This window comes from Lathyrus oleraceus, chromosome 2, assembly GCF_024323335.1.
Source record: "Lathyrus oleraceus cultivar Zhongwan6 chromosome 2, CAAS_Psat_ZW6_1.0, whole genome shotgun sequence".
Classification (NCBI taxonomy): Eukaryota; Viridiplantae; Streptophyta; class Magnoliopsida; order Fabales; family Fabaceae; genus Lathyrus; species Lathyrus oleraceus.
Window position 1 is genome coordinate 246741347 of NC_066580.1, and position 72089 is coordinate 246813435.

A 72089-nucleotide genomic window follows, 5' to 3' on the forward strand; every position below is an offset into this window, starting at 1 on the left:
GCTAATTGACATTTATTTTGTCTAATTGGTCACCTTTGGTCAATTTTGACTAAAAAGGGGGAGAAGCAGTGTTGATGTGGAGGCAGTTAAAGTTGTGGAGCTGTGAGATATATGTAGCTGAACAGAAGGACAACTATTATTGAAGGAGATATGCTTGTTATTAAAATAGAATGTTGTTCTGTTTACCGATGTCAAAGGGGATGTCTGATGTGGTGGTGCACAGGTGTTGATGTTGATGTTGAAACAGATGTCAGAATGTTGTTCTGACTGTTACAGGTGTTGTTTTTACAGGTGCTATTATTTTCATGGAAGATGTTTGGTGTATGCACAGGTTTAGGGAGAGAAGGAGTATCCTTGTGCATTTGTGTGTCTTACTAGTTGCATCCATAACTAGTAATTCTGTTTTTGTTGCACAAATTTAGGGGGAGGAGAAGTACCCTTGTGCATGTGTGTATTACTAGTAGCTATAGCTAGTAATTGTGTTGCTTCTGCTGCTGTTTAAACTCTTGTTTAATTGTTGATAGTTTTCTTGTGAACAAAAAGGACAGACATATGTTTTAGGCAAAATTTGCCAAAGGGGGAGTTTGTTGGTTCTAAGTGTTGGCAGCAATTTTGGTAAAACAAAGAGAGTTCACAAGATGTTATGTGTGATGTCTTAACATAAGATATCCTATGTACCTGCTGGAGTTCAAGAACCTGATCATGCGGGATTGTTTCAGAATGTCATACACAATATCATGGCTTCTGATAATGTGTTCCTGTTGGAGTTGAAATAGAAAAACATAATTATGCAGGATTGTATTAGGATGTCATACACGATGTCATGACATCTGATGTTTGTGTACGTGCTGGAAGTTATAAAAGGAATTATGGAATTATGCAGGATTTTTCCAGGATGTCAGACCCGATGTCATGACATCCTGTACATAGAACATTCAGTGTGAATGTCTAGTGTTTTGTGATTGCAGAATTAATGGCAATCTATGTATGATTGAAGATCTGATTTGCAGGCGCATTCAATCATGGATTACAACCTGATTTACTTATTTTCCAAGGAGATATAACCTGCTGTTATGAAAAGATTTAATTGGAAAATAGATTTAGGGTTTTCAAGATGTCCAAGCCCAGCTGAAAGCTTCTATAAAAAGGGACTTGGAAAACCTATTTAATAACACAACCAATACTGAGTGAAATATAGAGAGAGAGCCAGGGTTTGTGTCTTGTTTAGTCGTAAGACTTGTAAGCCATTCAAGTTATCTTTTGATGATTGAATTGGACTGGTTTGTGGTTGTAATTTGTCACTCTAAATCTGTTAAGCAAGAGTGTGTGTCTACTTGATCAAAACTGTGAAGCAAGATCAAGTGTGTGTCTACTTGATCGAAGCTGTGAAGCAAGATCAAGTGTGTGTCTTCTTGATTGAAACTGTGAAGTAAAATCAAAAGTGTGTTATTAAAAAGTGTTTTCTTTTCTCAAGGGATTGTTGTTTAAGATCACAGGTGTGATTGTAGGGAAGTGAGTGGGTTCTCATATCTAAGAGTGCTTAGGTAGAAATTGCACGGGTAGAGATTAGGTGAGAAAGACTATAACTTGTTGAAGTGTACGGAGTGTCTTTGAACTGATTCTATTTTAGTTAATTTCCTTCCTGGCTTGGTAGCCCCCAGACATAGGTGAGTTGCACCGAACTGGGTTAACAATTGCTTGTGTCATTTGCTTTACCATTCTGTATCTTTATCCTGTTTGTGTTCTCAGATATTAGTGTCGTGACATTACCTTCGACATCTTATATCTGATACCATAATTTCAATAAAAATTGAAGTAGACATCTTAAACTTTCCTATTCACTTTGTCTCAACTCAAAATAATAAAAAATGAAGGAGTTAGGTCCTTGGGAAGTTGACCCAAAATTAGGGTTTCAGTCAAAATGATCTATAATGTTTTGAAATGAATGATGACCTTCCAAGTTTCAAATGGATTTTTTATGAACATGAAAGTTGTTCATATGGTTCTTAAGAACAATTTTGATCTGTGGATCATCTTCATCTGACAAACACATCAAATGTTAGGTCTCAGTGGATTTCAAAATAGCCAGATGAATTGACTGATCAACTTCTCAAGTCCAAACTTCAAATCTTGATGAATTGATGAATGAGGACACTAAAATAAGCTCAAATATGCATGAAATGATAAATGAAAGAACTTCCCTGGATTTTATTTGATCATGGGTTGAGGTTGCTTCATGAGCAAGGCACAGTCAATGCATAGATGAATTAGGGTTTCCTTGGGAAGCAATCCTCAAGCCCTTTTGTTTATCTTGATCAAATTGACAAATTGAGATACTTTGGAGGCATATATGATGATTGAGAGCTTTGTGAACCATTGTCATGCTTGCTTTCATCTTCATCTGGCCATATCAATGAGCATAGGGGCCTCCTAGGAGCCTTGGATCACATGACTGCTTAAGCTTCAAAACAGAAGATGTTAGTGACATATTTTTGTGCTTTTGGTTAGTAAATAAAACAAGAAAAGCAATAATATACAATTAAAGCATGCTTGGTGGTCTCAAACCAACTCACACAAGTCCCACCCAAGGGTAAAGAAGCCATGATGCTATGATCCTTGAGGCAAATGAAAATGAGCAATGTTATGATGCCATGAGGGATCTTAGGGTCAAAATTAGGGTCTTACAACCTGCTCACACATTTTTTCCCTATTTTCCCCAGAGTTTATGTCTCCCTAGTGAGTGTGCTACTCCTATGGACTTTCGATCTTTCTCTGATTTCTTTTTTCTTTGTGGCCATATTTCCCCACAAAGTATTAACTTTTGCATGCATACATTCGCATCATGAGGTCTCTTAGGGACCAAAATTTGTCTCTTTGTTATTATTGATTATTTAAGCCCATTCTACCTCGTCAAGACGAAGATTTTAACCTTCATATCTCTGGCTAGAATGACCTTAAATAGGGGCATCTGTAAGACCCTAATTTTGACCCTAATATCCCTCATGGCATCATATGATTGCTCATTGCATTGCCTCAAGGATCATAGCATGTGTGGCTCCTTTACCCTAGGGTGGGACTTATGTGAGTTGGTTTGAGACCACCAAGCATGCTTGTATTGTATATTATTTCTTTTCTTATTTTTTAATAACCAAAAGCACAAAAATATGTCACTAACTCTTTTGTTTTGAAGCTCAAGTAATCATGAGATCCCCTGCTCCTAGGAGGCTCCTAAGCTCAATGAAGTGGCTAGATGAAGATGAAAACAAGCATGACAATGGTCCACAAAGCTCCCAATCATCATATATGTCTCCCAAGTATCTCAATTTTCCAATTTTAATCAAGATAACCCAAGGGGCTTGAGGATTGTTTCCCAAGGAAACCCTAATTCAAATGTGCATTGATTGTGCCTTGCTCATGAAGCAACCTCAACCTATGATCAAATTCAATTAAGGGAAGCTCTTTAATTCATTATTTTATGCATATATGAGCTTGTGTGAGTATCCTCAATCATTCATTCATCAATATTTGAAGTTTGGCCTTGAGAAGTTGACGAGTCAAGTCATCTGACTAAACTGAGGATCACTAAGACACAACTTCTGATGTGTTTGTCAAATGAAGATGACCCCAAGAGAAAACATGTTCTTAACAACCATATGAACAAATTTCATGTTCATCAAAAAATTCATTTGATACTTGGAAGGTCATCATTCATTTCAAAACATTATGGGTCATTTGGACTAAAACCCTAATTTTGGGTCAACTTCCGAAGGACCTAACTTCCTTATTTTTTATGATTTTGATGTGAGACCAATTGCATTGGAAATCTTACGATGTATACTTCAAACTTTATGTTGGACGAAATTTCATAATCCTAAAATAAACACATGTGGCAATACAAAAGATTATAGGTCACTTTGGACCAAAACCGTTGAATTTGAAAAATGTCCAACTGCAAGTGCCCATAAATTTCTCATTAAAAATCCAAATGATGCCACATTTAAGTCCAAATTGATCATCTTGAAAAGATATAAAACTTTGATGTTGGAGGTGTTTCCATTTGAGGCTTGCATCATTGAAACATAAGGGCTTGAAGTTGGTCACTTTTGGAAAACAAATTCAAAGGAAACCTAGACATGTTTTGTACCTCAAACTTCAAATCAAGTTTTCATAATTTTCCAAACTCCAAATGGAGTTTTTCCCAACATAGCTTTTGCTCCTTAGGTCAAGAGCTTTCCAACCATTATTCACACCACCATGTTTGGATTTTCCATGTGGGACTTTCGAAGAGCTCAATGTTTAGGTTCAATTATGCAATTCACATTGAAACTTGAAATGCACAAGCCAATGCAGTTCCAATTGCACATCCAACTCAACTCCAAATGATTTCAGCTTACAATTCCATCCACTTTTGGGCCTCACATACGCCTGTACAGGCCCATGCATGGAGGACTTAAAGTTCATGCACACGAGCATTTCACCTCATTGCCTTCAGCTCAGCTATAAATAGAGGGCCTTGCTCATTCAAATTTCAACCTCAAGGTGATCTGAAACCCTGCAGAATTCAAAACCTAACCTCATTCAAAGGAATTTCTGTTTTTCATTTCTCAATTTCAAGCTTGAATTTCAACATCTCTAGTTGATCTTCAAGTCTTAATTCCTTAGCCTTGTATCCTCATTACCTCAAGATCAAATTGGAATTAAGAACTTGAGCAGATTGGGCTGTTTAAGGCTGCACTTCAAAGGTAGATCACTCAACTGTTTTGATCTGAATCTTGCTATACAATGTGAATTGCTTTGATTTGAACTGTTTTCTAAAGTCCTCGAGCAAGAGGCAGGCCAGTGGTGGTCTTAATTTCATGAATTGAGACATTTTAGTTTGTGCACCTTTATCTTCAACCTCAGATTTCTCACTAAATAGAAATATTGAGGAAGATCCAAGGTTACAGGGGTGATGTACATCACCCCAACTTCATTTTGGTACCTTGTTTGTTCATTTTAATTAAGGTTCAAAAACCTGCGCGTGGTGGCCGAAGTTTGTTCTCTAGCCGGAGAAGATGGTGGTTTCCACCACCATCCCCACGTGGATGCTTCCAGGCCTTCAGATCTCTCTCAAACGTTTTAATCATGGCCGTGTGTTTGGATGACTTGTTTTAAATCCTCATGTGACGCGCTTGACCAAGGCCTATGGTATGACAGCGCTTCTGCACCGTTTGATAACGCCATGTCATTTAATGAAACTGATCCAAGCGCTCCTGATTTTTGCTATTTTCTATTTTTCTGTTTTAATTTCTTTAATTCCTTTTATTTTCAAAAATTCATAACTATTTTATTTGAAGTCACAAAAATATGAGACCAATGGCAAAAAAATTCTTGAAAAATCTAGTTTCATCATCTGATTTTTAATTATTTTTGTGACTTAATTTAATATTTTTGTGAATTATTTTGTTTGTAATAGTTTTTAATTCATTTTAAATACTTTTTGACATCTAAAAAATCCAAAAATATTTTCTTAACACATATGGATCATGATAAGTCTATGAAAAATAGTCTCATCAATTTCTTAATTGATTTGAGATTTATTTGAGATTTTAATTCATTTGTGTTATTTTTCATTGTTTTTAACTGATTTTAAATAGTTTCTGATTTCAAAAATTGTTGAAAAAATTTGTCAAGCTTTGTTTGACCATGTTAGACCTATGAGAATTTAATTGGACTTGTTTGAGTTGATTTGAATTTAATTTGAGGTTTGACCATATTTTGTCCATTTTGATTTTGCATTTAATTTAATTCCAAAAATACCGAAAAAATATGTTTGACTTGTTGACTTTTAATCTTCATTTCTCTTCTGTTTTACATTGGTTGATGATGATTTGATTCACATTTGATCATTGTGCTTTGATTATTTCATTTGAATTCTCCTTTTATTCATTTCATCTTCATCTCATTTCTTCTTTTTATTTTGGCCAATGATTTAATTATTTGTGGTTGGTCTTGACATATGAGAGGCTTAACCTTCTTTGATCCAAGTCAAACTCAACTTGATCAAAGATCAAGTGAGTTTCTTTGTGTCCAAGATAGGTTGCTTCTTTGTCAAGCAAAAAACCTAAAGTCCATACAAGGCTTTCTTCTTTTCTTTTGGCATGGCAAGTTGTAGGATCATGGCTTACTAGTCATGATCTCTAACTTGTGTTTATTTGCCTATAGTTTTATTGATCGGCCTCAGATAGGTGTGACTACAACATTAGTCCACTTACGATTGCTTAACATAACGCTAAATTGTCTTATGACACACTAACATAACCATTAACTACTAACTTTAAATTCAAGCATTTAAATTCTTGCACTTTACTTTAATGCACTTTATTTCTTGCTCATTTATTCATATTGCTTTTTAATTTGCTCACTTGAGCTCATATTTTTTGTTTATGTCATTTTCCTTTTGCTCATTTGAGCTCATTATTGTATATAAATATATTGTTGCTTTATGTTTGTTTTGTCTTTGTTTGTGTGAACCCAATGCAAAAAGGAGAAAGGACTTAGAATTAGGACCTTACCCATGCTTAAATGAGTTCAAGAGCAACTAGGCCTCATGCCTTTAGAATGCTAAACTTGTTGAAGAGAAACTAGGCCTCATGCCTTTAGAATGCTAAATCTAAAAGTTGACTTCAAAGGACCCCTAATCTAAACTCATTCTTTGTTCATTCCTCTTATCGTGTTGTGAACTTTTTGATGTTTGCTCTTGTGTGATAGGGATTCCCTCTTGAGATAGTAAGAAGGACCATTGTCATGAGTAGCCAAGTTATAAGAGACAAGCCAAATGGAGATCCTAGGAGCTTGAATGTATATTTGTTTTGATTGCTTACAATGAGACTAGGCTCTATACACTCTTGCACGCATGTGGCTTTCTCTTAAGGTACCTAGCAATGAGACCGTAGGGTTGTCTCTGTCTAAACATGCATTGTGTTTTCCTATCCATCTCATTCCCTCTGATTTAGCTTGATCAAATTCCATTTGGTCAACTATATCCTATTAACTTTGATTTAGTTCCATCAAAGTACGCTTTTATACATGTTAATCAAAGACCTAAGGGTCATGCACAAGCTAGCATGCAAGGTTACAAGTGTAGAGTGCTTAGCTTAGCATGGTATAAGAAAGTGAATTTTAAGTGAAGGAGATGATAAGACATACAAGTCAGCAACTAAGGCACAATAAACTCATTATAATCAATTAATCATGCTTTGGAAAAGAAGTGTCATAAACATGCACAAAGGTAAGGTCACAAACAATCCTAATTGGGAACTAGTCCTCTAATCTAGGTGCTAACAAGCAAAGACAGAAGAGAATGGACATGATGAATAAAAAAAGGGAAAAACATGAATAAGACATCAATTCAAACATGTATCTATGGCATAAAAAGACTCAAACAAGAAATGAGTTCAAAAGCGTAAGCATTCAAGTAAGGAAACATTCAATCAAATCAACAATTCTTAACAAAGAAGGATGGACACAAGGAAATTTAGACAAGAGAAGTCAATAGCTTAATCATAGAATAATAATACATGAGAGACCTATAATCATCACCAAAGTAACATATCAAACCAAATTGAAGGAGGGAAGCAAAAGGTGAACATGATGAAACCTAAGCATGCCTCTAAATGGAAGCAAACGACATGTTAGGCAAAAGTCAGGATGTAACATGGAAATTATATATCAAAACCCACAATCAGAAGAAACTGACATGCTATATTAATCGTGTAAGCCAACCAAATATTGAGAAGTTATGGTTCAAGGTATACTTAAGGAAATATCACAAAGTGGGCAAATAAACGTCATGAGCAAAACTCAGTTGTAATTAAAAAAAAAAGGCATGGAATGGCCTATAAAAATGAATAAAGGGGCTATACCTCATTGTATCTCAATCAAGAACAAAATAGGACAACAAACCCTAAATGGTTCCACAAATGCATTCCCTAAACAAACAAGCAAAAGCCAAACAAATAGACATGCATTGCATCACTTAAAAAAAATTAGGAGACTCTAAAAATAAGTGAAAAATTAACAAAGCACCAAGAAGTTATCAACTCATAAGTCTCCTAACATGTGCCTAAGAGTGTGGTCAAGAAGCCACTCAAGCAATCAACAATTATCCACAAGTATCTCAATAAATAAGCATGCAATCAAGGCTCATAAAAACATAATAGAAATGCATCAATTTGACATCAAAAGTCCTAAAATACACACTCAAACCCTAAGCATATAGGTGTCTAAAAATTCCCAAAAGATTGGCTCAAGAACAAGTTCAACATGGAATCAATCATCAAGCATTACAATCCATCATTGATCATACAAGTTAAACATCAAGAACAAACTAAAAAATGACCCAAAATTAAATATTAAATAATCAAAATAATACCCAAATGTCCTACATACATGTGCTTAAGTGTGTACGAAAATTGGGGTTAAAAGTCAAAGGGAAGCATCAAGAATCAAACCCTAAATCAAACACTACGTCAAGCTAAACACATTTTATGATATAATTAAAATAAAATATTAAAACAATTAAAAAATAAAATAAAAAATATATAAAATTAGATAACATGCTAAAACATAATCATGTATTTTTGGAGAATTTTAGCAGCGTTGGAAATATTAAAATAAAATTAGAATAGAAAAATAGAATAAAAGAAAAAAAATGAAGCTACATGGCAAATGGGGGTGCAGGAGCAAAATGAGAAATAACTGGACAATGGTTTAAACATACGCATGGGCCAAAATACTTGGGTGGGAAAAGAGAAATTTAAAAAGCCCATGGTCCAAACCAATTAATCAGAGTTAAAAGGGCGTGACATTTAAATAAAACACAAAAACATGTGACTCGGTAGCAATCGGTCACACCCACTTAAGTCAGAAACGACAAAAATAAACGCCAGCTAATCAAAACACACCATGCATCATCTTCAACCTCGGTCCAAAATTCAAACACGAATTAAACCCTAATCCCATGCAATCCCATACAACAACTTCACACATGCCTAACTTGATTCACAATCCATGAGATTAAATGAAATCAAAAGCAAAAATGAAGATCTCATAGAGTAGAACACAACCATGTCAAGCAAAACTCAAAATGATGGATTAATCATGGAGAAAGTTAGCCCAAAAGTCAAGAAAAACAAATTGTTTTCAAAAAGTTTGAGCAACTCAAACATCCAACATTCAAACATTCAAGCAGAACCATCATGTTAAACCATCTATATATAGTGTAAGAAAGTCATTTATGGCATGTCTAGACCGAAAATGGTGAAGATGAAGAGAGGAGAAGCTTACCTAGTGGAGAAGGTCCACTGCCTCTTGAGCTTGTTTGAGCTTCATAAACCCCACCAAGAATGCTTTGTGGCCTTCAAATGAGAGTAAGGGAGCAAGAGAAATGAAGAGGGAAGAGCTTCAAATGGAGAAAAATGCTTGCAAGCTCCAATAAAGAAGATACAAATATTATCTCTTCTATGGCGTACCTCTGTGAAATAAGGTAATGAAGGTCTTATATAAGGTGTATGTAATGAGGTGCAGTGTTGGCCAAGGTGAAAAAAAACCCGTTGAGGGGCATGATTGGAAGTTGAGTGCAAAATGAGAGTGAGGTCGTAAGATACATTTTGTGTTGTTTTGATGACATGCTTGGTGTGTTTTGGCCATGAGAGATGAGGTGCAAAACATCAGGGTTGGATGGCACATGAAGGAGAGCAAGATCAATAAGTTTGCACACTTAAACATTTCTTCTTTTTGCCAAATGCATGGGAACCAAGCTATGCATGAAAATTGCTTGTTTGGACCATTTGAGTCAAGATCATAATGGTATATGTGGTGGAAATGCAGCATGATTGGTCATTTGGAGAAAAAGATGTGCACAATTTGGCTAATGCATGCTTTCACCTCAAGCTTAAACATGAAACCAACTTGGCATGAATACAACATGATGTGTGCTCAACCAAAACTCACAAACTTGATACCAATATAAAGAGGGAGGATAAAGGAAAAATTTTCATGTTGAAAGAAAATTGAAATGAAACCTCTAACACTCCTTAAAATTTCCATGAACTTGCTTGAAAATCCTGACTTGAAACACTTAGAAAATTTTCGAAGTGTTGAGCTTTTAATGACTTTGAAACACCAGTCTTTCAATGATCATAACTTGAACCATGATGCTCCAAATGCTACAAACTTGGTATATCCTTAAAGCTAGTAGAAAGGAGACTAACTTTCATGTTGATACCAACTTGAATTGAAACCTTAGTCAGAGGGATAATTGGTCATGAAGGCAGCTGATTATTAATACTAAACTTGCAAAAAATAGTAAGTTTCCATAAAGCCCTAATTCTCAAATTAGGCAATTTTGGTAAATATCTTGATTTTCTTGATTATTGTGATTCCACATGGAAAAATCTCAACCATTATCCATATTTGACTCATGAGATACAAGTTTGACCTTAAAAAGTCAAGATTTGACTTTTTCGTTGCATAATTGACTTTTGTTCTACACAGTCAGTTCCTCTTCCCTCTTGATCAATTGAACTTCTTATGATTAAATCCAATGACTAATACTTCACTCATGAATGCTTTGATACATATATAAGATCATGGAAGCATTTTTTTCTCAAAATGTCTATCACAAACTGACTTTGACCAAAACCCTAGTTGATAACCAAATGATAGGAGAATGATGATCATCTTCAAATCCCTTGCCAATCTCAATCATCTTAGGATATATTCAACTTGTTGAAACTTTTTTAGGCATATGGAAACCTTGTGGCTTGAGTGAACCAAAAGATTGAGGACATTCCGTCACCATTGACTTGAATACCTGTCTTTCTTCTTTCTTACTCTAGATGAGCCAATAGAATAAGATACCTTGATCCCATAAACATAGAACCAATGATATACATGAATATGTATGATAAAGAAACATAAGCCAATTAGGGTTGAAAAGAAGTGGGTAAATTTTGGGGTACAACACTCATCAAACCTTATATTTCACCTTAGAGCATCACCCCGAGAACCCTTTTTCAAGGTAAAACCAACCAACACACAATCATTTTCTACTCCGAACTACGGCGCTCTGATTCTTCATCTAAAGATGTATGATATGTAGGCACAAGGGCCCCAATACTTGGCGAGGACAATATTAAAAAACTCAAACTCATTCTTTCCTTCCTTTTTATAATAAATAAGAAACATTATGATTAATACCAACGCAAGTAGACATCATAGATGGTTCCCATGGAGTACCATGGACGCGAGGGGTGCTAATACTTTCCCTTTGCATAACCGACTTCCGAACCCATAATTTGGTTACGAGACCAATCCCTTTCCATTTTATTTTATTTTCTTTATAGGGTTTTATCGACTATTTTCCCTTTCCTCTTATGAGGAATAAATAAAATCTGGTGGACATGCCAGTAAACACTAGGCTTTAAGAAACGACAATTCTTATTGGACTTAACCAAGAAGGGCTAAACAAGCTTGACCAAGGAATTCCAGTAAACACCGAACTCTAGGGGATGCCAATTATAACTGGACTTAACCGAGGAGGGATAAACGGACCTGACCAAGGAACGCCAGTAAACACTGGACTTTAAGAAATGCCATTAATAATTGGACTTAACCGAGGAGGGCTAAACAGACCTGACCAAGGAACGCCAGTAAACACTGGACTTTAATAAATGCCAATAATAATTGGACTTAACCGAGGAAGGATAAACATACCTGACCAAGGAACTCCAGTAAACACTGGACATTGAAAAAGAGACCCAAGCTGGTAATGAACCACGTATCATGGTATTTTGTGAGACTTACTCTTCTAGGGATACATCAAAATACCTTAATTGGCTCATGTTCGGTGCATGTTTTAGTTTTTCTATGGCGTAATGCTCCATGTAAAATGGAAATGTTATGCAGTTTTATAGATGCAATGTAATGATGCATGGTGTTTCGGGGAGATAAGAGAGATGTAAGGAAATGCAGAAGAGAATCCTGAAAATCTAGAACTCTGTAGGGAATTGCAAAAATAAATTACAAGCTCTGATGGAGAGATTCAAATCTTTATTACAAACTCTGAATGGGAAGATTCAATGAAGATTTGATATTGTTGGGGATGATGTAAGACCCCAATTTTGACCCTAAGATCCCTCATGTTATCTCATCATTTGCATTGGATTTGGGATCACACCTTGGTATCCTTATCAGCCCTCATTCATTGGGTTTGCATTGGGAGAGATCACAAGCACATTTTATTTTATCATACTTTATTTTCCTTTGTTTACTAACCAAAATACCAAAAATATGTCTAGTTTAGTTTCATTTCTTTTGTAGGTACTGTATTGTGTGTAATGATTGAATTGCTTGAATATTAATTCTTTGTATGCTTGGTGATCTTTGTGAGATGAGTTCTATACCCGAACTCGAGTGCACTTAGGATAGGAGAATGGCGTAGTCTTGTTGACTTGTGTGGAGTTATTCCTTAGCAAGTTGACTTGCAAGTCCATTCACTTGGTGGAGGTCATGTTGGGATCAATAATGTCACACAAGTCGTTGTGGTTAGACATTACTCTTTCCAATATAGACCTTAGAAGCCAAGGACCTTAGTTTACCAAGCCCATCTTGGCCTATTTTTAGGATGTAGTGGGAAAGTTGTTCAAGTGTAAGATTTGATACGATTGTTACGCGATACTACACTCATAAGAGTCTCTCTTGAGAATATTTTTGGAATACGAGTAGTCGTTTATCCGATAATATCCGAAAGATGGGATGATGACTATAGGAACCTCTTGTAGAACATGTTGGCGGGTTAAACCCTAGTACACTCCCTTTGGGTGGTTCTTAACCGAGACTCGATGCTCGTGACTTGCAACAAACCCTTGATTCGTGGTTGATCCGTTCATGTATCCTTAATACCAATGGAACTTGGGTGTCGATAAGGTGTAAATCATAATCCACCAAAATGGATGATTGATATTAAGGATAATACGATCCATCCCATGACCTTTGTTTGGTGTGTTTTGCTTGATCCTTGAGTGTGATTGTTGAATTCATGCATTCATGCACCCAATTGCATCCATATCATCAAAATAATAAGAAAATTTTCAAGGAACTTAAGAGGTCTATTTGCTAAATTTTCAGACATGGAAAGACAAAGAAGGAATACAAAGAAGTACAGCTTCAGACAACCAGATTTGAGAGAACTATGGAATTTGACATCCTATGTATTAGATCCCTTGGGTTTCAAGGCTCGTTTTGGGAAGCTTCTTCCTCTTCTGACTACTCAGGTGGATGAAGGGTTGATGAGTGTATTGGTGCAGTTTTATGATCCTTTGTACCGTTGCTTCACTTTTCCGGATTTCCAGCTTTTGCCTACGCTTGAGGAGTATGCCTATCTTGTGGGTATACCTATTCTAGACCAGTTTCTGTTCTGTGGCTTAGAGAGTATTCCTACTTCTCAAGAGATTGCTGACATGTTGCATATAGATGAATCTCTGGTTGGTGCTCATATGACCACCAAAGGTGGAATTCAAGGTCTCCCTTCTGAGTTCCTCATTGCTCAAGCTACTGTATATGGGAAGGCCATGAGTGAGGATGCCTTTGAGGCCATATTTGTACTTCTCATCTATGGGTTAGTGTTGTTCCCTAACATCGACAAGTTTGTGGATGTTAACACCATTAAGATTTTCTCTACTCTTAATCCCGTTCCGACTCTGTTGGGTGACGCTTATTTTTCTTTGTATATGAGGAATGCAAAGGGTGGTGGTGCCATTGTGTGCTGTTTTCCTCTGTTGTATAAGTGGTTTAATACTCACTTACCACAGACGGTCGCCTTCAAAGAGAACAAGGGATGTCTACGGTGGTCCACGAGACTTATGTCTCTCACTAATGATGATATCTCTTGGTACAACCGTGCGTACGATGGTGTGCAGATTATCGACTCTTGTGGTGAATTCTCAAATGTGCCTCTTCTTGGTACATGTGGTGGGATTAACTACAACCCTGTTTTGACACGTCGTCAACTTGGGTTCCCCCTAAAAGATAAACCCAATAACATTCTGTTAGAGGGTGTGTTCTTTCAGGAGGGTAAAGATCCCCAAGGCTTGAAAGCTAGGATGGTCCGCGCTTGGCGCAAGGTTCATAGGAAAGGAAGGAAGGAGTTGGGTCCTAAGAATTGTGTCGCTTTCGAGCCTTACACTACTTGGGTTAGGAAGAGAGCTTTTGAGTACCTCATGCCTTACGAGTATCTGAGACCTACACCTTTGTTTATGGCTGGGCCTTCAACCCTCCCTGACCAAGGAGTAGAGGAGTTGAGAGATGAAGATCGTTCACGTGCTTGGATTCGTGAACGAGAAGAGTTGCTTCAGCAGATTAAGGAGAAGGATTCTTTGATTGAGTTTCTCGAGCATCAGGTTATTGATGACCTATATGATGCATGGACTTCTCTACCTCCTCAGTCTTCTAGGTTCTGGAAGAGGAAGTACGATCCACTCGCCAAGGAGAAGGCAGATATGGAGGCAGCCTATGAGGAGGAGGTGAAGAGGCTTCGTGCATCTTACCTTCCTGTGTCCCGAGCTTTAGATGATTGTTTCTAGGGATCCATAGGATGGTTATTTTCCTTTTCTCTTGTATTTGGTAACCAATGATGTACTTCTTTGGTGTAGAAACTATTTTCCAAATATTATTGATGAAATAGTTCCATATGTGATAAAAATGTAATATTTCCCAAAATTTGCAAATAGAACTCTAAAGTTCCTCTAAAATAAAAAACAAATCATATGCACAAGCATTGCATGCATCATGTGCATAAGCAAGTTTTGCTCCAGGCTCCTTGTCCTATGGTCTAACTCTGTGTTCTTCATTTATTTCAAAGACAAGCTGACTCACCGGTACTACCAGAGCCAATTCTTCGAGACTGATGGATCATTTGGAACTAGAGAACCGCGAGCTGAAGGAGGAAGTAGCCAGATTGACTGCCCTTATGGAGTCATTCTTGGCCGCTCAGAGCCAGTCTTCTCCAACACCCTTAACTCCTCCCTAGAGGACGGTCATTTCTGAGGTCGTAACTTCTACTGTGCCAACTGCAACTGCTCACTTTGCACCATCCATACCAGCCGGGTTCCCTTGGGGAATGCCTGCCAAATTTATGCTAAAGGGTTTTGCTCCAACTCTTGCTTCTTTGCCGGCATCTAGCCTGGTCATCTCCGTGCCACCTCCTGTCGTGCACACTTTACCAAGGGTTGAAGATACCATTTTTATCATTCTGAGCCATCTGAGGGCCCAGACGTTTATGAGAAGATGGATGACATGAAAGACCAATTCCTTGAGCTTCGCAAGGAACTGAATACTTTTAGAGGGAAGGACCTCTTTGGTAAGAGTGTTGCTGAGTTGTGCCTTGTACCCAATGTGAAGATCCCTATTAAATTCAAAGTGCCTGACTTTGAGAAGTATAAGGGAAACACCTGCCCTCTCAGTCATCTTGGGATGTATGCTCTCAAGATGTCGACACAAACTAATAATGATCAACTACTCATCCACTATTTCCAGGACAGTTTGTCCGGTGCCGCTCTCCGGCGGTACATGGGTTTCGAGAGTTTGAACATCCGCTCTTTCAATGATCTTGGCGAGCGCTTCATCAAGCAATATAAATATAATATGGATATGGCTCCTGATAGGGACCAGCTGAGGGCAATGTCCCAAAAAGAGAAAGAGACCTTCAAAGAATACACCCAGAGATGGCGCGAATTGGCAGCTCAGATAGTGCCACCCCTTGAGGAGAAAGAGATGACCAAGATCGTCTTAAAGACCTTGAGCTTGTTCTATTACGAGAGGATGATAGCCAGTGCTCCCTCAGACTTCACCGAGATGGTGAATATGGGGATGAGATTGGAAGAAGGGGTCCGTGAAGGACGCTTGACTCGAGAGGAAGGCTCTTCAGCAAAGAGATATGGAAGTTTTGAAAGAAAAAGGAGGGAGAGGCACATGATGTGTCTTCCCATGTCAAGAGAAGACCCTCTGTGAAGAGGAAGATTGCTCACCCAGTCAACAATCAGCATCAGGTGGCTCATATAGCACCTGTTTTCAAGGAAGCTCAACATTATCAACAACCGCAATCTCAGCAATATCAGAAACAACAACAGCGTCCACAACAGCAGGCCTACCAGCCTCGAAACAACAACAACAATGTCAGCACCAACTATGAGAGGAAGAGGGTCACCTTCGATTCAATTCCGATGACTTATGCTGAACTCTATCCGTCTCTGATTGATAGAAAGTTGATTACTCCACGAGACCCTCCCGCTGTACCTTATAACCCCCAGTGGTGGTACAAGCCTGAGTTTCATTGTGTGTATCATTCCGGTGCTCCCGGGCACAATGTGGAGAATTATTATCCCTTGAAGACCAAGGTGCAAGACCTTGTGAGAAGTGGGATTTTGTTTTTCGAGGACGTAGGTCCGAATGTGAAGAAGAACCCCTTTCCTGAGCATGGGAAGTTTGTTAATATGGTCCAGGGTTGTCCTGGCAAGTACAAAGTTAAATATGTCAGCCATATCCGACAATCACTGGTTGAGTTGCATCGCTTGCTGTGTGACTATAGTCACTATGAACATGACCATGATAGATGTCGAGTCTGTTCTGTCAATCAGAGAGGGTGTCGCCAGGTGCGCAGAGATGTTCAAGAAATGTTGGATGAGGGAGTCATTGAGATCCTTCAGAATAGAAATGTTGACGAGGACGAGCTCGAAGTCAATGTAATTTCTCCGGTATTCCGGATACCGGAGCCTGTTGTTATCAAGCATGATGGTAGCAAGCAGAAGGTTTCTCCAGCTCTGACTATCAAGCCAGCCGGACCTGTACCGTACTCCTCCGAGAAGGTGGTTCCTTATCGCTACAATGCTGTAGTAGTAGAAAATGGAGAAAAAGTGCCCTTTCCCTCTTCGTCTGTTGTAAACATTGTTGACGTCAGTGGTTTGACCCGCAGTGGTCGTGTGTTTTCAGCCCCGTTGAAGCCCCAGGCTGGTGCTCGAGGAAGTGTTGATACTGATTTTATTGAACGCCCGATTGGGAATGCTGTGAGCACTCTGAATCCGGCACTTGTTGCTAAGCCCGCCTCCATGTTGAAAACTCCTGCTTCTGTTGGCCCGAGTGGCAATACGAAAGAAGATTGTGATGAAATGCTGAGGCTCATCAAGAGAAGCGAGTACAACGTTGTAGACCAGCTTCTACAAACGCCATCAAAAATATCTCCCCGGGGAGGGATGAGACCACAACTTGGCATTACATATATCTATGATCTGCAAGGATGACACCATGTCCAATGTATTGGTGGACACTGGGTCATCGTTGAATGTATTACCGAAGACCACTCTTACGAAGTTGTCATATCAAGGGCCTCCCATGAGGCAGAGTGGGGTAGTTGTGAAGGCTTTTGATGGGTCTCGCAAAACTGTGATTGGTGAGGTTGATCTCCTAGTCAAAATCGGACCAAGTAATTTCCAAATTACCTTCCAAGTTATGGACATTCACCCATCATATAGCTCTCTCTTAGGCAGACCATGGATTCACGAGGCTGGTGCCGTGACATCCACCCTACATCAGAAATTGAAATTTGTGAAGAATAAGAAGCTGGTGGTGGTAGGGGGAGAAAAGGCTCTCTTGGTTAGCCATTTAACTTCCTTCTCATATATAGATGATGAGGATGAGGTTGGAACTCCCTTCCAAGCTTTATCTATTGCTGAGACCGTTGAGAAGAGAACTCCCTCATTTGCTTCCTACAAAGATGCAAAGTTGGCCATTGAACATGGCGCAACTGTTGGATTGGGGCAAATGATCAAGTTTGAAGACAACAAGTCCCGGGCTGGTATAGGCTATTCTTCTGGGGTCTTCAACAAGCAAGGTTTGTTCAAGAGTGGAGGATTCATCCACACTGGTCAGGATGAGGAAGCTGATGCCATTTTGGAAGAGGACAAAGAGGATTCTAGCAATTTCATTATCCCTGGAGAGATCTGCAATAATTGGGTCGCTGTGGATATTCCAACAGTTATCCATAAGTCAAAGTAATGTTCATTGTGTTTAAAAAAACCCTTCTCCCATGCCAAAAGGAGGAGTGATGACATTGTTGGCGCATAAATTCAATGATATTTTCATTCAATAAATTCATGTTAAATGTTTGTTTCTCCAATTATTTTCCCTTTTTGCTTTTTGCATAAAATTGATGATCACAAAAAACCCTAAAAATAAGAATAAAATCAATCTTTTCATCTGCATAATGACTTGCTTTGTTTGAATTCTAAAATCTCTTTTATATCCAAAATCATTATGCAGGTTAATGAAACCCATTGAACATAATGATCCAACACCATCTCCCAACATTGAATTCCCTGTATTTGACGCAGAAGAAGATGATGTTGAAGAGATTCTTGACGAGATTACCCGTCTACTTGAGCATGAAGAGAAGATCATTCAGCCATATCTTGAGAATCTGGATATAATCAATTTGGGGTCTGAAGGTTGTGTGCGAGAAGTAAAGACTGGGGCACTCCTGGAAGAATTTGTTAAGAAAGGGTTGATTGAGTTGCTACGAGAATATGTTGACGTCTTCGCTTGGTCATATGAAGACATGCCTGGTCTAGATACTGATATCGTGCAACATTTCCTGCCGTTGAAGCCTGAGTGTGTGCCTGTGAAGCAAAAGCTCAGAAGAACTCATCCCGATATGGCAGTGAAGATCAAAGAGGAAGTTCAGAAGCAAATTGATGCGGGGTTTCTGGCGACTTCTACATATCCTCAATGGGTGGCCAATATTGTGCTCGTGCCTAAGAAAGATGGAAAAGTCCGAATGTGTGTGGACTCTAGAGACTTGAATAAAGCTAGTCCGAAAGATGATTTTCCCCTACCACACATTGATATGTTGGTAGATAATACATTTAAATTCAAGGTCTTCTCATTTACGGATGGATTTTCCGGATATAATCAGATTAAAATGGCACCCGAGGATATGGAGAAGACAACATTCATCACACCTTGGGGAAAATTCTGTTATCGAGTGATGCCCTTCGGTTTGAAGAACGCAGGAGCCACGTATCAACGAGCTATGACTACTTTATTTCAAGATATGATGCATAAGGAGATCGAGGTATATGTTGATGATATGATTGCTAAGTCGAGAACGGAAGCTGAACATGTAGAGCACCTGTTAAAGCTTTTTCAGCGTTTGAGGAAGTATAAGCTTCGTCTGAATCCCAAAAAGTGTACATTTGGAGTCCGTTCCGGCAAGCTATTGGGCTTTACTGTTAGCGAAAGAGGTATTGAGGTTGATCCTGCAAAGGTCAAAGCAATACAAGAGATGTCTGCGCCCAAAACTGAGAAGCAAGTCCGAGGTTTTCTTGGCCGCTTGAATTACATTTCCAGATTTATATCCCACATGACTGCCACATGTGAACCGATATTCAAGCTCCTCCAGAAAGATCAGTCCCATGATTGGACCGAGGATTACCAGAAAGCTTTTGACAGTATTAAAGAGTATTTGTCTGAGCCTCCGATTCTGTCTCCGACTGTGGAAGGGAGACCATTGATCATGTATCTAACTGTTCTTGAAGACTCAATGGGTTGTGTCCTTGGTCAGCAGGACAAATCAGGAAAGAAAGAGTATGTCATCTACTACTTGAGTAAGAAGTTTACTGATTGTGAGTCCCGATACTCAATGCTTGAGAAAACATATTGTGCTTTAGCTTGGGCTGCTAAACGCTTACGTCAGTATATGTTAAATCATATGACTTGGTTGATATCCAAAATGGATCCGATCAAGTATATCTTCGAGAAGCCTGCTTTAACTGGGAGGATTGCCTGTTGGCAGATGTTGTTATCTGAGTATGATATTGAGTATCGAGCTCGAAAGGCTATTAAAGGTAATATCTAGGCTGACCATTTGACACATCAGCCGATTGAGGGTTATCAGTCAGTTCAGTATGACTTCCCAGATGAGGAGATTCGGTATTTGAAAATGAAAGATTGTGATGAGCCTACACTCAATGAAGGGCCAGAGCCTGGTTCCAGATGGAGTATGGTATTTGATGGCGCTGTAAATCAATATGGAAATGGTATCGGGGAAGTGATTATTACTCCTCAAGGCACACATTTTCCTTTTATAGCAAGGCTAACTTTCAAATGCACGAATAATATGGATGAGTATGAGGCCTGTATTATGGGATTGGAAGAATGTATTGATCTTAGGATCAAGCATCTTGACGTTTATGGTTATTCAGCCCTCGTTGTTAATCAGATTAAGGGTGAATGGGACATGAACCAACCTGGTCTCATCCCATATAGGGATTATGGGAGGAGGATTTCAACTTTCTTTACTGAGGTTGATTTCCATCATATTCCTCGAGATAAGAATCGGATGGCAGATGCTCTTGCTACACTTGCTTCATTGATTGTGGTAAGACTATGGAATGAAGTTCCCAACATCACAATGATGCGCTTGGACAGACCAGCTCATGTATTTGCAATTGAGGAAGTGAAAGATGATAAGCCTATGTATTATGATATAAAGTGTTTCCTTCAGAGCCAGATTAACCTGCCTGGGGCATCTGTGAAAGATAAGAAGACTTTGAGGAGATTATCAGGAAGTTTCTACGTCAATGGTGATGTGCTTTATAAGAGAAATTTTGACATGGTGCTGCTTAGATGCGTGGATAGACACGAAGCAGACCTGTTAATGACTGAGGTCCATGAGGGTTCATTTGGTACTCATTCCAATAGACATGCCATGGCTAGAAAGATGTTGAGAGCAGGCTACTATTGGCTGACAATGGAGTCCGACTGCTGCAGATATATGAAGAAATGCCATAACTGTCAGATTTATGCGGATAAGATTCATATTCCTCCGACACTTCTGAATGTGATTTCGTCACCATGGCCCTTCTCCATGTGGGGAATCGACATGATTGGCATGATAGGGCCGAAAGCGTCCAATGGACACAGATTTATTCTCGTAGAAATTGATTACTTCACTAAGTGGGTTGAAGCGGCATCATATGCAAATGTGACCAGGCAGGTGGTTGTGAAGTTTATCAAGAATCAGCTCATATGCCGATATGGTGTGCCAGATAAGATCATTACTGATAATGGATCTAACTTAAACAACAAAATGATGAAAGAGCTGTGTAACGAGTTCAAGATAGCACATCATAATTCTTCTCCTTACAGACCCAAGATGAATGGGGTTGTTGAAGCTGCTAATAAGAATATCAAGAGAATTATACAAAAGATGGTTGTCACGTATAAAGATTGGCATGAGATGCTGCCATTTGCTTTACATGGATATCGTACATCTGTCCGCACTTCAACAGGGGCAACCCCTTTCTCTCCCGTTTATGGCATGGAGGTTGTGCTCCCAGTAGAGGTGGAGATCCCATCAATGAGAGTCTTGATGGAAGCCAAGTTACCTGATGCTTAATGGGTGCAGAGACGTTATGACCAGTTGAATTTGATAGAAGAAAAGAGATTGACTACCATGTGCCACGGACAGTTATATCAGCAAAGGATGAAGAAAGCCTTTGATAAGAAGGTCAAGCCTCGTAGTTCCGAGAAGGAAACCTCGTGCTCAAGAAAGTTTTGTCTTTTGCACCCGATTCCAGGGGCAAGTGGACTCCAAACTCTGAAGGTCCATATGTTGTTAAGAGAGCCTTTTCAGGCGGTGCTTTGATACTTACAACTATGGATGGGGAGGATTTCACTCGTCCTGTGAATTCAGATGCAGTCAAGAAATACTTCGCCTAATATATATATATATATATATATATATATATATATATATATATATATATATATATATATATATATATATTATATATATATATATATATATATATATATATATATATATATATATATATATATATATATATATATATATATATATATATAAAACCAGAATAGCTCGCTAAGTTGAAAACCCGAAAGGGCGACTTAGGCAAAAATGAGCGTCTCGGTAGATTGAAAACCCGAAAGGGCGATCCAGGAAAAAGTTAGAGACATGAGAAAAGGAATATATGTATCCCACTAGATTGAGTACCTCACCTTGGGGCAATCTAGGCAAAAAAAAATTAAAAAGTAAAAAGGGATTTTGGCAAGTAATTGCATCCTGACAAGACTTTATCCTCCAACTGGCATCCGTTAGAGTTTCTCGCTCATTCATCATCAACCAAAGCTCCAAATACATCGGACTCTGAAATGGTGGAGAAACGGTCATTATGTTCAATGTAGCCCTTTTCCAATATATATCACAAAATTCAAATTTGAAAAGATCTATGGAGTCTTGCCATTTGCAGACTACCATTCCATCAAATAAATTTGAGCCTTTATCCAATTGTTGGCATTCTTATTGGTTTCTATTTCAACAAATGTTTTGCATGTTTTAATTGGAAAATATCATTGTTTTATTCAAATCTTTTATAAATTGTTTTTAAACAATGTGAACATTCATAATGATGAAGGGATATTGGGGATGTCTTCAGTGCTCTCCCAAAAATGGTAAGATTCTTGACAAGGTAAGACATGTGTTCATATTCCTGGCTTGCTTATGTCCTCTTCCTCTGGAGCCTTTTGTGGGTTTCTTCCCCAAGAGGAGTGTTGGGAAGATTCATTCATCCCTCTTTCCCTTTAGCAGAATAGTGATTCTTCCTCCTCAGCAGATGTGATCTCATTATTTGGGACAATATTTGATGACCCTTGGAAACTTCTGATTTGGTGGTTGTTCCCCACGGAGTTCCCTGATCCCCTTTGATAAATTCCCCAGTAGAGATTTTCCATGGCGGATTTCATTTGTATGATGATCCTTGCCCCGGTTGGAGTGGCTGAGGCTAATTCCCCTGCGGAGACCTTTGTGGTCCTGGTTTGCTCTCTTGAGATGTAGTACCGGATGTTTGTGTACTTGTTCGTTGGACTTGTTTGTGTTAGATATGTCTGTTTGTCAGCATTCATCATACATAAACCACACATATGCGCATATTGATAACATTCATGTCGCATTTGTTTAACATATATCTTTGTTTGTTATCTCTTGTTTGAGGTTGCTATGTTCCGCCAAGCAGATGTTGGTGGTTGATCTCTCCATATAGAGTCAGCCCCATAAGTAGAAAGTGTTCATCTTTCCTTCCATATTCCCCCACTGAGTTATACCCCCGTGGATGATGGTTGCTTCTGTTTCCTCCCAACACATATATTGGGATGGAGTTCCTCATTGAGTTATATCCTCATAGGGACAAGTTTGTTTCAGCATTAGCTTCTTTTGGTTGCTTCTTGCACTCCCCTGTGGTGTAAATGAATGATTGCTCAATAACCAGTAATTATTCATCTTATCCCCGGCGGAGTCTGTGGGCTTCTACCCTAATACCGGCGGTTATAAGTCCTATTTTTGTGGTTTTCTACCCTCATACTGGCAGTCGTAAACCCTATTTTTATCCCCTTGCAGAGTTAACCTTTTGCTCATCCTAACCGATGACGGTTACTTCTTCGTGGTTTTCTACCCAGTATCCGGTAGATGTAATCCTCTCCTTGACGGTTATCATTATCCAATATTCGGTGCTGATATTCCCTCATCTTTTGGATAATTGCCCTGATCAAGCAATTTATCCCCAGTATGTTGTCTCTCGTCTACCCTTTGTTGTTGGTGATGATTGTTTCTCCCCTGGATTGATCATCATTATATACCTAGTTTCGGTATCCCGATGCCTTTCTTTGTCGGTCGATTTATCCTTTATTAACCCAGTAACCGATTGTGGATAATCTTCCATGCGAGTATACTATCTACGTTCTGACAGTAATAGATAATATATCTCATGCACTCTTTGGTCGAAGCCTTTTTTTCTTCCCCAGTCGAGTAAGATTCGTATCCTTTTTTGAATCGAATATCCATCCTATAATCGAGTTTCTCTTTTAGCCCTCTTTTTGATGATGAGTGTCTTGGGAATATTCCCCAATTTACGCTTTGGTTGGTCACCTATTATATGCCCAGTAACCGGTATCCCTGGTGTTCCTTCCTCCCTGCTCCCTATTACGACTTTTTGTCCCTTGGTGGAGTCAGATATTTCCTGAGCTGAAGTATACCTTTTTATGTCTTCCTTAGATGATTTCGGATGTTTGATATCTCTCACCTTTATACCGGTCTTAGATATTCATTCTTCCCGAGCATGTTGTCCTCTCACCCTTATACCGGTGTTCAGATCACATGTCTCGTTGAGCTTATTACCCAGTAACCGGTAATACCTCATCCTGTTGCTTCCCTAGAGGAGTTTTGTTTGGGTTTTCCCCAGCAAAGTCCCTTAGTAGATTCTCCCAGCCAAAGCTCGGATTTTTATCCAGAGTATCCGTTGTGATTAACTTCTGCTGTATTGGCATATTCCCCAATACACGCACCTTTGAGTCAACTCGGGTCTTTCCATTGATTTCGGCTCCCCAAGTTTCAAGTCGTGACCTGCTCACGCATCTTATTCCTTTTCTTATCCCCATAAGAGTCCTCAGAGTCTCTGTCCCGTTGAGCATACTACTCAGATGGGTTGTCAATTCCTCCTGATCTTTTCCTTTGTGGACACATATCTCCACAGAGTATTACCTTTTGCATACATACATTTGAATCATGAGGTCTCTTAGGGACCAAAGTTCGTCTCTCTGTTATTATTTAAGCCCATTCTACCTCGTCGAGACGAAGATTTTAACCTTCACTTCTCCGGCTAGAATGACCTTAAATAGGGGCATCTGTAAGACCCCAATTTTGACCCTAAGATCCCTCATGGCATCATAACATTGCATTTGCAAAGCCTCAAGGATCATGAACATCTTGGTTCCCTTTGCCTTTGGATGGGACCTCTTGTGAGTGGTTTGAGATCACCAACTATGCTTAAATTGTATATTATTGCTTTTCTCATTTTTATTCACTAACCAAAAGCATAAAAATATGTCACTAACATCTTTTGTTTATAGCTTGAGCAATCACAAGGTCAAGAGCTTCAAGGAGATCCTTTGTGCAAAGATATGGCCAAGAGAAGATGAAGGCAAGCATGGCAATGGTTCTCAAAGCTTTCATTCATAATATGCCTCCCTAGTATCTCAATTCATCATTTTGATCAAAGCAAGTCAAAGGGTTTGGAGTTTGTTTCTCAAGAAAACCCTAATTCATCTTTGTACCAAGTATGCCTTGCTAGTGAAGCAACCTCAGCCCATGGTGAAATACAATCAAGGGAAGTTCTTTAATTCATCATTCATGCATATTTTAACTTATTTTAGTGTCCTCAATCATCAATTCATCAAGATATGAGTTGTGGACTTGGAAAGTTGATCAGTCAATTCATCTAACTATTTTGAAGTGCACTGAGACCTAACGTTTTATGTGTTGGTCAAATGGAGATGATCCCAAAAGAAAAAATGTTCTTAAGGACAATATGAACAACTTTCATGTTCATTAAAAATTTATTTGAAGCTTTGAAGATCATCTCCCATTCCAAGACATTATAAGTCATTTTGACTGAAACCCTAATTTTGGGTCAACTTCCCAAGAACATAACTCATTCATTTCGTATGATTTTGAGGTGGGATAAAATGAATTGGAAAGTTTAAGATGTCTACTTCAAATGTTATGTTGAACAAAATTTCAAAATCTCAAAGGAAATACATGTGATAATGCAAAACATTATAGGTTACTTTGGATCAAATGCATTGAAAGGCAAAAAAGTCTGACTTCAAGTGCTCATAACTCCTTCATCAAAAATCCAAATGATTCAAAATTTAAGTCCATTTTGATTCTCTTGAAAAGAAGGGCTTGAAGTTGGTTCATTTTGACAAAATTCCCAAACGCATGTTTTGCACTATGAACTTCATGGCCCGTTTTCATAAATTTCCACACTTCAAATGAGTTTTGGTCCAACATAACATTTGTTCCGTATGTCAAGACCTTTCCAACCATTACCCACATGCCTATGTTTCAATTTTCCAAGTGGCATTTTTGAAGAGATGAAGTTTTATGACCAATTATGCATTTCATGGTGAAACTTCATATGCAAGCAATTGGAGTGCAAACCACACGTCCAAACCTTCTCCAAATCATTTCAGCATCCATTTGCATTGGCTTTTGGGCCCTCCATGCGCCTGTACAAGCCCATGCATTGAGGCCTTCAATTTTCATGCACATGAAATTCACCCTTGCCTTGCCTCTCCATCTATAAATAGAAGCACCATTTCATTCAAGTTGGATCCCTGAATCAATCTGAAATGTTGTAGAAACCAAAACCTAGCCATCACTAAAGGAATTTCTACTATCTTCTAAAAAATTCAGATCTGAATTTCAACTACCTTGGTTGATTTCCAGACCTACAATTCCTTAGCCTTGCTTCATCTTCATCACTAGATCCTACTGCAAGCTTTAGTTGAGAAGAATCGTGCTCTCCAGACCTGCATTTCAAAGGTGGATATCAGAACTTTTTCTCTTCGAAACTCATTGTTTCTTGCTTATTTTTTGAGTTCCTTGGTTTGGCTAAAGTCCTCTCATTAGAGGAATTTGATTTGTGCTTTCAATTTTGTAAAAACTTGAAGTTCAGCATGAACACCATATTTTTCTTCTTCTGATTTCTCTTTCTATGGAGATCTAGAAGAGAAACTATTGGTACAGGGGTGATGTACATCACCCCAGCTTTCCAATGATATGAGGATCGCTCGTTTTCATTAAGATTTGATGATCTGCAACTTTGGCCGGAATCCCTGGACTCGCCGGAGAAGACGGTGGTGTACACCACCGTCCGTTTGCCAGGTTGAATATAGGCCCTTGGATCTGATTTCCAGATTTAATCTCCACCTTCCATCTTTATGACTTTTTTTAATTCAGTGTGTGGTTGCATTGAGTTGGACTCATGGTGAGCGTGCGCCTCTAGACCATTAGATGTGCCAGGTCAATTAATGAAATCTCATCCAACGCCTCCTGATTTTTGCTATTTTTCATTTTCTGATTTTATTTTCTTTAATTCCCTTTTATTTCAAAAATTCATAACTTCTTCATTTTTAATCCAAAAAATATGGGACCAATTGCATTATTTCCCTTTTAAATTCTAGTTTCTGAAAATGATTTTTAATATTTTTTATTTTGTCATTTGATATTTTTTGTGAATTTTCTCTTTCCTGGTTATTTTTAATTCATTTTAAATAGTTTTTGATATTCAAAAAATACAAAAATATTTTCTTAACCTATTTGAATGATGATGGATCTATGAAAAATATTCTCATCAATTTTTTATTTGATTTGAGATTTATTTGAGATTTTAGTTCAATTAGGTTATTTTTATTCATTTTTAATTGATTAAAAATAGTTTCTGACTTTTAAAAATGCTGAAATTTTTTGTCAAACTTTGTTTGACCTTGTTGAACTTAGGATAAATCACTTGGTCCTTTCAAGGTTGATTTGAGGTGATTTTGAAGTTTGACCCTCCTTTAATATTTTAATTCAAGTTTATTTTGAATATTAAAAATGCCAAAAAATATCTTGTTTATTTCTTGATTTCCAATCTTCACCTCATTTCTGTTTTTGATTGTTTGACCATGATCCTCAATGTTATTGGTCAACACTTGTTGATTGGTACATGCTATTTCATTTAATGCACTTATTTCTTTTCATTATCCATTTTCTTCTTTTTATTCTTCTTCTTTTCTTTTTGATCAATGAGTTGAAGGTTGATAAGTTAGCATTGATTGGGGAGACTTAATCTTCCTTGATTCAAATCTAATTCATCTTGATCAATTGATCATGCGAATGGCTTTGCATTAAGGATAGGTTGCTTCCTAAATCATGTAAAAGACTTAAACCAATACAAGATCAATTCTCTGTTTCTTTTGGCATGGCAAGTTGTTGGAACTTGGTTTACTAATCAAGACTTCTAACATGTGTTGTTGCCTACATTTTTATTGACCGGCCTCAGATAGTTGTGACTTCTACATAAGTCCAATTACGATTGCTTAACATAGCGCTAAATTTGCCTTATGACACACTAACTACTAACATTAACCATTAACTATTAACCTTTACTTTTTGCACTTTACATCTATGCAATTTATCATTCTTGTACATATTATTCATTTGCTTTTTCCTTTGTTTATTGGAGCACATGTTTATGTTAATGCCATTTGCTCTTTGATCACTTGAGCACATGATTGTGTATATATCTTTTGTGCTTGTGTTTTGTTTTGATTGTTGTGGACGAAATGCAAAGAAATGAACAAATGGACTTAGATATTAGGACCTTACCCAAGCTAATGGAGTTTGAAGAGCAACTAGGCCTCATGCCTTTAGAATGCTTAAAAGCTTGAAGATGAACATTGAAAGGACTATATTCTAAACTCCCTCTTGTCCATTCTTTGGTTGTTAATAGAACCTTTTGGTGTGTGTGTTTTTGTGCTAAGGATTCCAACATTGAGCCAAATTGAGGAACCATTGCCATGAGCACCCAAGAGAGAGGGATCTTCCAAGAGTTCATTTTATTGTTGATTGCTTGAGTTTATCCTTATGTGATTGCTTATTCCAAAGGATGGGAGCTACTTGGATCATCAATATGATCTCAAGAGAGGAACTCCATTTGTGGTTTTGCTTCTTGTCCCTTACCTCTTGTATGCTTATGACTTTAGCCTTTATTCTTCTTCTCTCCACTCTAACCCAAGCCAAAACTTTTGTGCAAACATTTAACACTTGTTTTTAACATTAGAAACCTAAGCCTTATGCTTTTAATTTTCAAACTTACTTTTCATAATACATATTTTGAATTAAACTCCTAAGTCAACTTTGAGTATTTTGTACATACTTATCATTGGTAAATACAACTCATCCAAATGTCTTTTTGTGGTTTCAATAGCCACCTTCTTAATCAAACTTTTCATAACCTTTATCTATTAGGTTTGAGTTATACTTGTGGTATATGTAATACTCATCTATATCCTTAGTGATGGACAATGAGTCTTCCATGCTTATTATAGGGTTAACCCCTCACTAGCATGTGGGAGCTATCCTCACATGATGGATAAACCCATTGCCTACGTACCGTCTTTAAAAAGATTAGGATCAAAACCTCATAGTTTGGGGTAAAAATCTCAAAATGAGTTGGTGAATTGATTGGTCCAAAAGCCTTAAGGTCTTTTGTTATCCAAGGGAGGATAACTTCAACATGCTAGTGAGGGGTTAACCCTATAATAAGCATGGAAGACTCATTGTCCATCACTAAGGATATATGTGAGTATTATATCAACCTCAAGGATAAGTCAAACCTAATAGCTAATGTTTATGTAGGTGTTTAATTGGCTGCATTGTATGGTAAAACACAAATGTCTTGACTGATGTCATGACATGTATATGTAACTACATTGTAGTTATTGCAGGACTAGCTAACACAGGATTATTGAATGCTGTGACATTCATACCTGTCAACAGATACTAAGGAACAGAAGCTCTGTTAGAACTTAGTATTCACTTGCAGTCTGGTTATCAAGGAAGAACCAGACCTGGCATAAGGCCTACTGATTGAATGTCAAACTGGATGTTGTGACATTCATCATTGACAGCAGCTACTGAAGATTGGGCAGAGTGGTGGTCTGCTATACTTCAGCACTTTACTTAGTTTGTTATTCAAGAGAATAGCAGAACTAACTTAAGGCCAATTGTGTAAATGTTAAGTTGGACACTTTGACATTTACTAATGTAAGCTGGTACTGTAGTATGGTCATATTGATCATGTACAGGTCAGCAGATTTGTACAGTCTGTTTTCTGGGAAAACAGACTCAGCATATGGACCTTGATGTCAAGCTGAATGTCGTGACATTCATGCCTGACAGCATATGCTAAATTGTAGGTTGTTCAGTTTTCTGTTACAGCTTTCTCAGGCTATTCTTTAGGAAGTCAACAGCTCAGAGAAAATCCAGGAAATCAACAACCAAGCTACATTCAATGAACCTAACAAATAGCCTATTTGTTAGCAACCTAAATATTGAATTTGAGGGAACGTATGTGACCTAAAATTCAGGAAAATACAGGTGCAAAAGCCCAGGTGCTGCAATATAAAAAGGAAGGCATTCCTCCATTCAGTTTCAGGGATTTTGAGGCGTGAAGATTTAGTGTGTCCATCTTACTTCACTGCTGTATTTTTGTGAGTCTAGGATTAGACGTATCTTGTAAGCCAAGTCATTATCAAATAGATGATTGCTTTGGCATAGGGTGTTCATTGAGTTGTAAGTGTTGTGTCACTCAAAGCTTTTAAGCGTGAGTGCTGTGTATCTTGGTTTAAGCTGTGAAGCATAACCAAGAGTTGTTTTTGAAGTGTGACTTCAAAGTGTTTTTAATATCACTGAGGTGATTGAGGGGGAGTGAGTAGGAACTCTGATCTTAGATTAAGATTGAAATTGCATTGGGTAGGGATTAAGTGATAAGTTGTAAACGGGTGAGTTTAGCTTTGAATTGATACTACTAATAGTGGATTTCCTCCCTGGCTTGGTAGCCCCCAGATGTAGGTCATGTTGGACTGAACTGGGTGAACAATTACTTGTGTTATTTACTGCACTTATAATTAAGTTCTGCATAATCCCTGTCTGTGCAGAATTGGATGTCATAACAACCTGTGTGACATCCAAAGTCTGATAACTAGAATTTCAATTGGTATCAGAGCAGGCACCCTGCCTGTGAAGTTCTGGGTGAGATCTAGGGAAGTTACTTTCTAGTACCATGGACAAGGATTTAGGACACTCAAATAGACCACCCATGTTGGATGGCTCTAATTATGATGACTGGAAGCCTCGTATGATAGCCTTCTTAAGGTCTCTAGACAGCAAAGTCTGGAGAGCTGTCAACAAAGGATGGGAACATCCAATGAGGACAGGTGAAGATGGAGCCAGTGTGCAGATTCCTGAAGAAGATTGGGACAAGGAACAAGAGGCATTAGCTCTTGGAAATTCCAAAGCCTTGAATGCACTGTTCAATGGAATCACTAAGAACATCTTCAGGCTGGTGCACCATTGTGAACTAGCTAAGGAAGTTTGGGATACCCTCAAGGTAACTCATGAAGGTACTTCCAAGGTGAAGATGTCAAAACTTCAGATGTTGACAACCAAGTTTGAAAATCTGAGGATGAAAGAGGATGAGACTATTCATGACTTTCACATGAATATTCTTGAAATTGCAAACACCTCTGGTGGACTAGGTGAGAAAATGACTGAAGAGAAACTCGTAAGAAAGATTCTCAGGTCCTTTGCCTAAGAGGTTTGCTATGAAGGTCACTGCCATAGAGGAGGCTCAGGACATCAGCAATATGAAGGTAGATGAGCTCATTGGTTCTCTCCAAACCTTTGAAATGGGCTTAGGTGAGTATGCTGAGAAGAAGAAAAGCATAGTCCTTATAGGAGAAGGATATACTGGAGGTGATGAAAGTATATCAGAAGCCTTAGCCATGCTTGGGAGACAGTTCAACAAGCTCATAAAGAAAGTTGATCAACAGGGTAAATCTAATGTTACGAACATCCCATCTGACATAAAGAAACGATCAACTCATAAAGAAAAGGCCAACCAAGGCAAGGGAATCCAGTGCCATGGATGTGAAGGATGTGGTCATAGTAAGGCTGACTGCCCTACCCTTCTCATGAGGCAAAGGAGAGGGTTATCTGTCACCTGGTCAGAAGAAGGCTCTGAGAGTGAATCTGAAGGAGAATCGGCCAAACAAGTCAATGCTCTGACTAGTGTTTGTGCCTCAGAGGATAACTCAAGTGGAGATGAACTCACATTGGATGAGCTTGCTGTTTCATATAAAGAATTATGTGTTAAAAGTGCAGAAGTTTGCATCCAAGGAGAAAAGCATAAGAAACTCATCAAAGAACTAGAAGCTGAGAAACTAGAGCAGCTGAAAGTCATAGAGGGTCTGAAGAGTGAGATTTCGTTGTTAATCTCTAAGCTAGACCAAATGACCAAATCCATCAAAATGTTGAATAAGGGATCTGACATCTTGGAAGAAATCCTGAAGACAGGACAGAAGTCTGGAAACACATCTGGTCTAGGCTTTGGGAAAAGATCCTCAACTGAACGCAAACGCCCAAAGGCTAAAGTTCAGAAGTCCAAAGGGATGTCTCATTCAAAGTCACAACATCGAGGAACCAGAATGAACAACCATCAGAAGAAGAAATTCAAGAGATGGAAATGTCATTACTGTGGTAGATTCGGTCACATAAAACCATTCTGCTACAGGCTGCATGGTTACCCAAACCAGACCCCTTAAGGTAGGCCCAAGAAAAAGGTGTCTACTCATAATGCTCCCATTAAGAAACCAACATGGGCGGCTAAGCAGACACCTCAGGTCAATCCTAAGCAGCTGGCATCTAAGATGCACTTCTCTCCTGAGAATCAACAGTGTGTTGCTAACTTTGCTCACACTTCTTCAAGAGGACATACCAAACAAGATTGGTACCTTGATAGTGGCTGCTCAAGGCATATGACTGGGATGAACTACCTAGTGGTGAATCTACATCCCTCTCACACCAAGTCTGTGACATTAGGTGATGGAACTAAAAGAGAAGTCATGGGTGTTGGGAAGCTGGACTGTCCAGAAGCTCCAAAATTGAGTGAGGTATTGTTAGTAAAAGGACTAACTGTGAACCTCATAAGCATAAGCCAGCTGTGTGACCAAGGATATAAGGTGGAATTTACCAAGGGAGGATGTGTGGTGTTGAATGGGGTCAATCAAGAAGTGATGAGAGGAGATAGATCCAAAGATAATTGCTATCTATGGAAATCTAAAGACTCTATCAACCCCCCCAAGTGTCCTTTGACCAAGGGAGATCAGGAAGGGAAGGTGGGACATGGAAAACTTGATGCACCTCAGGTAAAAGGAGTGAAGAAGAGCATTTCCAAGGGAACTATGAGAAGAGCCTCATATCTGTCCTTAAATAAAAGGACATACTATGGAAAGTGTCTGCTCAAAAGTAATGAGCCCTTGGATACCTTTGGCCATCATATAACTGATATGACAGCGAGGGATAGACAGAGGTGCATGTTATTGACGTCTAACCTGATGCAGACAGAGTACAATGTCACACAGAATGTCATGACATTGTACAGTGAGGACAAAAAGGGAAGGTGTGCATCTGAAAAGTTATAGCAACTAATGAAGTTAGTTAGCTACTGTTTAATAAGTCAAATTATTAGACATCTGGTGAGCGCTGAGTGGTCAAAATCTAATAGACCTTTCTCCTGCACAAAGCGTTTCACATTCAGTCGTTTCATTCTCCACTCGTGCAAACCCTCGTCCAAAGAAACGATTCATCTTCCCTCTCCTATTTTCAGCATGGCTCGTCAATCCGACACCTCCTCGTACACCACCATGTCTGATTCTCACAGCACCGAGTCTCACCACCCTACCCGGGAGGAACCAGTTGTGGACGCAGCAACTTCGTCCCATGCAAGAAGACCTAAGGAAACGGTCACTGGGTTTTCATCAGAAATCGCTCTTGATGAACACACAAGGGAAGGGTCAAGGTATGTACATAACTCCATTGCAACTATCGTCACTCAGATACTATCTGGCAATCGAGATGTTCCTGGGGTTTCTGTTCCCTTGAACACAATCGTTCCTGACATTGCTGCATGTCAAGAGAAAGCTGTTGTGTTGAGCAAAAATGTCACTGACAATGTTGAGCAACCAAATGCTCATGAGGGATCAAAGGTTGAAAAACCCTCAGGCAAGGTGAGAAGTGAGAAGGCCAAGGTTACTCAAAATGTTGAGGACAAGTCTAGGGCTGAGACGATTAACGTGGAAGAACTCTCAGACAATGATCTTCTGGCTACAGTTGTTCCTAGGATAGCCAAGAGAGTCAGGACCAGAAGGGAGAAAAAGGCCGTGGAGTTGAAGTCCCCCTCTAAGGAAGTTGGTGCACCAAACCCTCACAAGCAACCAGAGTCAGAAAGCACACACAAGAGGAAAAGCTATGGACCTACAAAAGCTTGGAGCAAAGAGGTGCCTAAGAAGGTGAAAACCAAAGCTGTGGTGGCGGAATCTGAATCTGATGCCCCATGTGATGTCACAACATCCATGTCCAGGAAGAAGCCCACTTCCAGTAGGTTGGCAACCAGTGTCCCAGAAGTTCCCATTGACAATGTGTCCTTCCACTTTGCCTCCAGTGTTAACAGGTGGAAGTATGTGTACCACAAGAGGCTGGCATTGGAAAGAGAACTGGCACAGAATGCCATGGACTGTAAAGAGATTGTGGATCTCATCAAGGAGGCAGGGCTGATGAGAACAGTGTCACAACTTCCTAAGTGCTATGAGACCTCGGTGAAGGAGTTTATTGTAAATCTGTCAGAGGAGTGTGCCGATGGGACATCCAAGGAATTTCGAAAGGTCTATGTGCGCGGCAAATGTGTGACTTTTTCCCCCTCTGTAATAAATCAGTATCTGGGAAGAGCGGATGAAGAGCAACCTGAGCTTGAAGTGACTGACAATACAATCTGTCAAGTCATTACAGCAAAGCAAGTCCGAAAATGGCCTCTCAAAGGGAAGCTAGTAGCCAGTCAACTAAGTGTCAAGTATGCAATGCTGCACAAAGTTGGATCAGCCAACTGGGTACCCACTAACCACAAGTCAACTGTGTCTATGGCATTAGGGAAGTTCATCTATGCAGTGGGAACCAAAGCTAAGATGGACTATGGTGCCTACATATTTGATCAGACAATGAAGCATGCTGGGAGCTTCAGTGTAAAGGGTCCCATTGCCTTCCCCTCTCTAATATGTGGAGTTGTGCTGAATCAATTTCCACACATCCTGACAGAGAATGACTTTGTGAGGAGAAGGGAAAGTCCATTGGCTTTCAGCTACAAGCTGTTCCTGGGCAAGCATGTCCCGGACATAGTCGTGACATCGGGAGAGACTTCCAAAACTAGCCACCAACCAGACAAAGCTGATGTCATTGCAGTTCTCAAGGAGACCTGCAAAGAGCTGGGAGCTAGAAAGAATGCACTGGAACAGCTCATCTTGCAGCTGGAGTCTACTGCTGAGGACACGGATGCAGCTGAAGGGCAAATGGCTGAGGGGGAGGAAGAGGCCAGCTCTGAAAAGGAGGCTGATGAGGAGGCTGATGATGAGGCAGAGGATTAATTCCTTTGTTGCTGTTTTTTTTCTGTTATGTGTGTAATTCATATTTCTTTTGTGGGTCTGTATATTAAAGTGTTGCTTTGGCAACATTTTTGACAAAAAGGAGGAGTGACAAGTGATACCCCAGGACAACAGAAGTTTACATTGTTAAACTTTAGTATTAAAACAGGTACCCTTTCATAACAGATTGAAGTTTTCCCTACTACAGCTGCTGTGTGTTGAAGTGTGTAGTTAACTTCTGTGTGCACACTGTTGTATGCCTCTGTGTGTTTGCTGATATGTGTGTGAAGTTTTTATTTAACTTCCATTCCCCCCTTGCAGCTGATATTGAAGTTTAGGTGCAACTTCGAATATATGTGTGCTGCTATGTGAAGTTTTATTTAACTTCCATGTGTGTGAGTGTGCTGCCACTCTGAGTGTATTAGCTAGTTTTATTCCGCTGCCATGAACTCTATTATGGGGATCAAAGTGTTTTAGCCAAAAATTTGCCAAAGGGGGAGTTTGTAGGTGTTTAATTGGCTGCATTGTATGGTAAAACACAAATGTCTTGACTGATGTCATGACATGTATATGTAACTACATTGTAGTTATTGCAGGACTAGCTAACACAGGATTATTGAATGCTGTGACATTCATACCTGTCAACAGATACTAAGGAACAGAAGCTCTGTTAGAACTTAGTATTCACTTGCAGTCTGGTTATCAAGGAAGAACCAGACCTGGCATAAGGCCTACTGATTGAATGTCAAACTGGATGTTCTGACATTCATCATTGACAGCAGCTACTGAAGATTGGGCAGAGTGGTGGTCTGCTATACTTCAGCACTTTACTTAGTTTGTTATTCAAGAGAATAGCAGAACTAACTTAAGGCCAATTGTGTAAATGTTAAGTTGGACACTTTGACATTTACTAATGTAAGCTGGTACTGTAGTATGGTCATATTGATCATGTACAGGTCAGCAGATTTGTACAGTCTGTTTTCTGGGAAAACACTCAGCATATGGACCTTGATGTCAAGCTGAATGTCGTGACATTCATGCCTGACAGCATATGCTAAATTGTAGGTTGTTCAGTTTTCTGTTACAGCTTTCTCAGGCTATTCTTTAGGAAGTCAACAGCTCAGAGAAAATCCAGGAAATCAACAACCAAGCTACATTCAATGAACCTAACAAATAGCCTATTTGTTAGCAACCTAAATATTGAATTTGAGGGAACGTATGTGACCTAAAATTCAGGAAAATACAGGTGCTGCAATATAAAAAGGAAGGCATTCCTCCATTCAGTTTCAGGGATTTTGAGGCGTGAAGATTTAGTGTGTCCATCTTACTTCACTGCTGTATTTTTGTGAGTCTAAGATTAGACGTATCTTGTAAGCCAAGTCATTATCAAATAGATGATTGCTTTGGCATAGGGTGTTCATTGAGTTGTAAGTGTTGTGTCACTCAAAGCTTTTAAGCGTGAGTGCTGTGTATCTTGGTTTAAGCTGTGAAGCATAACCAAGAGTTGTTTTTGAAGTGTGACTTCAAAGTGTTTTTAATATCACTGAGGTGATTGAGGGGGAGTGAGTAGGAACTCTGATCTTAGATTAAGATTGAAATTGCATTGGGTAGGGATTAAGTGATAAGTTGTAAACGGGTGAGTTTAGCTTTGAATTGATACTACTAATAGTGGATTTCCTCCCTGGCTTGGTAGCCCCCAGATGTAGGTCATGTTGGACTGAACTGGGTGAACAATTACTTGTGTTATTTACTGCACTTATAATTAAGTTCTGCATAATCCCTGTCTGTGCAGAATTGGATGTCATAACAACCTGTGTGACATCCAAAGTCTGATAACTAGAATTTCAGTTTATAAAAAGCTTTGGCAAGAAGTGGCCATTGAAACCACAAAAACAATTGAGTGAGTTGTATTTACCAATGAAAAGTATTTACAAAATATGGTCAAAGTTGACTTAGGATTCAATTCAAAATTAGTGTTATGAAAAGAAAGTTTGAAAATCAAAAGCATAGTTCTTAGGTTTCTAATTTTGAAAACAAATGTTAATGTTTGCACAAAAGTTTTGGCTTGGGTTAGAGTGGAGGGAAGAAGAAGAATGGCTAAATCCTAAATAAACAAAGATGAAGGAAGAGAAATAAAACCACAAATGGAGTTCCCTTCTTGAGATCATAGTGATGATCCAAGTTGTCCCCTTTTCCTTTGGAATAAGCAAGCAAATAAGCAAATACTCAAGCAATCAATCAAGCAAGCTCTTAGGAATCTTCCAATGGCTTTTGTATCTCTCACTTTAGATGCATATGACAATGGTTCTTCAATTTGGCTCAAGTTGGAATCCCCAGCACAAGAACACACACATCAAAAAGTTCCACAATGCAAACAAAGAATGGACAAGAGTGAGTTTAGAGATTAGGTCCTTTCAATTCATCTTCAACATTAAGCATTCTAAAGGCATGAGGCCTAGTTGCTCTTTGACATTTATAGCACTCTAGAGGCATGAGGCCTAGTTGATCTTTGACTCCATTTTGCATAGGGAATGTCCTAAAGTCTAAGTCCTTTTTGTCAATTTGCATTTGGTTCACAAAAATCAAAATAAAACACAAGCACAATAGTATATACACAATAATGTGCTCAAGTGAGCAAAAGGCAAATTGCATTAACATAAACATGAGCTCAAGTGAGCAAAGGGCAAAAGCAAAAGAATTAATGAACAAGATACTAAATTGCATAAAGTAAATTGCAAGAATTAAATGACTTGAATTAAAAGTTAATGGTCAATAGTTAGTGTTAGTGTGCCATAAGGCAATTTAGCGCCATGTTAAGCAATCATAAGTGGACTAATGTAGTAGTCACGCATATCTGAGGCCGGTCAATAAAAATATAGGCAACAAACACAAGTTAGAGACCTTGACTAGTAAGACAAGCTCCTACAACTTGCCATGCCAAAAGAAAAGAAGAATGATCTTGTATTGATTTAGGTTTTTTGCTTGGTCAAGAAGCAACCTATCCTTAATGCAAAGCCATTCACTTGAACTTTGATCAAGATGAATTAGATTTGAATCAAGGAAGGTTAAACCTCCCATATATCAAGCCTAACCACCAATCTTTAACTCATTGATCAAAAAGAAAAAGATGAAGAAGAAGATGAATAAGAATGTACATGAATTGAAATTCAAATGAAATAAGTAAAGTACATTGACCAAAGATAAACGGAATCAAGGTCAACACTGGTAAACAGAAGCAAAATGAAACTTAGAAGTCAAGAAACAAGTAAAATATTTTTGGCATTTTTTAAAATTAAAATAATACTTGAATTAAAATAAACAATTAAAGGTCAAACTTCAAATCCATTTCAAATCAACTTTGAAAAGTCCAAATGGATCATCCTAAGTTTAATAAGGTCAAACAAAGTTTGACAAAAAATTTCAGCATTTTTAGAAACCAGAAACTATTTTTAATCAATTAAAAATGAATAAAAAATAACCTAATTGAACTAAAATCTCAAATGAATCACAAATCAATTAATAAATTGATGAGAATATTTTTCATAGATTCATCATCAATCAAAGAGGTTAAGAAAACATTTTTGTATTTTTTTAATATTGGAAACTAATTAAAATGAATTAAAAATAACTAGAAAAGAGAAAATTCACAAAAAATATCAAATAACAAAATAAAAAATATTAAAAATCATTTTCAGAAACTAGAATTCAAAAGGGAAATAATGCAATTGGTCCCGTATGTTTTGGATAAAAAATGAAAGAGTTATGATTTTTTTGAAATAAAATGGATTAAATCAGAAAAATTGAAAAAATCAGGTGCGTTAGATCCAATCTCAGTAATTGACCTGGCACATCAAATGATCCACATGCGCACGCTCACCATAAGCCTTAGTCAATGAGAAACACCTTGAATTAAAAATAGTCATAACAAGGAAAGGTGAAGATTAGATCTGGAGATTGAGATGAATGGCCTGGATTTAATCTGGAAAGGGGACGGTGGTGTACATAAGTCCCCACCCAATAAACACAAGAAATAAGCAAGAATCAATGAGTTTCGATTGAAAAAAGTTTGAACATCCACCTCTGAAATGTAGATCTATGGAGCATGATCCTTCACAATTCTTGATTGCAGTTTGCTCTTGATATGAAGATGAAGCAAGGCCAAGGAATTTTAAGTCCAATAATCAACCAATGAAGTTGAAAATTGGATCTGAAAAATGAAAGTGAAATTGCACAATTCCTTTAGAGTGAGGTTTGGATTGATTTCTACAGCATATGAGGCGCCTTAAGGTTTGTTTTTGATGAAGGTGTGCAGCTCTACTTATAGCAAAAGGAAAGGAAAGTCATGAGAATTTCATGTGCATGTGTGATGAAGGCCTCCATGCATTGGCCTGTACAGGCGCATGGAGGGCCCAAATCCAATTGGAAATGCAAGCTTAAGTCATATTAATCTGAAATGGACGTGCAGATATTATTGCAAATGAGTGTGCATGAAGTTTTTAAATGGTTTCTAAAAGTGCACATGAATCTTCTCCTCTTTGAAACTACCTCTTACCAAAATGAAACATGGTCTTATGGGTAATGGTTGGAAAGGTCTTGACATGAGGATCAATTGTTATGTTGAACAAAACTCGATTTGGAATTGGAAAATTAGTGAAAATTGGTCATAAAGTTCAAGGTGCAAAATATGTGCATGTGAAATTTTCCAAAATGGACCAACTTCAAGCCCTTCGGTTTAAATGATGCAAGCCTCAACTGACAAAATGTTAACATCAAAGTTGTAGATATTTTCAAGACAATCAATTTGGACTTAAATGTTGCATCATTTGGATTTTTGATGAGAAAGTTATGGGCACTTGAAGTTGGACTTTTTCACATTTCAATGCCTTTGGTCGAAAGTAACATATAATGTTTTGTATTATAACATGTGTTTCCTTTAGGATTATGAAATTTTGTTCAACATAACAAATTAATTAGATATCTTAAAATTTCCAATGCATTTGATCCCACCTCAAAATCATGAAAAATGAGTGAGTTAGGTCCTTGGGAAGTTGACCTAAAATTAGGGTTTCAGTCAAAATGACCTATAATGTTTTAAAATGGATGATGACCTTCCAAGATTCAAATCAATTTTTGATGAACATGAAAGTTGTTCATATGGGTCTTCATTTGACAAACACATCAAAAGTTAGGTCTTAGTGGATTTCAAAATAGTCAAATGAATTGACTGATCATCTTCTCAAGTCCAAACTTCAAATCTTGAAGAATTGATGATTTAAGACACTCAAATGAGCTCAAATATGCATGAAATGATGAATTAAAGAACTTCCCTTGATTATTATTGATCATGGGTTGAGGTTGCTTCAAGAGTAAGGCACAGTCAATGCACATATGAATTAGGGTTTCCTTGGGAAACAATCCTCAAGCCCTTTGATTTGATTTGATCAAATTGACAAATTGAGAACTTTGGGAGGCATATATGATGAATGAGAGCTTTGGGAACCATTGTCATGCTTGCTTTCACCTTCACCTGGCCATTCTTTGAGCATAGGGTCTCCTAGGAGCCTTGGATCACATGATTGCTCAAGCTACAAAACAAAAGATGTTAGTGACATATTTTTGTGCTTTTGGTTAGTAAATAAAATAAGAAAAGCAATAATATACAATTCAAGCATGCTTGGTGGTCTCAAACAAACTCACAAGTCCCCACCCAAAGATTAAGAGCCAAGATGCTATGATCCTTGAGGCAAATGCAAATGCAATGATATGATGCCATGAGGGATCTTAGGGTCAAAATTAGGGTCTTACAGATGCCCCTATTTAAGATCATTCTAGCCGGAGATATGAAGGTTAAAATCTTCGTCTCGACGAGGTAAAATGGGCTTAAATAATAACAAAGAGACGAGTTTTGGTCCCTACGAGACCTCATGATGCAAATGTATGTATCCAAAAGGTAATACTCTGTGGAGATATATGTCCATAAAGGAATCATGAGAAACTGAAAATTCATAGGAGTAATATACTCATAAATGGGACAAAGATTCTGGAATTTTACTGGGGAGTGTCGCATACGCGAAAAACAACCGGCGGGAAAAGACACAGAGCCGCCACCGTGCGTTATTTATCCCAAAGGAGGGAAAGGAAACACTCGAAGTAAACCTGGAAAGGAAATGGTCTTACGACCAGAGATTACAAGGATCGAGAGTCGGTTACGCAAGGGGAAGGCATTAGCACCCCCTCACGTCCGTCGTACTCGACGGGATCCACGCTCAAAAGAATAGAATAAGGTTGCTGGATAACTGCTCAAAGACTGCACAAACTGGAATAGAACACAGAAGAACGAAGACGGAGAAAGAGGACTCGGCAGGATGTCGCATCCTTGGCCTACATAGTTTGTCAGACACAAACATCAGAGTCGACGTAGTTCGGGGGAACGGGAAACATGCTCGCTAGGATATCGCATCCTATGCATACGTATCTTCTCTGAAGAACCAGAGCACTCGTAGCTCGGCTAACGCACGCCGAAACAAAACGCTGAAGATAGACGCTGAGACGTCAAAAGAAAACACACAACCGGAAACAGACTGCCAATGGTTGGGCTTACGTCCGACTCCGAACAAAGAAACGCAAACAGGAAACCGAATGCCAATCGCTGGACTTACATCAGACTCCGAATAAAGAAACGCAAACAGGAAACCGAATGCCAATCGATGGACTTACATCAGACTCCGAACAAAGAAACGCAAACAGGAAACCGAATGCCAATCGCTGGACTTACATCAGACTCCGAACAAACAAACACAAACAGGAAACAGAATGCCAATGGCTGTTCTTACATCCTACTCCTAACACACACAACGGGGGAGAAAGGGTCTCGATTGCAACTAGGGCAAGAGAAAGGGAAGGTCTCAATCGCAAAGAGGGCGAGAGAAAAGGATCAAAGTTAGTTGTCAGTCAAACTCGACAAGACATCGCATCTCTTGCCTACGTATCTCATATGGACACGAGAATCAGAGATGTCGTAGTTCGGCTAAACTATTTCTATTTGTTTTGTGTTTTTTATGTGAACAACGTCACTACGCAATCTACCGGATGCTCGACCTTTGGAGACTTACTCACCTGTAGTAGAAGGAGTCAACGTGTCCTTAAGAGGGGATAAAGTTTGTTTGTGTTTTAGGAGAGCTCACGCAAGAAAGGAAGTCCTAGACGAAGGAACCGTGCTACCTTAATTGACATGCAAACGAGACTATGCAAAGTCTAGCAATCCTATGGGGATACAATCACACCACACAAACACATACAGCATGAAGTAAACACACCAACAAGGGGCTCAAACATCAAGGGTAAGGCTTTAGTCAAGGGGTCATATCAACCTCGACAAACAAGCCGGGTGGAAGGGTATCTGATGGCTCTTAACCACTGACATTGACCGTCAGGGTGAGCAGATGAAAGGTAATGAGGGTAAGACCTCATAGCTCTTAACCCGGGCCAGGGTGAGCTTGAATCAAAGAAGGTGTGGGAGTCCAGAATGAGGAACTCTATTCCATATGACTGACTCTATATACAAGGATCTTGGATGTTTATTCAAATCAGCACGTTGTGCGAGCAAGATGAAAAACTCAATTGAATAGCAAGGGATTGATTGCAAATCCCTTCTATCTGCCAATTGCCTCTTCACTTAGGAGGACTTGAAGTACATGGCACAAAAGTAAACAAACACAGTCATTGCCTCTTAAGGAGGACTTCAGCCAAATGCCTGCCAAACATAAACGACAGGGCTTCCAGACTACATGGAGAATAGAATGGTTACCTAGGTGGTATGCCAACCACAATCAAAGCAAAGCAACTCAAGCAATGAGTTAAAGCTACTAAAGTACCTGTAAGAAAATCAAACAAGTCAATATTCACATTCAGACAAATAACCAACAGTCAACAGCGTTACAACCAATATGCATACAAATCAAGCTCTATGACTCAAGAATTCAAGGGATTCCACCACACTCCATGAACCTACAACACAAAGGATTAGTGCACAAAGTAATTTGCATCTCATGAAGTGAGATCAACATCAATCATTAGGACTATAAGCTTGAACCTGAAATGCAAAAGTCAAAAGATGAGTACAATCCACTAGCACCAAGGCTAGGGTCAAAGGCAAAGCAAAAAGTCAAAACAGCAACCAATATTCAACATAAAGCATATTTATTAACATGTCCTAAAAAGAACCAAACCTAAATCACAAGGCAAATCCATCAACCAATCATGATAAGGCAAAGGCAATCACAATGCACATACTTGGACTTCAAGAATCAAAATTCCATATTAAAACAGAAATGAATCAAACAATCATGAAATTTTTTATGTGCATACAACATGTCAAACACAATCATCATGCCAAAAATTAGAATCAACAGAGCTCAGTTGGCCTAGAAATAAAAATGCACAAGTATGACATCAAATTGTGTGACACACATTGTCACACCCCATATTCATGTGCCTAAAACAGAGATGAAAAATGCTAAAAATGCACAACCAAGCCTAAAAAATCATGCAACATGTTGGGAACCAGCATACCAAATTTCAAATCAATTGGCCAATGTATGAGCATTTCACAATAGAATGAATGAAGCATGTCACATTTGCATACATGTCCAAAGAAGCCAACACAATTAAAAATCCAGACATGATAAAATCATGAAATCACACCACAAAAATACTAGACATCCATATGATCATGTAGAAAACAAATTAGGGATTAATTGGATGCATATTCTATTTTTAATGATTTTTTGAATGTGATGAAAATATTTAAAATAAAATGAACAAAGCACATGTTGAATTGGAGGGAAATGATAAAATGTGAACTAAGTTTGAAAAAATGCCCTCAGCTGGAATCGAACCAGGTGCATAAAAAAATAGGAGCACATGAGCAAAATAAATTCCCAATGCATCCGCTAGGAATCGAAGGGATGGAAAGGCGTTTTGTACAAAACGCAGCGCTCCATTTATTGAGTTGGCATGCCAACTCAACAGTCAGCGCGTACGTGGAACAGGTCAAGCAAGCAGTATCCAATGGTTTGGCCAACAGGCAAGGCGTGGCAGCTGACTGGGATAATAAACCCTAGTATTTATGCACGGCGGTGACAGCGGTGGTTTCCACCGTCTCCTACCTTGAGACGGTGGTTGCTACAGTACATGCTATAATTTTTTTTCCAGAAATTGCTAAAAATTATACCAATCGACTCATCTCCTCACATAGAGCACGGATCCATCATCAACTAAGCCTAAAACATCATGTATAATGCAAATTGAGCAAGAACATGTTCATGCTTAAAACTTTAAATCAACATAACTCCTTCAATTTCCATCCATTTTTAATGAAATTTAGATCAGAATCATCAGCATGGAAAGGCCTATCTAAACATGTGCATAAAGTGGAGAATCATGAGGTTCGAATTCTAACCTCTTGAAGATCAATCAATGGCAGTAGTGGATTCAAAGGCCTAGCAATGTCCAAATCAGCTCTATCAACCATGTTATGAAGTCTGATGTAGAAATTGAAGCTTGAAACGAACTAGATCTTGATTAATTTGCCACTTTCATCTTCATATTCTTGAGCTCGCACAGCTTGTTTCTTCACCAAATTCTTCAAATCAAAGCTTGATCTATACTCAATGATGATCAGAGAACAACAATATGCAATAAAATCAATGGCTTATGTGAAGAAAATTTGAATTATGATTGAGAGAAATTTTGGAGGGAAAAGTTGAATCTAGATCTAGAATGTGAAAACTGAAAAATTCTGTTATGATTAGCCTTTTATATGCTTCCCTAATCACTTTGCTAATTACACTTAGGCATGGCTAATGAAAGTTTAATGAGATATGAGGTGTAATGCCAAATTGGAATTTTCACCCTATGCATGGCCATCATGAACGTGAACAGTAGCATGCATGGTGTATTTCCACTTAAGATGATCCCATGCACATGATAGAATGGTTAAAAAACTCATATGATGTACCAATTTTAAATTCATGATTTTCCCTCCAAAAATCACATGCATGGCCAAATGATCATGTGAACAAATTTCATGCAATACAATGTTGGATTTGGAAAATATGAGTCATAAGGAGCATAATGCAAAAAGAGGCACTCAAATTGGAGTTTTAGATCAAAAGTTATGGCTCTTGGAAATTCCATGCACACTTGGTGATCATTTGCTCATATCTCCTCAACCATTCATCAGATGCTCATGATCTTGGACTTTTTGGAAATGGAAGAGAAATATCTTCAACTTTCATGTTGGACAAAATTTCATTTGAAGCTTTTTTGATGTTGGAAAATCAAGTTGAAAGTGGTCCAAAAACTTGCCATTTTTGGAAACTTGAAATTACAGGCCACTTTCCATTTTTGGAAACTTTTGATTTGGCTTCAAAATCTTCAAATTAGATGATTACAATGATGAATGAACCTCTTTTGGACATGAATGAAGTGTCTCAAACCCTTTCTCCACCTCCTAGCCCTCAGTTGACTTGCAGTTGACTTTCATGGGCCCCAGATGATCTGAAACTGAATTGTGGACCTTGAGCCTCTAGCACTTGGTCAAGTTGCTTAAAAATGAACCTTGATTCATATAAGCTCTTCAAAACAATCATGTGGCCTCTATCTCAAGGAAAGACTTGCTCTTCTGCACTGATGAATTTCTTGATGCCAATGCTTATGGATCTAATGCAATGCATTATGTAATGTTAATGTAATGTTGATGTAATGTTAAGGACCTAAAAATGAAATGAATGCATGAATGGGGGTGCAAATTTGAGGTGCTACAGGGAGTAAAAGGGATAAAATGCGTGAGCAGGTCACGACTTAAAACTTATTGAGAGACACAAAGGAATTCCATGAAAATAAATCAATGGAAAGACTGGAGCTGACGCAAAGATGCATGTATTAGGGAATATGCCAATACACCAAAACTATCCACAAGGGATACTTCGGATAAAAATCCGGACTCAGGTGGGGAAAATCCACTGAGGGACTTCGCTGGGGAAAATCCATGAAGGACCCAGCTGAGGAAACAACAAATGAGGTATTACCGATTACTGGGTAATAAGCTCAAAGAGACATGTGATCCAAACACCGGTATAAGGGTGAGAGAACAACACGCTCGGGGAGAATGAATATCTAAGACCGGTATAAGGGTGAGATATATCAATCATCCAAAACGTCTGAGAAAGACCTAAAAAGGTATATTTCAACTTAAGAAAATCTAACTCCACAGGGGACAACAAGTCATAGTAGGGAGCAGAAAGGAAGGAACACCAGGGATACCGGTTACTGGGCATATAATAGGTGACCAACCAGGCGTGAATTGGGGAATATCTCCAAAACACTCATCATCCGAAAGGAGGGCTGAAAAAGCAAACTCAATTACAGGATGGACATTCGATTCCATAAGGAAGTACGAATATTACTCGACTGGGGAAGAAAAAAGACTTCGACTGAAGAGCGCATGAGATATATCATCTATTACCATCAGAACGTAGATAACATACTCGCATGGAAGATTATCCACAACCGCTTACTGGGTTAATAAAGGATAAATCGACCGAAAAGAAAGGACATTGGGATATCGAATACTGGGTATAAAATGATGACCAATCAAAGGGGAGAAACAATCATTACCGAACAAGGGTAAATGAAAGATGACTCGCTGGGGATACATTGGCAAAAGCAATGATCTGAGAGATATATCACTAGTTACTAGGAGATATACTCAAAACTAAGGGATATCAATACCGAATATTGGATAAAGATAACCAACAAAGAGGGGATTACATCTACCTGATACTAGGTAGAAAACCGCAGAAGAGAGTAGCCGTCATTGGTTAGGATGAACAAAATCAAGGTTAACTCTGCAAGGGATAAGATGGGGTTTAGAACTACCGGTATGAGGGTAGAAAACCACAAAGATAGGACTTACAACTACCGGTTACTGGGTAGAAGGCCACAGGAATACTCCGTTGGGGAAAAGATGGATAATTACTGGTTACTAAGCAATCATTCATCTAAACTACGGGGAAGTGCAGGGGAAGTAACAATAGGAGTCAATCTAGGAACAAACTAGAGAGACACAACGAAACAAGACTCAACCCAATGAGGATATAACTCAGGGGAGTAATTCCATCCCAATATAAGTTTTAGGAGGAAACTGAAATAACAATCATCCACGAGGATATAACTCACTGGGGAATATGGAAGAAAGGATAGACACTTTCTGCTTATGGGGTTGACTCTATATGGAGAGATTAAACACCAACATCTTCTTGGGGAAACATATATCACCAAATAGCAGGAGACAACAAACAAAGATATACGACAAGGAATGCAACATGAATATCTGAATGTTATAACTATGCATGTATATGCATGGTTAATGTATGATTAATACTGAAAAACAGACATATTTAACACAACCAGGTCCAGGAATCAATGGACAAACATCCGGTACTACATCTCAGAAGAAAAAGCCATACCCACTGGGGAAATTCCCAATCTGATGGGGGCAGCCAAATACCAGGCAACACTGATCTCTGCAGGGGAACAAAAACCAATGCTGGGAATCAAATAGAATCGCTGCCGGGAACAAAGACTACGGCCAGGGAAACAAGCAGGATCACCGGGAATCAGAGACTATTGTCGGAAATAAGCAAGGGAGCACAATCACCAAAGCTGGGGATCTTCCAACAGTACGCAGAGAACAGGGATAAGATCAGTCAGAGAAGCAACTGCTGGGGATCTGATCGGGAAGAGAAATGAAACTCTATGGGGAATAACCACCAAACAGAAGCACAATCAACATTATTCACTTCTAATCACGGAAGGAAATATCTCTGCTAAGGAGAAGGAGAACCAGTCACTCCGCTGGGGAAGGAATCAACACATCTTCCTTAGAAGTTCCAACGCCAAACTGAAATCAGGCAAGGTCTTGGTTGGGGTAGCTAAGCACGGATAAAATCCGTCGTAGAAACAACTCTACCGGGGAAATTATCAAGGAGAGAAATGAAACTCTGTGGGGAATAACCACCAATCAAAAGTTCCAAAACCAACACAATTCCTCGTACTGCTGGACAGATCAACTCTGTCGAGGAGAAGACAAACACCGCTCCGTTGGGGATAGAAAATAAACATTTTCATCACCCACTCTGCTCAGGAGGAATCAACAAACAAGCTCTGATCAGAAAAACCCATTGCGGAAACAATGCTGATGACTGAACCGGGAACAACCTGTAGGCAAACAACTGGAGATAAACCGCTGGTGACCGAACTGGGGAGTTAAATGGGACCGAACCTGTTGAGGATGAACAAAGCCAAACCTACTGGAGATTAATGTAGACGAGTCCACAGGGGACAAGCTACAAGCCAAATTGCTGAGAAATCCACTCATGCTGGGGATTTCCTGCTCTTTCTGCGGAAGAATTCCAATCTGAATGAGGGAAGACCAACTTCCTCGAAAAGATAGCATGTCAATTTATCAATCTATAAGGGATTTTAGGTCAATCTACACAAGGGATGACAGCCATATAATTGATAACACAAATGTTAGATCCAGCCTCAACTGGGGAGCTAGAAAACTGAGACCAAACTCCAGACTCTCTGGGGATTTGGTGGGATTTTAGAGACAAACTCCTCTAAACAAAATCAGGACCAAAGCTCCAGAATCTTTGGTGATGCACAATCTTCTTGTGCGCTTGCGGAGGAGACACCCTGAAAGATGATGAAGAGGATACAAGTATGCCAGGAATACGGACAAATGTCTTACCCTTATGGAGATCATACTATCCTTGGGAGAGCACTAAAGACGTCCCAAATATCCTTTTTGTCATTGTGAATGTTCACTTTTGTTTAGAATAATTAATGAAAAAAATTTATTTTAAACAATGATATTTATCAATTAAAACATGCAAACATTTTTTGAATATAAACAAATAAGAGTGCAAAGAATTGGATAAAGGCTCAAATTTATTTGAGGGAATGGTAGTCTGCAAATGGCAAGACTCCATGGATCTTTACAAATTTGAAATTGGTGATATATATTGGAAAAGGGATACATTGAACATAATGACCATTTCTCCACCAACTCTGAACCCGATGTATTTGAAGCTTCAGTTGACGATGACTGGGCGAAATTCTTTGACAGAAGACAACAGACAACTGTAGAACAAAGTCTTGTCGGGATGCAGTTACTTGCCAAATCCCTAATTTTTGCCTAGATTGCCGCAGGGTGAGGTACTCAATCTAGCGGGATATATATATATATATATATATATTCATTTTTTATGTCTCTAACTTTTGCCTGGATCGCCCTTTCAGGTTTTCAATCCACCGAGACACTCATCTTTGCCTAAGCCGCCCTTTCGGGTTTTCAACTTAGTGAGGTATTCTGTTTATATTTTAGGCGAAGTATTTCTTGACTGCATTTGAATTCACAGGACGAGTGAAATCCTCCCCATCCATAGTTGTAAGTATCAAAGCACCGCCTGAAAAGGCTCTTTTAACAACATATGGACCTTCATAGTTTTGGAGTCCACTTGCCCCTGGAATCGGGCGTGAAATACAAAACTTTCTTGAGCACAAGGTCACCTTCTCAGAACACACGAGGCTTGACCTTCTTATCAAAGGCTTTATTCATCCTTTGCTGATATAACTGACCATGGCACATGGCAGTTAATCTCTTCTCTTCTATCAAGTTCAACTGGTCATAACGACTGTGAACCCATTCAACATCAGTCAACTTGGCTTCCATCAAGACTCTCATTGATGGGATCTCAACATCTTTTTAGCCATGGCATGTCCATTGGAATGAGTACCGAATGAACCCTCATGGACTTCAGTAATCAACAGGTCTGCTTCGTGTCTATCCACGCATCTGAGCAGAACCATTTCAAAATTCCTCTTATAAAGCACATCGCCATTGAGGTAGAAACTTCCTGAAAATCTCCTCAAAGTCTTCCAATCTTTAACAGATGCCCCAGGCTGGTAAGTCTGACTCTGAAGAAAACATTTGATGTCATAATACCATGGCTTATCATCTTTCACCTCCTCGACTGCAAACACATGAGCTGGTCTATCCAAGCCCATCACAGTGATATTGGGGACTTCATTCCAGAACTTCACCACAATCATCGAAGCAAGTGTAGCAAGTGCATCTGCCATCCGATTCTCATCTCGAGGAATATGATGGAAGTCAACCTCAGTAAATAACATTGAAATCCTCCTCGCATAATCTCTATATGGGATGAGGCCAGGCTGATTCGTTTCCCATTCACCCTTAATCGGATTAACAACAAGGGCTGAATCACCATAAACATCAAGATGCTTGATCCTAAGATCAATACACTCTTCCAATCCCATAATATAGGCCTCATACTCTGCCATATTATTCGTGCATTTGAAAGTGAGCCTTGCTGTAAAAGGAAAATGTGTGCCCTGAGGAGTAATAATCACTGCCCCAATACCATTTCCATATTGATTTACAGCGCCATCGAATACCATGCTCCATCGGGAACCAGGCTCTGGCCCTTCATCGAGCGTAGGCTCATCGCAATCTTTCATTTTCAAATACAGAATCTCCTCATCAGGGAAGTCATACTAAACTGACTGATAATCCTCGATTGGTTGATGTGCCAAGTGGTCAGTCAAGATACTCCCTTTAATAGCCTTCTTAGCTCGATACTCAATATCATACTCAAACAACAACATTTGCTAAGGGGAAATCCTCCCAGTTAAAGCAGGCTTCTCAAAGATATACTTAATTGGATCCATTTTGGATATCACCAAGTTTTATGATTCAACATATACTGGCGTAAGCGCTTAGCAGCCCAAGCCAAAGCACAACATGTTTTCTCAAGCATTGAGTATCGAGACTCACAATCAGTGAACTTCTAACTCAGGTAGTAGATAACATATTCTTTTTTCCATGATTCGTCTTGCTGACCAAGGACACAACCCATAGAGTCTTCAAGAACAGTTAAATACATAATCAAGGGTCTCCCTTCCACAGGCGGAGACAGAATCGGAGGCTCGGACATATACTCTTTAATACTGTCATTGGATTTTTAGCAATCCTCGGTCCAATCATGACGCTGATCTTTCCGGAGGAGCTTGAATATTGACACACATGTGGCAGTCATGTGAGATATAAATCTGGAAATATAATTCAAGCGGCCAAGAAAACCTCGGACTTGCTTCTCAGTTTTGGGCGTAGGCATCTCTTGTATTGCTTTGACCTTGGCAGGATCAACTTCAATACCTCTCTCGCCAACAATAAAGACCAATATCTTGCCGGAACGAACTCCAAATGTACACTTGTTAGGATTCAGATGAAGCTTATTCCTCAAACATTGAAAAAGCTTCAACAAGTGCTCAATATGTTGAACTTCCATTCTCGACTTTGCAATCATATCATCAACATACACCTCGATCTCCTTGTGCATAATATCATGAAACAAGGTAGTCATAGCTCGTTGATACGTGGCTCCGACGTTCTTCAAACCGAAGGGCATCACTCGATAACAAAATGTTCCCCAAGGTGTGATGAATGTTGTCTTCTCCATATCCTTGGGTTCCATTTTAATCTGATTATATCCGGAAAATCCGTCCATGAATGAGAAGACATTGAATTTAGCTGTATTATCTACCAACATATCAATATGTGGTAGAGGAAAATCATCTTTCAGACTAGCTTTATTCAAATCTCTATAGTCCACACACATTCAGACTTTTCCATCTTTCTTAGGTACGGGCATAATATTGGCCACCCATTGAGGATATGTAGAAGTCACCAGAAACCCTGCATCAATTTGCTTCTAACTTCTTCTTTGATCTTCACTGCCATATCAGGATGAGTTCTTTTGAGCTTCTGCTTCACAGGCACCCACTCAGGCTTCAAAGGCAGGAAATGTTGCACGATATCAGTATCCAAACCAGGCATGTATTCATATTACCAGGCAAAGATGTCTACGTATTCTCGTAGCAACTCAATCAACCCCTTCTTCAAAGACTCTTCCAGGAGTGCCCTAATCTTCACTTCTCGCACACAATCCTCAGACCCCAAGGTGACTGTTTCCAGATTCTCGAGATGTGGCTGAATGATCTTGTCTTCGTGCTCAAGTAGACGGGTGATCTCATCAGGAATCTCTTCAGGAATCTCTTCAACATCATCTTCTTCGGCCTCAAATACAGGGAACTCAAAGTTGGGAGATGGTGTTGGATCATTATGTTCAATGGGTTTGATCAACCTGCATAATGATTTTCGATATAAAAGAGATTTTAGAATTCAAGCAAAACAAATCATTATGCAGATGAAAAGATTGATTTTATTCTATTTTTAGGGTTTTATGTGATCACCAATTTCATGCAAAAAACAAAAAGTGAAAATAATTTGGAAAAACAAACATTTAACATAAATTTATTGAATGAATATCACTGTATTTATGGGCCAACAATGTCATCACTTCTCCTTTTGGCATGGGAGAAGGGCTTTAAACAAAAAGTGAACATTACGTTGTCTTATGGACAACTGTTGGAACATCAACAGCGACCCAACTATTGCAGACCCCTCTAGGGATGACAAAGTTGCCAGGATCTTCCTCTACACCATCTTCCGCAACAGCAGCAGCTTCCTCGTCTTCGATGGTGTGGATGAAACCACCACTCTGAAACAACCCATGCTTGTTGAAAGTGCCTGAATAATACCCTATGCCAGCCTGGGATTTATTATCTTCCAGCTTAATCATTTGTCCTAAACCGGTAGTTGCGCCATGCTCAATGGCCAACTTCGCATCATTGTAGGACGCAAATGAAGAAGTTCCTTTCTTAGAAGGCTCAGCAATAGAAAAAGCTTGGAACGGCGTTCCAACTTCATGCTCAGCATCGATATAAGAAAAGGAAGACAGATGGATAACCAAGAGAGCCTTCCCTCCCCCTACCACCACCAACTTTTTGTTCTTAACGAACTTCAACTTTTGGTGTAGGGTGGATGTCACGCCGCCTGCCTCGTGAATCCATGGTCTTCCCAACAAACAACTATATGATGGGTGGATATCCATGACCTGAAAAGTGATCTGGAAATCACTAGGTCCTATTTTGACTGGGAGTTCAACCTCTCCAATCACTGTCTTGCAGGATCCATCAAAAGCTTTGACGACCACTCCACTCTGCCTTATGGGAGGCCCCTGATATGAAAGTTTGGCGAGACTGGACTTTGGCAACACATTCTTGTGGTATTTTCCCTCCTCGGGGAGATCAGCATCACAGAAACTCAGATTTTTACAAGCAGTAATGTTTGCAACAATACTATCGAATTATTCTATTGTTACGTCATGATCTACATACGTCACGTCTAACACATTCTGTAGAGCTTCTCGGTGTGGCTCAGAATTCAATAACAAAGATAGCACTGATATCTTTGAAGGCGTTTGTAGAAGCTGATCTACAACGTTGTACTCACTCCTCTTGACGAGCCTTAGCATCTCATCACAATCCTCTTTCATCATGCCATCTTGGCCAGCAGGGACAGGAGCTCTAATAGCGGTGACAGGTCTATTAACATCAAGTGCCGGATTCGGAGAAACAGAAGAATTCCCAACCGGACGAACAAAACTATCAACAATATCAGCCCTTTTGTTGTCAGCTTGGGGTTTCGACGGCGCCGAGAAAACACGACCACTATGGGTCAGACCGCTGACATCAACAATATTAACAACAGAGGTGGAGGGTAGGGGAACCTCATTCCCATATTCCAATGCCACGGTATTATAACGATATGGAACAACTTTGTCAAAAGAATATGGCACAGGGCCGGCTGGCTTGATTATGAGAGTAGGAGAAGTCTACTGCTTGCTGCCATCGTATCGGACAATGACAGGCTCAGGGATCCTGAATATAGGTGATATCACATTAACTTCATCATCCTCGTCACAATTCTGAAGTATCTCTATCACACCTTCATCCAGCATTTCTTGGATGTCTTTTCGGACTTGACGACATCCCCTCTCATTGACAGTGCAAACACGACAACTGTCATGGTCATGCCCATAGTGACTGTATTCACACAACAGTCTGTGCATCTCGACCAAAGACTGTCGGATATGGTTGACATATCGGACCTTATATTTACCAGGGCAACCCTGGACCATGTTGACAGCAGATTTCCCATGCTCGGGCAATGGGTTCTTCTTCACGTTAGGACCTACGTCCTCGAAAAAAAATATACCGCTTCTCACAAGGTCTTGAACCTTGGTCTTCAACGGGTAGAAGTTCTCCACATCATGTCCGGGAGCACCAGAATGATAAACAAAGTGAAGCTCAGGCTTATACCACCACTGAGGGTTGGTAGGTATAGTCGGTGAGTCGCGTGGAGTGATCAGTTTCCTTTCTATTAAAGAAGGATATAGCTCTGCATAGGTCATGGGAATAGGATCAAAAGTGACCCTTTTCCTATCATAGCTTGTACTGGTCTGATTGTTGTTTCGAGGCTGGTAGGCCTGTTGTTGAGGACGGTGATGTTGTTGTTGATACTGATGATGTTGCTGTTGCTGGTTCTGATTATGAGGCTGATATTGCTGATTTTCTCTGAAAACAGGTGCTATATGAGCCACCTGGTGCTGGTTACCGGCGGGACGCACGGTCTTCCTCTTCATAGAGGGTCTTCTAGATTTAATATGTGAGGTCACAGCATGTGCAGCACCATCTTTCTTCTTCGCAAACGCCCCATAACATTTGGCAGAAGAGCCTTCTTCTCTAGTCAGGCGCCCTTCCCTAACTCCTTCTTCCAGACGCATCCCCATATTCACCATCTCGGTGAAGTCAGAAGGAGCGCTGGCAATCATTCGCTCATAATAGAATGAACTCAAGGTCTTCAGAAAGATCTTGGTCATCTCTTTCTCTTCTAGCAGAGGCACGATCTGTGCAGCCAACTCTCGCCACATCTGGGCGTACTCCTTAAAAGTTTCCTTGTCCTTCTGGGACATGACCCTCAACTGATCCCTATCGGGAGCCATATCCACCTTATATTTGTATTGCTTGACGAAAGCTTTGCCAAGGTCGTTGAAGGAGCGGATGTTCGCGTTGTCCAAACCCATGTACCATCTCAGGGTGGCACCGGACAAGCTGTCCTTGAAATAATGGATCAGGAGCTGATCATTGTCGGTATGATTCGACATTTTTCGTGCATACATAACCAAATGGCCGAGAGGGCTAGTATTTCCTTTGTACCTTTCAAAGTCAGGCACTTTGAATTTTACAAGAATCTTGACATTTGGAACCAGGCAAAGCTCAGCAGCAGACTTGCCAAAGAGGTCCTTCCCTCTGAGAGTGTTGAGTTCCTTGCGAAGCTCAAGGAAATGATTGTTCATAGCATCCATCTTTTCATACACGTCTGGGCCCTCAGATGGCTCGGGGTGATAAATGGTGTCATCTACTCTCGGCATAGTATGCACGATCGGAGGTGGCACAGCGAGAACCGGGCTAGATGCCGACAGAGAAGCAAACGTTGGGGAGAGACCCTCAGGAAAAAAATTCGCGGGCATCCCCCAGGGAAACCCGGCTGGCATAGCAGTAGGCGCAAAATGGGCACCGACAGCAGGCACTGTTGAAGAGGCAATCTGAGAAATGATTGTCCTTTGGGGAGGAGTTGAAGGCGTTGGAGACGACTGGCTTTGAGCGACCATGAAAGACTCCATCAGGAAAGTCAATCTGGCCACTTTTTCCTTCAATTCTATGTTCTCTTGTTCTAGGTGATCCATCAATCTTGAAGAGTTGGCTCTGGTGTAGTACCGGTGAGTCAGCTTGTCTTCAAAATAAATGAAGAACACAGAGTCAAACAATTGAACAAGAAGCCTGGAGCAAAACCTGCTTATGCACATGATGCATGCAATGCTTGTGTATATGATTTTATTTTTAATCAGAGGAACTTTAGGGTTCTATTTTCAAATATTGGAAATATTAATCATTTAGGCATATATGGAAATATTATATCAATAATATTTGGAAAAAACTTTACACCAAAGAAGTATAATCTTGGTAACCAAATAATACAAGAGAGAAGGAAAATGAACATCCTATGGAACCCTAGAAACAATCGTCCAAAGCTCTCGAGACTGGAAGATAAGCTGCACGAAGCCTCTTCACCTCTCGCTCATAGGCTACCTCCATGTCTACCTTCTCTTTGGTGAGTCGATCGTACTTCCTCTTCCAAAACTTGGAAGACTGAGGAAGAAGAGAAGTCACCACATCATTAGGCTCGTCGATAACCTGATGCTCGAGAGACTCTATCAACACATCCTTATCTCTAAGCTGCTGAAGTAGATCCTCTCGCTCACAGATCCAAGCACGCGAACGGTCTTCGTCTCTCAACTCCTCTACTCCTCGGTCAGGGAGGGTTGAAGGCCCAACCATGACCAAAGGCGTAGGTCTCGGGTAATCATAAGGCATGAGGTAATCGGAAGCTCTCATCCTCACCCACGAGGTATAGGGTTCCAAAGCAATACAATTCTTCGGACCGAGCTCTTTCCTTCCCTTCCTATGAATCTTGCGCCAAGCGCGGGCCATCCTTCCCTTCAAGTTTTAGGGATCTTTACCCTCTTGAAAGAATATACCTTCTAACAAAATGTTATTAAGTTTCTCCTTTAAGGGGAACCCAAGCTGACGACGTGCTAAAATAGGGTTGTAGTTAATCCCACCACATGTACCAAGAAGGGGCATATTGGAGAATTCACAACAAGAGTCAATAATCTGCACACCATCATATACATGGTTATACCAAAAGATATCATCATTAGTGAGAGACATAAGTCTCGTGGACCACCGTAGATATCCTTTGGTCACCTTGAAGGCGACCGTCTGTGGCAAGTGCGAAATAAACCACTTGTACGACAGAGGCAAACAACACACAAAGAAATGCAAGTGTCACCCAATAGAGTAGGAACGGGATTAAGAGTAGAGAAAATCCTAATGGCGTTCACATCCACAAACTTGTCGATGTTGGGGAATAACACTAGCCCATAGATGAGAAGTACAAATATGGCCTCAAAGGTGTATTCACTCATGGCCTTCCCATACAAAGTAGCTTGAGCAATGAGGAAATCAGATGGGAGACCTTGAATTCTACCTTTGGTAGTCATTTGAGCACCAACCAGAGACTCATCTATATGCAACAGGTCAAAAATCTCTTGAGAAGTAGGGACTCTCTCCAAGCCACTGAACGGAAACTGATCTAGGATAGGTATACCCACAAGATAGGCATATTCCTCAAGCGTGGGCAAAAGCTGGAAATCCAGGAATATGAAGCAACGGTACAAGGGATCATAGAACTGCACCAATACACTCATCAGACCTTCATCCACCTGAGTAGAGAGAATAGACAAAAGCTTCCCATGATGAGCCTTGAACTCCAAGGGGTCTAATACATAGGATGTCAAACTCCTTAACTCTTTCAAGTCGGGTTGTCTGAAACTGTACTTCTTGGTATTCCTTCTTGTCTATCCATGTCTGAAAATTTGCAAATAGACCTCTTAAGTTCCTTGGAAATTTTCTCATTGTTGATGATATGGATGTAAATGGATGCATGAATGCATGGATGCAACAATCACACTCAAGGATCAAGCAAAGCACACCACACAAAGGTCATGGGATGGTTCAAGTCATCCTTAATATCAATCATCCATTTTGGTGGATTATGGTTTACACCTTATCAACACCCAAGTTCCATTGATATTAAGGATACACAAGAACAGATCAACCATGAATCAAGGGTTTGTTGCAAGTCACGAGCATGGAGTCTCGGTTAAGAACCACCCAAAGCGAATGTACTAGGGTTAAACCTGACAATCATGTTCTACAAGAGGTTCCCATAGTCATCATCCCATCTTTCGGATATTATCGGATAAACGACTACTCGTATTCTAAAAATATTCTCAAGAGAGACTCTTATGAGTGTAGTATCGCGCAACAATCGTATCAAATCTTACACTTGAACGACCTTCGCACTACGTTCTAAAAATAGGCCAAGATGGGCTTGGTAAACTAAGGTCCTTGGCCTCTAAGGTCTATATTGGAAAGAGTAATGCCTAACGACGATTACTCGTGTGACATTATTCATCCCAACATGACCTCCACCAAGTGAATGGGCTTGCAAGTCAACTTGCTAAGGAATAACTCCACACAAGTCAACAAGACTATGCCATTCTCCTATCATAAGTGCACTCGAGTTCGGGTATAGAACTCATCTCACAAGACCACCAAGCATACAAGCAATTAATATTTCAAGCAATTCATACATTACAACCAATACAGTAATCCCAAATTTGCACAAAAATATGTCACAAATAATATAAACAATACAATACAACAAATGTGAAAAGAAGGCAGAACCCACTAAGCATTGTATCCCCAGTAGAGTCGCCACTTTTTTGTATCGGGGTATTTGTTACCTTTAGATTTATTGACAAAATCAAAAGTAAATCATACAAAACGAGTCGCCACCGCACTTCTATTTATCCAAAGGATAAGGTTAGAAAGTGAACAAAAACCGAGAAGTTTTATCGAATCAAAAACTAATAAAAATGTCAGAGATCTGGGTAAGGGGGGTAGTTATGCAATGGGAAGGTTTTAAGCACCCAAAACATCCTAGGTACTCCTAGGGAGCCCTTTTCATAATTGTTGTAAGGTAGGTTGGTATTTGTGAAAATTATTTGTGCAAACATGATTGGGGAGATGAGAGAAGAGTGTATAAATTATTTACAATTTTGTGTTTGAATGGATAAACCCACTGCCTACGTACCATCTTAAGAAAGATTAGGATCAAAACCTCGTAGTTTGGGGTAAAAATCTCAAAACAAGTTGGTGAATTGATTGGTCCAAAAGCCTTAAGGTCTTTTGTTATCAAAGGGAGAAAACTCAACCTAAAACCACAAATTCACCATGTGAGGATAGCTTCAACATGCTAGTGAGGGGTTAACCCTATAATAAGCATGGAAGACTCATTGTCCATCACTAAGGATATAGGTGAGTATTATATCAACCTCAAGGATAACTCAAACCTAATAGCTAATGTTTATAAAAAGCTTTGGCAAGAAGTGGCCATTGAAACCACAAAAACAATTGAGTGAGTTGTATTTACCAATGAAAAATATTTACAAAATATGGTCAAAGTTGACTTAGGATTCAATTCAAAATAAGTGTTATGAAAAGAAAGTTTGAAAATCAAAAGCATATTGCTTAGGTTTCTAATTTTGAAAACAAATGTTAATGTTTGCACAAAAGTTTGGGCTTGGGTTAGAGTGGATGGAAGAAGAAGAATGGCTAAATCCTAAACAAACAAAGATGAAGGAAGATAAATAAAACCACAAATTGAGTTCCCTTCTTGAGATCATAGTGATGATCCAAGTTGTCCCGTTTCCTTTGGAATAAGCAAGCAAATAAGTAAATAGTCAAGCAATCAATCAATCAAGCAAGCTCTTAGGAATCTTCAAATGGCTTTTGTATCTCTCACTTTAGATGCATATGACAGTGGTTCTTCAATTTGGCTCAAGTTGGAATCCCTAGCACAAGAACACACACATCAAAAAGTTCCACAATGCAAACAAAGAATGGACAAGAGTGAGTTTAGAGATTATGTCCTTTCAATTCCTCTTCAACATTAAGCATTCTAAAGGCATGAGCCCTAGTTGATCTTTGACATTTATAGCACTCTAAAGGCATGGGGCCTAGTTGCTCTTTGACTCTATTTTGCATAGGGAATGTCCTAAAGTCTAAGTCTTTTTTGTCCATTTGCATTTGGTTCACAACAATCAAAACAAAACACAAGCACAATAGTATATACACAATAATGTGCTCAAGTGAGCAAAAGGCAAATTGCATTACCATAAACATGAGCTCAAGTGAGCAAAGGAAAAAAGAAAATGAATTAATGAACAAGATATTAAATTGCATAAAGTAAATTGCAAGATATAAATGACTTGAATTAAAAGTTAATAGTCAATAGTTAGTGTTAGTGTTCCATAAGGCAATTTAGCGCTATGTTAAGCAATCGTAAGTGGACTAATGTAGTAGTCACACCTATCTGAGGTCGGTCAATAAAAATATAGGCAACAAACACAAGTTAGATACCTTGACTAGTAAGCCAAGCTCTTACAACTTGCCATGCCAAAAGAAAAGAAGAATGATGTTGTATTGATTTAGGTTTCTTGCTTGGGCAAGAAACAACCTATCCTTAATGCAAAACCATTCACTTGATCTTTGATCAAGATGAATTAGATTTGAATCAAGGAAGGTTAAACCTCCCATATATCAAGGCTAACCACCAATCTTTAACTCATTGATCAAAAAAGAAAAAGATGAAGAAGAAGATGAATAAGAATGTACATGAATTGAAATTCAAATGAAATAAGCAAAGTACATTGACCAAAGATAAATGGAATCAAGGTCAACAATAGTAAACAGAAGCAAAATGAAACTTAGAAATCAAGAAACAAATAAAATATTTTTGGCATTTTTGAAAATTAAAATAATACTTGAATTAAAATAAACAATTAAAGGTCAAACATCAAATCCATTTCAAATCAACTTTGAAAAGTCCAAATGGAACATCCTAAGTTCAACAAGGTCAAACAAAGTTTGACAAAAAATTCAGCATTTTTAGAAACCAGAAACTATTTTTAATCAATTAAAAATGAATAAAAAATTACCTAATTGAACTAAAATCTCAAATGAATCTCAAATCAATTAATAAATTGATGAGAATATTTTTCGTAGATTCATCATCATTCAAAGAGGTTAAGAAATTTTTTTTGTATTTTTTTAATATTGGAAACTATTTAAAATTAATTAAAAATAACCAGAAAAGAGAAAATTCACAAAAAATATCAAATGACAAAATAAAAAATATTAAAAATCATTTTCAGAAACTAGAATTTAAAAGGGAAATAATGCAATTGGTCCCATATTTTTTGGATAAAAAAATGAAAGAGTTATGATTTTTTTGAAATAAAATGAAATAAAGAAATAAAATGGATTAAATCAGAAAAATAGAAAAAATCTGGTGCGTTAGATCCAATCTCATTAATTGACTTGGCACATCAAATGACCCACATGCGCGCGCTCACCATAAGCCTTAGTCAATTAGAAACGCCTTGAATTAAAAATAGTCATAACAAGGAAAGATTGAGATTAGATCTGGAGATTGAGATCAATAGCCTGGATTCAATCTGGAAAGGGAACGGTGGTGTACACCACCGTCTTCTTCGGCGAGCTCAAGGATTCCGGCCAGAGTTGCAGGTTAACAAAACTTAACCAAATGAAGCGATTCTCATATCATTGGAAAGCTGGGGTGATGTACATCACCCATGTACCATTGGTTCCTCCTCTAGATCCTCATGGAGAGAGAAATCAGAGAGAGAAAATCATGGTGTTCAATCTGAACTTCATGGATTTGCAAAATTAAAGACACAGTTCAAATGCCTCTTATGAGAGGACTTCAGCCAAGCCAATAAAGACAAGAAATAAGCAAGAATCAGTGAGTTTCAATTGAAAAAAGTTTGAACATCCACCTCTGAAATGTAGATCTAAGGAGCACGACCCTTCACAATTATTGGTTGCAGTTTGCTCTTATGATGAAGCTAGAGCAATGCCAAGGAATTTTAAGTCCAATAATCAACCAATGAAGTTGAAAATTGGATCTGAAAAATGAAAGTGAAATTGCACAATTCCTTTAGAGTGAGGTTTGGATTGATTTCTACAGCATATGAGGTGCCTTAAGGTTTGTTTTTTATGAAGGTATGCAACTCTATTTATAGCAAAAGGCAAGGCAAGTCATGAGAATTTCATGTGCATGTGTGATGAAGGCCTCCATGCATGGGCCTGTACAGGCGCATGGAGGGCCCAAATCCAATTGCAAATGCAAGCTTAAGGCATATTAATCTGAAATGGACATGCAGATATTATTGCAAATGAGTCTGCATTAAGTTTTTAAATGGTTTCAAAAAATGCACATGAATCTTCTCCTCTTCGAAACTACCTCTTACCAAAATGAAACATGGCCTTGTGGGTAATGGTTGGAAAGGTCTTGACATGAGGATCAATTGTTATGTTTAACAAAACTCCATTTGGAATTGGGAAATTAGTGAAAATTGGTCACAAAGTTCAAGGTGCAAAACATGTGCATGTGAAATTTTCCAAAATGGACCAATTTCAAGCCCTTCTGTTTCAATTATGCAAGCCTCAAATGACAAAACTTTCAACATCAAAGTTGTATATATTTTCAAGACAATCAATTTTGACTTAAATTTTTCATCATTTAGATTTTTTAATAAGAACGTTATGGGCACTTGAAGTTAGACTTTTTCACATTTCAATGCCTTTGGTCCAAAGTCACCTATAATATTTTGTATTATCACATGTGTTTCCTTTACGATTATTAAAATTTGTTAAACATAACAAATGAATTAGACATCTTAAACTTTCCAATGCATTTAATCCCACATGAAAATCATGAAAAATGTGTGAGTTAGATCCTTGGGAAGTTGACCCAAAATTAGGGTTTCAGTCAAAATGACCTATAATTTTTTGAAATGGATGATGACCTTCCAAGCTTCAAATAAATTTTTGATGAACATAAAATTTGTTCATATGGTTCTTAGGCACATTGTCTCTCTTGGGGTCATCTTCATTTGACAAACACATCAAAATTTAGGTCTCAGTGGATTTCAAAATAATCAGATGAATTGACTGATCAACTTCTCAAGTCCAAACTTCAAATCATGATGAATTGATGATTTAGAACACTCAAATGAGATCAAATATGCATGAAATGATGAATGAAATAACTTCCCTTGATTATATTTGATCATGGGTTGAGGTTGCTTCAAGAGCAAGGCACAGTCAATGCACAGATGAATTAGGGTTTCCTTGAGAAACAATCCTCAAGCCCTTTGATTTGCTTTGATCAAATTGACAAATTTAGAACTTTGGGAGGAATATATGATGATTGAGAGCTTTGGTAACCATTGTCATGCTTGCTTTCACCTTCACTTGGCCACTCTTTGAGCATAGGGTCTCCTAGGAGCCTTGGATCACATGATTGCTCAAGCTACAAAACAAAAGATGTTAGTGACATATTTTTGTGCTTTTGGTTAGTAAACAAAATAATAAAAGCAATAATATATAATTCAAGCATGCTTGGTGGTCTCAAACCAACTCACAAGTCCCCACCCAAAGGTTAGGAGCCAAGATGCTATGATCCTTGAGGCAAATGCAAATGCAATGATATGATGCCATGAGGGATCTTAGGGTAAAAATTAGGGTTTTACAGGTACTCACTCTAAAGGACATGCAATGGATAAAAAATGTTAAGAGCAGGTTACTATTGGCTGATAATGGAAGCTGATTGTTGCAAGTATGTGAAGAAGTGTCACAAATGCCAGATTTATGCTGACAAGATACATGTACCTCTGACTCTGCTCGACGTTCTCTCTTTTCCATGGATTTTCTCTATGTGGGGCATCGACATGATTGGTATGATTGAGCCCAAAGCTTCCAACGGACATCATTTCATTCTGGTGGCTATTGACTATTTCACAAAGTGGGTTGAAGCAACCTCATACGCAAATGTGACCAAGCAGGTGGTAGTTGGATTTATCAAGAATCAACTTATTTGTCATTATGGTGTGCCAAGCAGAATCATCACTGATAATGGATCAAACCTAAACAATAAAATGATGAAGGAAATGTGTGAAGAGTTCAAGATTGAACAATATAATTCCTCTCCCTATAGACCTAAGATGAACGGTGTTGTTGAAGCTGCCAACAAGAACATCAAAAAGATCATTCAGAAGATGGTAGTGACTTATAAGGACTGGCATGAGATGCTCCCTTTTGCTCTGCATGGATATCGTACGTCCGTCCGCACTTCAACAGGGGCAACCCCCTTTTCTCTTGTCTATTGCATGGAGGCAGTGCTCCCAATAGAAGTAGAGATCCTGTCAATGCGTGTCTTGATGGAAGCTAAGTTATCAGAAGCTGAATGGTATCAAAGTAGGTATGACCAACTGAATTTGATTGAAGAAAAAAGAATGACGGCTTTATGCCATGGTCAATTATATCAGCAGAGAATGAAGAAAGCATTCAACAAGAAGGTTCGACCTCACGTATTCAGAGAAGGTGACCTTGTACTTAAAAAGATTCAATCTTTCATATCTGATTCTAGGGGCAAGTGGACTCCTAATTATGATGGCCCATATGTTGTCAAGAAAGCCTTCTCTGGGGGGTCCTTGATTCTTACAAATATGGATGGTGAGGAGCTCCCATGTCCTGTGAATACTGACGCAGTCAAGAAATACTTTGCCTAGAAAAACAAAAGAATAGCTCGCTAAGTCGAAAACCCAAAAAAGGCGGCTTAGGCAAAAATGAGCGTCTCGGTGGACTGAAAACCCGAAAGGGCGGTCCAGGCAAAAATTAGAGACATAAACAGAAAATGATTATCCTGGTAGATTGAAAACCTGAAAAGGCAATCTAGGCAAAATAAAGGATTATGGCAAGTAACTGCATCAGATCAGATTGGATCATTTGAAGCAAAGCCTGCTTGTCAAAGCTCTCAACTGGCTCTTATCAGAAGCCCAAATACATCTAGAATTCAAATTTGTTAGGGAGAATAGTTTCATTGTATTTTAATGTATCCTTTTCCCATATTACCATTTTTCTAACTTTGTAAATATCCATGGGATCACGCCATTTGCGGATCACCATTCTATCAATAAAATTTGAGACTTATCCATTTATTGGCAATCCTTATTTTATTTTTGCTCCGCGAAAATATCATTTTTATTTTGATAAAAATTCTTGAAACGAATATTTGAAAAAATTGTTTTTTCTTTCAAAATAAAATTTTGTTTTGATTTGTGAATGCAAAAAAAGAATGTTCATAGTTAAATCCCCGAGTGGCGAGTAAGTTGTGAAGTGTTGGATGTTGGAACTCAATGTTCCCCAGCAAAGTGTTAAGCCTGGATTTTTTATCAAGCTTTAAAATAAACAGTCAAGATTTTTCAAGCGATCTTTATTATCCCTGAAAGAACCATTTTGAAGGTTTTCGTGACCAATCTAGACCCGCCACTGGTAGAGTCTACATTTTTTCTCTCTCCTGAGTGAAGTCTTCTTCTCTAGAGAAATCGGAACCCCAGCAGCAAGATCTTTGCTCCATCAAAGGTTCACATTTCATCCCCAGATGAAGCATCTTCCTCTCCTAGAGAGAATTGGACCTCGCGACGAGACTTTTCTCCTATGATGACCTTTAACTCATATCCAGTGATGTTTTCCACCTTAATGAGACTAGCCAAATGTTGAGCTATGAAACATATTATGTCCCTAACGTGTCTGCTTTGTCTGTTTTTGTCAGCATAAACATAACGTGCATACATGCATATATACATACATGCATATATATCATGAATAACCAAATTCACATCCATTTTTTGCATTCCTCGATGACGTTTACCTCAATTTCTTTGAATATGTTCATCCTTGGGTGTTATGTTTCCTTCCCTATAGGAGTCGTCAACCTTAAGTAGAGAGTTTATATCCTTTCTAACTCCCCACTGAGTTCATTCCTCGTGGAAGATGGTTGTTTTAGTTGTCCTTTTCCATCTTTGGATAGGATAAAATCCCAATTGAGCTTCATTCCCCATTGGTAGAGTCTTACTTTTTTTTTCTCTCAAGTTGTTTTTGGAGTGAGCCAAATATTTGGAAATTAATGATGAATCTCTCTAGGTTGTTAAACCTAGATCGACGGTGTATTTATTTTGCACTGTCTCCCCACGAGAAACATCTTCATTATCGCCAGTGAAGACATATCATTTTCCCCAGTATGAACACAAGTGGTTTTCTCTTTTGAGAAGCTTGTCTATCTCGAAGGAATTATCAATATAGAAGTTTTCTTCCATCAGATGGTTTTCTCTCCAGAGAAGTTTGATGAAGACTTCCAATAGGTAGCTGTCTCTTTATTTGAGAAGCATGTTTCATGATCTCTGATCCCCAATAAGTAGCTATCTTTTCTCGAGAAGCTTATTGACTCCCATTTTGGATAACAAATGGCAACCTCTTTTTGAGAAGTCTGTTTATCCCCAATGAAGTTATCAACATATCAAACGTTATTTCCAACAAATGACCATCTCCCAAGAAAATTTCGTCAAAGAAGTTTGTTTAAGACTACTACAAGCACCTTTCTTTTATCACATGACTTTATATCCCCGATGAGGTATTCCGTTACAAGGACTTATATCACCAGTGAGGTGTTAGTCACAGCCAATGGTACTTTCCCCAGTAAATCACGGTGGAAGTCTGTTGAAGATCCTTACTGTGATTTTCTCTTTATTTGAGAATTCCAGTTTTTTATAAGATTAACTGACCCGCAGCCTTCGAAGATACCCTGTGAAGTTACTTCTCTTTCCCTAACAAGTGGTCACCTTTTTAGGAGCTTGTTCATTAATCCTTTTCGAGAGAAAGACTTGGTTAAAGCAGAAACCAAGGCCCGTTCGCTGGTTTATGACCCGAATCGCGGATAAGTTCATTTTGCCTTTTCTAAGTGGAATACTTAAGTAAAGAAGAAGTTGACTCATGTTTTGATCATGTAAGCATATTTTGACTCGTTATTTGAACAGGCGGTCATCTCTACCTTTGAGAAACCTGTTGCGAAGATATTTCCTCAGTGAAGCGTACTTTTATTTTGACTCGTTATTTGAACAGGCGATCATCTCTACCTTTGAGAAACCTGTTGCGAAAGCTAGAACTCTTTATTTAAACAGATTGTCATCTCTACATTTGAGAAACATGTTGCTAAGATGTTTCTTTAGTTGAAGTCATGATCATTTGGAATGATCTATTCCCCAGGGAACCCGGATCCGTTGGAATTTGCAAACTGAAGTTGTAATCTTTTCCTCGGTAGAATTTCCTTTTGTATGTCCCCATAGTGGTGTTCCTTTATCCCGATGTGTTTTATCAACTAATATTACTCCCCTGTGACATTGTTCCTCACAGAATTCCCGAGTCCTGCATGCATATCATATCATAAGCATTTGGTGGCCTCTTTGGGCCAAAAATCGTGCATGTTTGTATTTAAATCCCTTCAATCACGTCGAGATGAAAATTCCAATATTCATATCTCCAAATTGAAGAAACTTAAATAGGGGAATCTGTCATACCCTAATTTTCAACCCTAAGATGCCACCATCATTTGTATCATTTGCATGACATCTAGTATATTTTCACTACTAACCTATTGAAAATACAAAAAGATTTTCTAGTTTGTTTGTCTTAAGCTAGGGTTTTGCACCAAGAGCTTTCAAAGATTGATCAATCAAGACTTGGCATGAGTTTTAACATTTCAAACTCCTAATTCTTCCCAAGTAATCAAGTGACTTCCATCAATAAGAATCGATTTCAAGATCATTCCATCTCAAGTTCATCAAGCCACAATTCATTTGACACTCAAAATTAGGGTTTGGGTCAAAGTCAGCTTGATGTTGGCTCTTTGACCAAAGCATGATTCTATGGATTGAGGCTTGATCCAAGGTATTAAAGTGTGTACTCATAACCCACTCATACAATTCATATGGCTCAAGAGGTTAGATTCATAAGCAGATGAAAGTTTGAACACAACTGATGAAAAAGTCAACAAATGCTTAAAGTCAAAGTTTGACTTTTAAGCGTTTTGGTCAACTATGGACTTTTCAAGTCAAGGATTATGAAAATATGATCATTTAAGTCATTTGATAAAGTTTAGTCAAGAAAATCAAGGTTACTTGCAAAAAGGGCAAAGATGGAGAATTTGAAATTTTTACTAAGTCCCTAAAAACATGTCCAAGTACCCAACTTTCCAAGGCCATAACTTATAATCCAAGCCACCATTTTCTTTGCTCCAACGATCATATTAAAGAACTTGCTTCATAATTCAACTTTGTCCTAGGTGATAAAACCTCAAAAAAATCACGAATAATGAGATATGGGGTCATGAAGTGGACGATTCATTTGTTTGTTAAGTGGTTAAACACTTGGTGAAATTTTCAGCTTGCTGACCTAGTCAAGTGACCAACTTTATGTCAGTTTTTCACCCAGATCCCAACTGATTCAAGAAAAGTGATATACATGAAAGTTGTATATCATGATTCCATCTTTCCAAAATGTCCAAGATCAATAAATTCCCATGCTCGAGCTAAGAGAATCAAATTTGGGAAGACAGCATCATGGAATGGTTCATAAGTCAAATTCTAAGCCAAAGTACCCTACAAATCCAAACAAATCCACAAGTATATGTACTTCTTGCTTCTAACACTCACTCTAATCAGAATATCAACACACTTTTGAGCCATTATTCAAGCAACCAAGCCATTACACAATGAATCATTCCATTTTTGGCATAAAGGTGACACATCCATTTGTGTAAAGTGGCTTTAACCCAATATTAAGTACCATTGAGCTCCCAAATGGCTTTGGCTCTGATACATACCAACTCTAAACATCAAGTCCACTCCTACACTTCAGACAAAGCTCAATAAAACACTCCAAGTCCCCATGCTTTTTCCATGCTTCCTACTTGGTGTTTTGTGCAAGAACCAACCAAGCAAGCAAACCAGTACAAGTCTTAATTATTTTATGATATTTGAGGCTTCTTGAACCCTCAAGGATCCCTATAAATAGAGGACAACGCCTCATCTATCCACACACCAAGCTTTCTAAGGAAAACTCCGTTCTTGAGAGCTTTTCAACCTTAACCTTAATTCTCTCATTTGGCTTGTGCATTCTGCAAACCAAAGGTTCAAATCATCTTCTGGGAACTCATAAGCATTAGGAGAGGCATCGAATAGTAGCTGGAAGTAGTGTTGAAGAGGCATTGGACCTTGCTCCAATAGGTATATTCTTGCACTCTGAAACTCATCATACATATGTCATTTCATTTTGATTTCTGAAGCAAATATGTAGCATTTAACGTGTTAAGAATGACCATTAGCTTACATGTCATTTATATTGTTGTTTATGTGAAATTATGTTGCATGAAACCTAAAGTTTCAGTTCTGTTTTTTGCTTTTGTGCATCTCCATCTTTGAGTATTAGCCAAAACCTATGGTACCATTGTGTTCCTTGCATTTTTCTATGCGATTTTGATCTTTATTTCATGAAACATGGTTGAGAAATGAGAGAGATATGATTGATGGAAGGTTGGAAAAATAGTGGGAAAAAGAAAACGAAAATGAGAGAGAGAGGTTGAAGATGATGCTGAGTTGGCATTGGAAAAAGTCCATGGAACCCCAAAGACGTGTGTTCGAACCTGGCCAGCAGAATGTTTATTTTTTCTCACTTGTTAAATGTTCAATTTTCTTCATAACTTCAAAAACCCATAACTTCATGATCCCTTAACCTTTTTGACTCATTCTTTTTTCCATGTGTTCATAAGAATGTCTATTTTATGATGATACCAAAAAAATACAAAAAATATTAGTTATTTTACCACTTTTTATTGGATAGAAAACATGTGTTTTTTAGGTGTTTTTAAGGATCCTAATCAATCTCTTTGGTTTATCTTTTGTTTTACCTTGTTGTTGAATGTTTGTATGATCATAGCACACTATTTCAAGTGTTGATTGTTATACTTAACATGTTTAAACTTGATTATTTTCATATCATGCCTAAATTGATTCACCTTGCAAACATGTTTGAATGAATGGTTAGGAGATGATTAGGGTTTCCACTTGCTTGTTTCTTATTCATGCCATGATTAGGGTTTAGATCTAAACTTGTCCCTAACATGCTCTTGCCTCTTATTTAACTTGTATGCATAGTGATCCATTTAAGATTTTACTTTGTCCATACCATGTTCATATGATCCATGTTTTGAATATCCTTCTCTCGTCACAGCTTGACTTGACAACAAATATCTTGATTATGATACTTGTCTTATGTGGTTTGATACCTTTGTGTTGAGTAATGTACACTTGTTTAAATCATGTCTTGTAATTATATCCCAATTTGTGATGTTATATCCATATCTTGTAATTGTTTATCACTTCATCCAAGAATTTCCTTTATAAACTCCCATGATGATTGAATACGTATCTCATACTTGTTCATGTGCTATCTCTTGTGGTGTTATGTAAACCTTTGTCCTGTCTTGTTTATGATCATCATACTTCAAAAAACATGTAAGTAGCTTATTCATGGCTTACCAATTTATGTATCTTTTTTTACCTAAATCCAAAGGAAAAAATCTTATGTTGACTTCTTAGTCATATATTGTCTGTTTGTTTGTTGATTTTATTTGCCCATTCATGCATTAACCCTACCCCATTTTCAAACTAAAACACCCATTCAAACCTTGACTTACCTTTAGTCAATGGATCTTTCGACTACACTTAAAAATGCTTTAGGACACATGAAGCATTTAAAACACAACCTTCGACTTGCTTTTAGTAAATGGATCTTTCAATTACAAATGCTTTAGTACACATGAAGCATATCAACTCAAACATTGACTTACCTTTAGTCAAGTAACACTTTCGAAAAAAAAATTTTTACCCCTTTTATTATCCCATAAAAAAATGCAAACAACTCTTAAAAACATAGATAAAATCAAAAGGTGCCTGTAGAGTACTATAGATGTTTAGGGTGCTAATACCTTCCCTTTGCATAACCAACCCCCGTACCTTTAGAATCACCCCCCTTTTTCTTAGCTTAAGTTTAATCTTCTAGCTTTGCATATACATATTAGGTTTATTTTTGAATCTTTTCCCCTTCCCTTGGATAAATTAAAGTTCGATGGTGATATTTTGATTCATGAGTCAAGTCTAATCAATAGCTTGGTCTCCGATTCTTCACCGCGACAATAGGCTATATATACATGATCCTTGAGCTCTGAAATGGATCCCCTCTTACCCAAGCATTACATTGCTTCTTCCCCAACCTCCTTTAAAGGATAAACTTGAGGATTTATTTTGAAATAGAGTTTCAGTTCTGATTCTATTTTGGAATTGAAACTCCAAGAATTCAAGCCTTCTAATCATCCATATCACTTCCTGGAAGTTGGTAGAAGCAAACCCAAGCAAATTAAGATCAAGATCGAGCTTCCTCACTGCAAACAGAAGGTGAATTTTATGAAATTTTCCTTCTTCGATTCTCCCTCAATTCTCCACCGTTTCACTTGATTTTTGGTTGTCTGAAGACCTACCAATGTAGGCAACAAGATTGAGTTGCTTTTTTGTCAAATCGAAGCAACTCAGATCATACTCGTCAATTTTAAATTGCACATATCTTTCAATATATTGAGAATTGGAGAATTTTGAGGGCAGATTTAGATTCCTGACAATTTTCTCTTCAAAATAGTGCATGCATCTTTTATTTTCATGCAAGTTGGTGGTAGACCAGTTAGGTGAGGTCCACCGGAGAAGGTCATATCCATCAGATCATATCTCCATGTTTTAATCGGAGCCTTTGGTTTGACTTACACACTTTGTTTCGCGTTTGACTCAGGTCCTTGGTGCACCTTAGAGCATGGCCATCAGATCTGCCACCTCAATTAATGAGGGAGGTCTGATGGGCCTTGTTTTTTCCATTTATTTTTATTATTCTACTTTTATTATAATTATCCATATTTGATTTAATTCATATAAATTTCATTTTTAATCCAAAAAAATATGGGACTTTCACTAAAAATCTTTTCTCTTCCATATTTTTAATTAAAATTACTTTTTGGACTAATTCTGATATTTTTTGTGAATTAAATGATTTTGGACTTGTTTTTAAATATTTTAAAACACTTCTGACTTTCCAAAAATTCTAAAAAAAATTATCTAAGGTCATTTGACTTTGTTTGA